Genomic DNA, 72,089 nt, shown 5'->3' with positions numbered 1-72,089 from the left:
TATATATATATATATATATATATATATATATATATATATATATATATATATATATATATATAACATAACATAATATCACAAACTTTTCTTTAATTGATTATAATTATTTTAGGATTATATTGTTTTAAAAACACGCACACAATTCCTAAAAACAAATGACCAATAGTCAACACTAAACTTTGGTAGCTTCGTTGTTGAGTTCCTCTATCTTGACAGAACTATCCTCATCCTCCTAGTCCTGACTATTCTTACTCTTGACACGACTAGCCTTTACACTCATCTCCCTGAGAAAACATGTATTTTCTGAAACGTCAACATAGTGTTGGTAAGCGAACAAGTTTTTATAGTTTCTGGCTTTTATTGGGTTGCATTATTCTGAGAATCTTTTTTCTTATAGAAAAACATTTCCTAAAGTATTTTTATCAACCTTAGCTTGCTAACTTTGTAGGATATCTAACGAACATATCTTTAGTTTCTTTTAGGATGTATTTATTAATACTGATTTACTATCTTTATAGGATATCTAATGATCCTAACATATTTTACCTACCATTCTAAGGTATCCCTAATGGTAGTTATACCCTGAGGCGACAAGTGAATAATAAGAAAGTTTTCCCGTCGGGATTTTAGCTATCAATCGCAAGTGGGGTTGTCAGATGTCACATCCCAAAACCGGAACGACATAAACGTTCGGGGGCAATTGTCTTTATCTTGTAATATCATAACAAGTGTATATAAAGGAAACGTATACATCATAATCACCATACATAAAATATATCAACATACATGGTTTACATCATTGTATCCATTCATAAATTGCATCCCAAAAATAACAAGTGTATGGTGAAAATAAAAATACAGGAAATTCCCAAAAGTCCAAAGCTGCCAACCTGCTTAATGAGTTCCTGAGAATACAAGTTAGTTTGAAAGGCGTCAACATATAATATGTTGATCAGTTCATAAGTATTTTTATATGAAAATCCTTGTAGTAGTTAAAACCCCAAAAAATCCAATATTTTCTGTAAAAATAGTTGTGATGGTTAAAACCCCAGAAAGAACCAATATTTTCTATAAAGATAGTTTGTGAAGTCTTGTTTTCAAATCAGGTATAGTTTCTAACGTGTACTTGTTTATTCTTATTTGCGAGTTCCCCAAAAAATCCTATATATTCTGATGTACAAAAGGTTGTGGTCTTAATACCATAAGACCTGTGTAGTGAATTTGTTACCAAGGTATCTAGCACATAAATAGTTACAAATTGTCACACCCCGAAAACCGAAGGCGGAATCATTTTCGGGGTGGACTCCACGTTGAGTATCAAATCCAATGCACATAGTACTTAAAGTAAACAACCATTACATTACATATAAAACTTTACATTTGTTCAAAAGTAAAGTTGTACATTTGTGACACATAGTATATATTAAAAAAAGTAAGACGAGTCTTCTACGCACTCCGTCTTCGCCAAAAGGAATCATCGGGTACCTGCCTAATGCGGACCTGAGAATACAAGCAGTTTGAAAATCAGCATAAATGTGGTGAGTTCATAAGCGGTTTTGTTTTGTGAAAATGTACGAGTTTCCTTTTGGTTTCTTAAAATGTTATGACCCAAGAAAATCTCATATTTTCTTAAAGGTAATGTTTAGTTAACTGTTAGGTTACACGGTTCCGGTTATGTTTAACTGTTATCCCAAGAAAATCCCATATTTTCCTAATGTGAAAGATGTATACTGAAAACCTGGTTATCCTTGTAAAGTGCATGTTAGTTTACCAACCCGAAATGTAATGTAAATGATGTACACTAAAAATGAATTAGTTTTGACACGTTTATAAAACTAATATACACCAAGTAAACTAGTTACTTAACCCATTATTAATAAAAAGTAAATCTATGTTATCCAAATTGTGAGTTCTATAACCATACTAAAGACTAGATATGACTCGAGATGAGGCCAATATCTTCTATGACTTTTGTCACCCTTGAACCTTTCGGTTCGACTGTAGCTAGCAGCCAGGTGCGGGATAGTCAGTCCTGTATAGATCTATACACTCAATTCACGCTCCCTATCTAAGAGATTCTGGTTACAGGGACGGTCCTCCACTCGAGTATCTTCGTGGAGTGTTCACCGAGGACGTGTCTCCAATTTATAGGAATAACAAATTTACTAGTAATAATATTGAAAGATCAAATGACCATCTTCCACTCGCGTAACTCTGTGGAGTGTTACCGAGGACAAAACCATGTTCAAATGTTATGATTTTAACTGTTATAATGTGGGAAAACATTTGTGAAAATATAAATACAACAATTTATAATGTATTTCACAAATAACATGATAATGTGTTCTGTAGGTTCAAACGGTTGTATGTTACGACTGTCAGTGTTAAAAGCATTTTTAATATGAAACACAATGTATATAAAACAAGTTTTGAGTACAAGTATTACTTGTGCTTTGCTTGTATTCCCCCCTAAAAACAGTGAAAACATTGAAAATGGGTAGGGGTATGAACTCACTAGACGAGAAAATGTGATAGTTTGGATGCTATGTGACGGTTCGGGGCTTGATAACGCTCGAGGTTCCTATGTAATATGAAATGGTATAAATATGTATCTAATTAGACTTTAAACCACTAATTAGATATGATAATACACTCCCATGAGTGAAAACACTTGAAATCAAGTGTTTGGAGTGACCCGGGTGACATCTACGGACGTGTATGGTTTAGATAATGAGTTGGGACTTCAAGAGTAAGCTCCTTAGGGATTTTATGGCACTAAGACCATGTCCATATGAGTTCACGGCCGTGAACTCATGAATATGGGATTTTATAGTGCCAAATGGTCAATTAACACATGGGAAGGGTTGTTATGAATTAATCTAAGGCATAGGAATAGGTTTTACCACCAAATGGACCATCAAAGGGAGTTTATGGACCTAAACAAGGATTTTACGGCTGTAAGCTCGTATACCCCCCTTGAATTGTTGATTTAATGGCCTTATACGTGATTCTAACAATTTATACAAGCCATAGGATGAATTTTGGGCACCATTTGACTCATCTAAATGAGTTTACGACCCTGGAACCTTTCCTTGGGGGGTTATGGCCGTAAACTCTCAAATGAAGGGTTTTTATTATGTTTAGGGTGCCCAAACTGGTTGTGGTTGATTCTAGGATTTATTCTAAGGCTAATTGTGTGTTTAAATGGCTTTTAAACACTCGGTTTTAAGTTTACTCTCCATGAATGAGGATTTTATGGCTGAAGCTTGTTCTTGGGTAGTAAACTCATGTTTACTCCTCAAAAATCATGTTTAAGGTGTTCTAAGTCCGAATTGGTAAGTCATTTAGTCATATCTAAGTCTCAAAGTTGGTTTGGAAGGGTTTAAAGGCTCAAAAACCCCTTAAATGTGTGTTTACGGCCCAAGCATGTTCTAGGGCCGTAAACACATGAAAATGGTCCTAATTGATTGTTTGAACTCGGATTTGAAGGCTAAAGGTTCTATACAATTAGTTAGGGAAGTTACCTTGATGAATTTGAGCCTTAAATTGGTGTATTTGGACCTTGAATTTCGATTGAGGAGAGAGGTTAGAGAGAGAGAGAGTAGTGAGAGAGAGAGAGAGAGAAAAAAAAGTTTCAAATGGAAGCTTACATCACTTTAAATAGTGTCTAAGTTTTGGACACTGTGGAATTCTACCCGATACCGGCGTTATATGGTGCTTTTGGTCGCACCCGATTACGTTACCGTAACCCGATATGGTCGATTCTAAAATGTTACCGATTATTAATGTGAAGTGTTAATGTGAGTTCTGAACATGTTTAGACACTCATTAAGTCATAATTAAAGTCCCACATTTATGACTTAATTTATTGACGTATCGGAAACGAAATCGAAAACGACGACTTTATTAACGAAAAGGGTTACAATTAATGGAACGAACTTCGGGTTGTCACATTATCCCCCCGTTAGAGGGAATTTCGTCCCGAAATTCAGAATTAAGATACAAATCATGGATCTGGAAAGAGATGTGGATACTTCTGTTTCATCGAGTCTTCACGCTCCCAAGTGAACTCTGGTCTGTGCTTGGCATTCCAGCGAACCTTCACTATCAGGATGCGACTTTGTTTCGTGCGTTTGATCTCCCGATCCATGATTTTGATCGGTTCCTCCATGAAGTTCAATTTTTCGTTTATCTTGATCTCGTCTAAGGGAATCACTAGGGTTTCATCGGATAAGTGCTTCTTGAGATTTGAGACATGGAAGACAAGATGGATGTTACGGAGTTCATGAGGTAATCGAAGTTTATAGGTTACCGGACCGATGCTGGCGAGGATCTCGAAGGGTCCAATGTACCTCGGATTAAGTTTCCCACGCTTTCTAAAGCATACCATGCCTTTGCAGGGCGAGACCTTTAATAGGAAACGGTCTCCAACCTGGAATTCCAGAGGTTTCCGGCGATTATCTGCGTAACTCTTTTGACGATCAAGCGAAGCTTTCAAGCGTTCTCGGATTTAGATGATCTTCTCGGTGGTTTCACGTATGATTTCAGGACTAGTGAGAGCACTGTCAGGGAATCGACTCTTGGCTAGCTTTGTGTCCCCTACCTCGGCCCAACACAGAGGGGATCTGCACTTGCGACCGTAGAGGGCTTCGAACGGAGCAACCTTGATGCTGGTATGGTAACTGTTGTTGTACGAGAACTTGATCAATGGAAAATGTGTGTCTCACGACTTGCAGAAATCGATGACACATGCCCTAAGCATGTCTTCCAGGGTTTGGATAGTTCTCTCACTCTGTCCGTCGGTCTGAGGATGATAAGTCGTGCTCATGTCTAGTTTGGTTCCAAGAGACTGCCAGAATCTGGAGGTAAACCTACTATCTCGATCAGAGATAATGGACGCAGGTACACCGTGCAGTCGAACTACCTCTTGGATGTTGATCCGCCCGTCTTTCCATCTTAACCGATTCTTTAATCGGGATAAAGTGAGCGGATTTTGTCAAACGATCGACAATTACCCAAATGGTATCGTACCCACTCGGACACTTGGGTAACTTGGTGATGAAGTCCATGGTAATCATCTCCTATTTCCATTTGGGTATCTCGGGTTGCTGGAGCAGACCTGAGGGTTTCTAGTACTCGACTTTCACTTTGGCGCAAGTCATACACTTGACCACAAACGTAGCGATCTCGGCTTTCATGTTCGGCCACCAGTATTGTTTCTTGAGATCTAGGTACATTTTGTCCGAACCTGGGTGAACAAAGTATCTGGTCTTGTGTGCTTCCTCCATGACAATCTCCCTGAATCCTCCAGACTTTGGAATCCAGATTCGGTCCATGAAACAGTAGACTCCGTCACCTTTGATCTCAAGTTTCTTATCCATTCCCCTTAAGGCTTCGCTTGATTTGTTCTCGGGTTTGAGGGCTTCTATCTGGGCATCTCATATTTGCATGGATAAATGGGAATGGATAGTCATCGTCAGGGTCTTCACTTTTCGGCTTGAACTTTCCTTTCGGCTAAGGGCATCTGCTACCACATTGGCCTTGTCGGGATGGTAGCGGATTTCACACTCATAATCGCTGAGTAGTTCTACCCATCGCCGTTGCCTCATGCTTAGGTCTTTCTGATTGAGGATGTGTTGTAGGCTCTTATGGTCAGTGAAAATTGTACACTTGGTTCCGTAGAGATCATGTCTCAAAATCTTTAGTGCAAAGACTATGGCTCATAACTCCAAGTCGTGCATGGTATAGTTGACCTCATGTGCTTTTAGATGTCTTGAGGCATAAGCAATCACTTTTCCTTTTTGCATAAGCACACAGCCTAAGCCCTGATTAGACGTATCACAATAGACAATGAAGTCTTCTGTCCCTTTGGGTAGGGACATAATAGGTGCGCTACACAAGGCTTGCTTTAACGTCTGGAACGTGGATTCTTGATTTTCACTCCAACAAAAGGGTACACCTTTCTGTGTTGGAGTGGTTAGAGGTTTGGCGATTTTGGAAAAGTTCTGGATGAATCTCCGATAATAGCCAGCGAGACCTAAGAATTGACGGAATTCTGTGGGTGTCTTCGGTGCCAACCAATTCTCTATTGCTTTAATCTTGGAAGGATCCACGTGAATGCCCTCCTCGCTTACCACATGACCAAGGAAAGTTACCTTCCGAATCCAGAATTCACACTTGGAAAATTTTGCGTACAACTTCTCGGATCTAAGAGTTTCCAACACCGACCTTAAGTGTTGTTTATGATCTTCTTCGCTTCTGGAGTAGACAAGGATGTCGTCAATGAACACAATGAAGAATTTTTCTAAGAAAGGACGACACACCCAGTTCATCAAGTCTATGAACACTGTCGGTGCATTGGTTAGACCGAAGGGCATCACTACGAACCCGTAGTGTCCATACCGAGTCCTGAAAGCTGTTTTGGAAACATCACTCTCATGAACTCGTAGCTGATGCTACCCTGACCGAAGGTTTATCTTTGAGAAGTAACTGGCTCCTTGAAGTTGATCGAAGACGTCATCTATTCCCGGAAGGGGATATCGGTTCTTGACGGTCAACTTATTCAACTCATGGTAGTCAATACACATCCGGAAGGATCCATCTGCCTTCTTTACAAATAAAACCGAAGCTCCCCAGGGTGAGGAACTCGGTCTGATGAACCCTTTACTGAGTAACTCATTGAGTTGGCTGGATAACTCCTGCATTTCTGCTGGAGCTAGGCGATATGGAGACTTGGCTATAGGGGTAGCTCCAAGAATTAGGTTAATGTGAAATTCGACCCGACGTTCAGGAGGGATTCCTGGAAGCTCTTCTGGAAAGACATCAGGAAAGTTACAGACTTCGGGGATGCTCGCGAGGTCTTTAATTTCCTTTTTCTCGTTAATGACATGGGCTAGAAATGCTTGACATTCCTTTCGTAAGAGTTTCTAAGCTTTGATGCAGGAAATGATGTGAAGGTTGGAACTGAGTTTATTGCCATAGATTATGAGAGTTTGACCCGAAGGAAGGTTGAGACGGATGGCTTTTTCGTAGCAAAGGATATCAGCATGGTTGGGGCTCAACCAATCCATGCCAATGATAACATCAAAGCTCTTAATGGAAACTGGAATAAGATCAATGGGGAATGAATGATCGTTCAGGGTAAGGGTACAACCTATGAATACATCGTTAGCACTTTCTTTCTCACCGTTAGCCATCTCGACGGTAAACGTTTCGGTTAATGGTTGGGGGTTAGGTTTTAGTTTATGTTTGAATGAATGACTAACAAACCTTCTTTCAACACCCAAATCGAAAAGAATACTAGCATAAGAGTTGTCGAGAAGGAACGTACCTGAAACAACAGTGGGATCGGCGACTGCCTCCTCCCATCCCATGGCGAGGACTCTCCCGGTGTTATCAGTTGTCGCCTTCTTGGGGAAGTTCCTCTTGAAATGCCCAACTTCTCCACAATTATAGTAAGCTTGACTAACACCTGCTCCAGAGGATTGATTTGCAGATTGGGTTGGTGCCTTGCAGAATCGGACCGTGTGCCCCTTTTTACCACAGTTAGTGCATGATAGCTCGCGGTAGGGGCCGGGGTTATGGTGGTACTTGCACTTCTCACACAGAGGAAGGTTACCAGCATATATACTGGTAAGGGTCTGAGCTGTAGATCTGACAACAGAAGCAACAACAACGGGGGTAGTAGCATCATGGACTGCTACAGTCTGCTGTTTCTTTGAGGATCCTTGGGAAGATTGACCCTTCTTCTTCTTCCAAATTTTCCTTTTCTCACCACTCCTCTTGGTCGATTCAGGGGTGGCGGTGGTTTCCTCAACATCATCACTGTGATCAATTAGGGTCTGGGCTAAACTTTTGGCGCTGTCATACGTATCCGGTTGTGTAGATAATACATTTCCCTTGGTTGGCTGGGTCAACCCCCAAATAAATCTTTCTATTTTCTTACTCTCCGGGGTAACCATTCCTGGACAGAGCAGTGCCAGGTCATCAAACCTCGAGGTGTACGCTACAAGATCGGAACCCTTCATCTTTAGGTTCCAGAGCTTGTGCTCTAACTTATGTATTTCTCCCCAAGGGCAGTACTCAGCTAGAAGGAGTTCTTTCATGGCTTCCCAACCCATAGCATTAGCCACGGGTAGGGTCAGGGAGTTGACTCGGCCGTTCCACCAAGTATGGGCTTTGTCGCTGAAGGTACAGGCTGCGAACTTTACTTTATCAGACTCCGAACAAGCACAGATTTTGAATATGGATTCGATTTTCTCAAACCATCGAGTGAGGGAAATGACACCTCCAGTGCCATCAAATGAATTGGTTTTGCGCTCATGAAGTCTATATAAGAACCCCCTTTTCGGTGTCCTTGACTATCTTCTAGGTTTTGGGGCTGGGAACCACCTCCTGAACTACTGGGGTTCCTTTGTGACATGGCGGCTGTCACTGCAGCAGTAATGGCTGTTTGAAGTGTTGCGAGGTCAATTTGAGGAGAAGGTGGTGACGGAGGGTCGTTAGTCTTTGAGTTGGGTCTCTTTATTGGAGGCATCTTGATCTAACAAGATCAAGAAAGAGAGAGGATGGTAAGTCCTTTGAATTGAATCGAGAGATATGACAAATATATATTCTGAATAAGCGATAAAGCATGAAAGACTTATCAAAACAGATAATTTATCGCTAAGGAATGATCAGGGAACATCGCGTAAATGAGGATTTCTACAAAGGATTTGCTCAAGAAATACTCCCATAGTATTTCATGGTGTGCTATGACACTGGTTCGATGTTTGTGGTATTTGGGTAAGTTTAGGCATGTCGCACACCACAACCACTCCCAAGCACATGTTGGCCGTGTCTCAAATGAATATAGTTGGCCAGACTATATTGATCCTAGACACGACTACATAACTGCCCAGGTTTAACCGCAGCATACAACACCCATTTACTTATGTTTTGTACTACTTGTAGTTACGAATCTCGACAGGTAGGTATACTTGTATACTTTTGAAAATACTTATACTTTGAAGGATACTTTTAGTTCAGAGCACTTAGGCCCCTTAGTGTTTATAGTTTTATACCATGTAAGGTTTGGTATACTTCATTCACTATAAATAAGGGCTTTGATACCAATCTGTCACACCCCGAAAACCGAAGGCGGAATCATTTCCTGGGCAGACTCCACGTTGAGTATCAAATCCAATGCACATATTAAGTATAGTAAACAACCATTACATTACATATAAAAGTTTACATTTGTTCAAAAGTAAATTTGTACATTTGTGATACATAGTATGTATGAACAAAAGTAAGAAAAGTCTTCTACGCACTCCGTCTTCGCCAAAAGGAATCATCGGGTACCTGTCTAATGCGGACTTGAGAATACAAGCAGTTTGAAAATCATCATAAAGTTGGTGAGTTCATAAGCGGTTTTGTTTTGTGAAAATGTACGAGTTTCCTTTTGGTTTCTGAAAATGTTACAACCGAAAAAAGTCTCATATTTTCTTAAAAGTAATGTTTAGTCATATGTTAGGTTACACGGTTCCGGTTATGTTTAACTGTTATCCCAGGAAAATCCCATATTTTCCTAATGTGAAAGATGTATACTGAAAACCTGGTTATCCTTGTAAAGTGCATGTTAGTTTACCAACCCGAAATATAATGTAAAAGATGTACACTGAAAATGTATTAGCTTTGACACGTTTATAAAACTAATATATACCAAGTAAACTAGTTACTTAACCCATTATTAATAAAAAGTAAATCTATGTTATCCAAATTGCAAGTTCTATAACCATACTAAAGACTAGATATGACTCGAGAGGAGGCTAATATCTTCTATGACTTTTGTCACCCTTGAACCTTTCGGTTCAGCTGTAGCTAGCAGCCACGTGCGAGATAGTCAGTCCCGTATCGATCTATACACTCAAGTCACGCTCCATATCTAAGAGATTCTAGTTATAGGGGCGGTCCTCCACTCGCGTATCTTCGTGGAGTGTTCACCGAGGACGTGTCTCCAATTTATAGGAAAAACAAATTTACTAGTAATAATATTGAAAGATCAAATGAGCATCCTCCACTCGCGTATCTCTGTGGAGTGTTACCGAGGACAAAACCATGTTCAAATGTTATGCTTTTAACTGTTATAATGTGGGAAAACATTTGTGAAAATATAAATACAACAATTTGTAATGTATTTCACGAATATCATGATAATGTGTTCTGTAGGTTCAAACGGTTGTTTGTTACGACTGTTAGTGTTAAAAGCATATGTAATATGAAACACAATGTATATAAAACAAGTTTTCAGTACAAGTATTACTTGTACTTTGCTTGTATTCCCCCCTGAAAGCAATGAAAACATTGAAAATGGGTAGGGGTATGAACTTACTAGACGAGAAAATGCGACGGTTTGGATGCTATGTGACGGTTCGGGGCTTGATAACGCGCGAGGTTCCTATGTAATATGAAATGGTATACAAATGTATATAATTAGACTTTAAAGCACTAGTTAGATATGATAATACATTCCCATGAGCGAAAACACTTCAAATCAAGTGTTTGGAGTGACCCGGGTGACATCTACGGACGTGTATGGTTTAGATAATGAGTTGGGACTTCAAGAGTAAACTCCTTAGGGATTTTACGGCCCTAAGACCATGTCCATATGAGTTCACGGCCGTGAACTCATGAATATGGGATTTTATAGTGCCAAATGGTCAATTAACACATGGGAAGGGTTGTTATGAATTAATCTAAGGCATAGGAATAGGTTTTACCACCAAATGGACCATCAAAGGGAGTTTACGGACCTAAACAAGGATTTTACGGCCGTAAGCTCCTATACCCCCCTTGAATTGTTGATTTAATGGCCTTAGACTAATCATATGTGATTCTAACAATTTATACAAGCCTTAGGATGAATTTTGGGCACCATTTGACTCATCTAAATGAGTTTACGGCCGTGGAACCTTTCCTTGGGGGGTTATGGCCATAAATTCTCAAATGAAGGGTTTTTATTATGTTTAAGGTCCCCAAACTGGTTGTGGTTGATTCTAGGATTTATTCTAAGGGTAATGGTGTGTTTAAATGGCTTTTAAACACTTGGTTGTAAGTTTACTCTCCATGAATGAGGAGTTTATGGCTGAAGCTTGTTCTTGGGTAGTAAACTCATGTTTACTCCTCAAAAATCATGTTTAAGGTGTTCCAAGTCCGAATTGGTAAGTCATTTAGTCATATCTAAGTCTCAAAGTTGGTTTGGAAGGGTTTAAAGGCTCAAAAACCCCTTAAATGTGTGTTTATAGCCCAAGCATGTTCCAGGGGCGTAAACACATGAAAATGGTCCTAATTGATTGTTTGAACTCAGATTTGAAGGCAAAAGGTGCTATACAATGAGTTAGGGAAGTTACCTTGCTGAATTTGAGCCTTAAATTGGTGTTTTTGGACCTTGAATTTGGATTGAGGAGAGAGGTTATAGAGAGAGTAGTGAGAGAGATAAAAAGCTTCAAATGGAAGCTTAGATCACTTTAAATAGTGTCTAAGTTTTGGACAAGGTGGAATTCTACCCGATACCAGCGTTATACGGTGCTTTTGGTCGCACCCGATTAAGTTATCGTAACCCGATATGGTCGATTCTAAAATGTTACCGATTATTAATGTGAAGTGTTAATGTGAGTTGTAAACATGTTTAGACACTCATTAAGTCATAATAGAAGTCCCACATTTATGACTTAATTTATTGACGTATCGGAAACGAAATCTAAAACGACGACTTTATTAACGAAAAGGGTTACAATTGATGGAACGAACTTCAGGTTGTCACACGAATTGTAGGTGTGTCCTGCGTAAATTTTTAAATAAAATTTTTTATACTCTAAATGAGTTGTTATAGCCTTGCTAATATGACGGAGTGTTTATATTGATGTTCTTTAGGCGTCGGTTTCAGAGAACATATTTGTCGCCCTACCGTACCTAGCTGTAGCGAACAGCTCAGGTGTGGGATGTCAACCATGTATACATCTATACACAAATTCACGCTTTCCCTCTAAAAGACTCTATTTATAACCTTACAGGGCTTAAGTTGTACACTAAATAGGTACGGTAAAGGTGCTTCTCATTAGAGCCCTAACAAAATTTACGATCATAGTTAATCCCGTTATGTATTATAATAAATAACGCTAATTGTGTGCGTTACCAAAATATTTCGTTTGTATCGCATGTGCCGATGATAATCCTATTTTTAATCTTATTGTTAAAAATGGCTCAACTTTTCTGAAAATGCCAATGATGGCCCAAAAATAACGAGAATGGCATAAAAGGACCATATTTATCAAAAAAGTAAATTTAAGCCCAATAACACTTACAATTCTCGAATATTGCCCATTTTTACTAAAATATTCATTTAAGGCTCATTCTTACAAAATGTTCAAAAATGGTCCATGTTTGTTAACTTGTTCATTTCCGGCCCATTTTAATTAGAAATGTAAACAATGGTCCATTTTTATCAAAATAACCATTTTAGCCCATTAATACCGAAAATGACATAAGGGCCATTTTTCACACTTTTTGGCGAAAATGGTCCCTATTTTCTACAAAGGCCTATCTTCGGCCCATTTTACTGAATTTTGTTAAAAATAGTCATTGGTTGTTTTTATGGCCAAAAATGCCCCCTGGTAAATGAAAAACTTCCATATTTTATTATTTTCCATATTTTTTTGTTAAAAACTTGTAAAAACATATTTTAGGGCTAATCTTTCGGTTTTCTACCAAACATCAATAGAACAAATCACCTTTAGGAGCTAGTTTTTATTTTTAACCACAAAATATGTTAACTTAGTCCAACTTCTTGAGATGTAACCATAAATCTCGAGTTTTTGGACTTTTTCCATGGGATTCACAACATATAACACACATAACATACAATACGCACATACAAGAAAATATACAAGATTAACACAAGACTTTGACTTGTATTCTCCTCCAAAAGAAAGAAAATCTTGAAAATAGGGGGTATGAAGCTGACATTGGGGCTTTTTCGGTTTTGAAGAGGGAGAAGGAGTAAGTTTTTAGCCTAGATAGCTTCCTTGAGGAGAGTTTTGAAGTTGAGATGGTTCTAAGAAGCATGAACATGAACATGAAATGAAATGGTATGAGGAAGAATTCTTATTGTAGCTTGGAATCAACAAGTTAATTTATTCAAAACATACCAAGTTTTTGAAAACTTAAAAGATCCATTTTGATGTACCCACACAACTTACGGTTTTTAGGAGAAAAGGGTGAGAATTTTTTTAAGGAATTTTGAAGGGAAATAAGAAGTATGATTCAATTTTGAAAAGAAATGGTGGTAGGGAGTATGTTTGGTTGAAGATAAGGAGGAGAAAGGAGAGAGGTTAGAAGGTTAATGTAACACCCTGTTTATTTATTAGATAAATAAATAAATTAATGATGGAATGGTAGCCATAAAATAAATAGTTATATATCAAAGGATGGTTTCGAGGAGTTAACAATCATGATTTTAGAGGTTAGGGGTTAAAAGTGTAAGTTTCAGATTGGTTTTGTAAATATTATTGAAGGCAGGGATTAAAGTGTAAGTTCCAGACTTAGTTTGTAAATATTTTTAAAGGCAAGGGCTCCGTGGTAATTATTGGGACTTAATTCCAAAGAAAAGAGAAGAGAGGGTTGAAAATGTCATAATTGGGAATTGAGGGTTTAAAAAGATAAATTCTGGATTAGTTTTGTAAATATTTTAGAAGATAGGGGCTGCATTGTAAATCTCGGACCTGATTTGTAATATATTTAGTTGGCAGGTGTTGGAAGGGTAAAATATGGGCTGAATTTGAAAAGGAATGAGAAGGGAGGGACTGTTTGTGACATTATGGGAAAACGTCTAAAGGTATCGGGTATATATTTATCTAACCCTAACCCTAGTCTTCATTCTCACAGCCGCATCCCTCTATCCATAGAACCTCTCACCGGCGGCCACTTCCACCCTTACAATTCCCGGCGCTTCGCCACCTTGTGGCTCCCTAATCGCCTCGTCCTTTCATTTCGTTTTTCTAATCAGAGAATGGGCGAGAGTAACCGCAGGACTGCCACCATGAGGCTGGCTAGGGTGTTTGTTACAATTAGAAGCATGTGTTTGTGTTGTGCGTGTCTTCGTTTGACTGGAAAAGCCAATGCCACCACCGTGAGGTGGTGGCTGCCGCCGTGTACCACCATGGGTGGGTATATTTTCGTGTGTATGTGTTTTTAATTAGATTAGGGTGTGCGTGTGTTGATCGGATGGGCTTTGTAACTGTAAAAAAAACAAATTTGATTAATGAAAGAAAACCAAAAACCACCACCTTAGGGTGGTGGCTACCGCCACCGGCCGCCGTGTCGGGTGGCGGTGTGCTTAGCTGTGTTGGGATTGCTAGTTTAGGGATGTTTGGTAAAGGGACTAAAACCCTAATTGTCACACCCCGCTAAAGCGGAAACGCAAGGTATGACAGCGATAATGGTTTCAATGCGAAAGATAAAGATACATCACCATAGCAGTATTTAAAAGTTTACAACCCATAGCTTCAAAAGAAACAAAATACAAGTTTTTTTTTTTCCAAAATAACATTGTTCAAAATATAGCTTCATAATAGCTTCAACACGATGCAGCATGCTCTATGATGATGAATCTTTACATCCACTTACTAATTACTTCCTGAAAAAGCATGTAAAACGAGCGTCAACTATGAAAATAGTTGGTGAGTATCACAAGTTTATAAATCGAGGGTACAATAATGCTTTTCGTAAGTACAAGTACATTGCTTTAATGATAAAACAAAGTTGATTATTATTAAGGTATACAAGTTTATTGCTAGAACGGGAAACGCGTTTGTGTGTGTATGAGCAAACAATGAGTCTCAACCAAACCTATGACTGAAGCCCTATCGAGATCTATGCTTATCGTTCCATAGATGAATATGGTATCATGCACTCCAGCGATTCGGGCGAGTGAGGAGTTGTCAATTCCTAATAGCGCTATCCATAACGACCATTGGCTCAAAGAGTTAATGGTTAGAGATAAGGGAAGGGCCTTAGTACGATAAGTTCTCATGTTCCGTGTTGCATAGACATACATAAAGAAACATAGCAATACAATAGCAATCATGTTTGATACAATTCAATTTAAATACAACATGCAAACAGTAGTTTTTCTAGACATGTTTTTCCACCCCAAAACATAAAACCGAAAATAGGGGAGTGCGTGAATACTCACGATGTTTTGTGTAGACACAAGCGGTACTTCGGGATGCACCAACGTCTTACTACCGGGATCCTACGACATCAAACGCACGCACTAGTGAGTTTCCATATCGATATCTAATGCTAACATAGTAAACTCTACATATAGGGAAATGCCAATTTATGTTTTAGTATTGGATTTTATATCAATTAGTTACACTTTTTCTGAAGTAATGAAATTCTATATATCGGGCGATTAATTACAACCTTGGAATATAAACTTTCCAAATTTTTAAGTCCTTATTACAACATAAATTCACGAAAATAGCATTCGAGGGATAAAAATTCTCAAACTTTTTATTTAACTGTTATTACACAATACTAAGCTGGGAAAATTATAAAAATGGATTTCCAAGCTGTTTAATTATATTTTATGATTTTTGAGCATTTACTTCAATAAAAATTGAAATAAATAGAAAACAGTTTCCAAAATTACCCAAACTTTTTATTTAATTGTTATTATACATAAATAGGCTGGGAAAAATATAAAAGATATTTTTCAGTGGGTATTTCTATTTTTCCTTGCTTTATTCCTTTAAATAGTTATTAATTAAAGGAATAATATTAAAAAGTTAAATTAAATCACCATAAATTTTTGTAACATCATTTACTGTATAAATATCCTAGGAAAAATATCAAAAGTGGTTTTCATAATGTATAAACTGGTTTTGGGTATTTATGTATATTTAAGTGTATTTTAGTGCAATTAACTTTATAAAATAAGAGAAAAATAGTTTACAGTAGAGAAAAATATTCAAAATTTTTATGTAACCTCCTACTCTATAATATTATATCCTGGTAAATTTTCATGAATTTTGGATAATCAGAACTATTTCTTCCATTTTTAGTCCATTATAATTACCAAAAATTGGGAAAAATAGTAAAACATGATATAAAATCTTGAAATTATTTTTTGGAGTCACCCATCTCAGGTAAGGTATGCGAAAATTGTTAGATACAATTTTCACATCATATAAAGTGGTTTTGTAATTTATCATGTCCTAAATAAAAGAAAATTAGAAATCATATGAAACAGTAACAAAAATTGCTGAAATTTGGTGAGGGGTCATTATTCCCCATAAGGATGATCCATGAATTTATTTAGGATTTATTGACCTCTGGAAGTATTTTATATTATTTATGCCCTTGGTTTTAGCAATAATTCTAATAAATCAAAAAAATAACAAAAGCTCTTGAAATTTTCCAGATTATCTCATGCATGCAAGGGCTTTAAAAAGTAAAAATGTTAAGAATGTATTCAGAAGAGAAATGAGGATAATGATTCCAAACAATTTAAGAAAAGTTGCATGCAATAATGCATGAAGTGTAGATGTGGCTGAAGTTCATGAATTTTTGTAGTCCATTCAGTGGGGTTTTAAGCCACGATATTTTAACCATAATTCACTAGATATGTTAAGTTTCTAAGGTATTTTTCCTCATATTTATGGTTGGGTTTAAGGCCATTGTTTAAGCAAGATAAAAATAGTGATCACAGAAAAAGAGCTGTATGCGCAACCTTTTTGTAAAATCTGCTAAAAATCGGACATTTACTATTTTACAGTGAGACCAGTTGGGTTGGAAAGTTAACTCGTGGAACTAACCAATACAAAAAGAATATCATGATTTGGTTAAGAAATGACTGAGTTATGACTGTTCAAAGTCGAACAAAGTAATCTGGTAGATTGCATGTTTGCTTGTGTGCATTATTAGGGTATTTCAACAAGAACATCATGCATGTCTTTGGTAAGGCCCGATTTCTAACACATGCATGGAATGAATGAGCATCCAAGATGTACTAGAAATGGTTTAAATGCTTTTGTTCATGCATGAACACAAAAGAAATGGAGAAGAACATGAAATATTAGGTTTTGATGTCACATGATCATATGTGCATCTTTTCCACTCCTTGCATGGGTTTGATCCCGGATTTTCACCATCTCTAACACGTGCATTGTGTTATGGTGAGAATCTACAAACCACAAGGGGAGAATAAAGATTTCTAGCCATGGAAAGGCATAGAATCCGAAAAGTAGAGAAGACTAAGAAGAAAAAGAGGTTTAACCATGAAACTATGGAAGAAGATGTTGTTGTTTACCTTGGTTTTGACCTTGCGAGAAGTAAGAACACTTCAAGGGCTTCACAATCTCGAAATTTTGCAGAGAAATGAGAGGATTTTCATGAGTTTAGAGAGAGGGAAGAAGAGAGTGAAGTGTGTGAAGAGAGTGAAGTGAGAGAGTGAAGAGGGAAGAGGTGGAGTAAGGGTTTAAGCTTAATGATTGTGTTTTGGGGAAGAGAGAGGGCATGGGGAGAGGTGATGGCCGGTTTTTGCATGCATTTTGGCCTCCTCTCTCCTAAATTTTAAACTTTATAAACTTCCCTCCTATATTTTATATAAAAACATTCATTTTTATAAAATGTTTATTAAGCAATTTGATTTATTTAAAAATCTTGTTTTCAACAAATAATTTATGATTAATACTTGTAATTTATATTTCTAGTTCATTGGTATAATCCATAATTTGATTAATAAAATTTGATATTAGGAAGTTTATAGCCAAATTTTATAAAGTTTTTAAGCTTTATAATTTATAACTTTGGATTTTTGGCTCTTTAGGGTTTTTGGAATATTATTTGATATTCAACAACATGTTGATGTATAATTAGAATGTTTTAATTTATTTTTAGAGTTTTATACCCTATTTCAATTATAACAAAGCTTGAAGCTTTATTCTAATTATAGTATTGGCATTTCCTATTGTAGCTAAGCAACTTACTAGAATTGTAAGTATCAAGTATATTAGTCTTAGACCTTAGTTGGATCCTAGTTTATGCAAGATTTTTGACCTAATTTATACTACTAGGTCATGGCATGTTGTGCATGAATGGTTATTATAAAGATGCATGAGTCCAAGAATGACCTAAATTGGCAGTTGTCACACTATCCCCCACTTAAAAACAATTTCGTCCCGAAATTCATTCTATGTCATCGCTTGTCATCGCAAGGGAAAAGTTGCGGATACTTTTCCTTTATGAAGTCCTCGCGCTCCCAGGTGTACTCCGGCCCGCGTTTTGAGTTCCATCGAACTTTCACAATCGGGATCTTACTCTGCTTAAGTTGTTTTACCTCCCTGTCAAGGATTTCTATCGGTTCCTCAACAAAGCTCAGCTTATCCTTTATCTTAATTTCCTCCACGGGTACTATCAATGTTTCGTCGGCTAGACATTTCTTAAGGTTGGAGACGTGGAATGTGCGTGAATGGCGCTTAACTCTTGGAGCAATTGGAGTTTATACGCTACTGGACCAATCCTTTCAAGGATTTCAAAGGGTCCAACATATCTCGGGCTTAGTTTTCCTTTCTTACCAAAACGCACAAGCCCTTTCCAAGGCGACACTTTTAAAAGTACCTTGTCTCCTACTTGGAATTCTAATGGTTTTTGACGATTATCCGCATAACTGTTCTGACGATCTCTAGCAGCTTTAAGCTTATCCTTGATGATAGCAATCTTGTCGGATGTTTCCTGGATAAGTTCGACTCTAGTCAACTGTCTATCACCGATTTCTGTCCAGCATAAGGGCGAACGACACTTGCGTCCATACAATGCTTCATATGGAGCACATTGGATACTCGTGTGGTAACTGTTATTGTAGGAAAACTCAACTAGGGGTAAATGAGTATCACAATTTCCTTGGAACTCAATGACACACGCTCGTAGCATGTCTTCCAATGTTTGTATTGTTCTCTCTGTTTGCCCATCTGTCTGAGGGTGGTAAGCTGTGCTCAAATCAATCTTGGTTCCGTACAAATAATGCCTCCATATCTTAAGGGCGAAAACTATTGCTCCTAGTTCTAGATCATAGGTGGTATAATTCTTCTCGTGCGGTCAGAGTTGTCTGGAAGCATATGCAATGACCTTATCTTTTTGCATTAGCACACATCCTAATCCTTGATGAGACGCATCACAATACACCACAAAGTTCTCTAATCCTTCTGGTAAAGCCAGAATTGGTGCATTGCACAAATTGTTTTTTAGGATTTGAAACGCCTCTTCGTGTTTCTCTTCCCAGAGAAATTTTCTATCCTTTTGGGTCAAAGATGTTAATGGTTGAGCAATCCTAGAGAAATTCTCAATGAAGCGTCTGTAGTACCCAGCTAATCCTAGGAATTGTCGTATTTCTGTCGGGGTTTTGGGGGCCTCCCATTTCTTTATTGCCTCTATCTTAGCTGAATCTACATGGATTCCTCTTTCACCGATCACATGACCAAGAAAATGTACTTCCCGAATCCAAAATTCACACTTAGTGAACTTGGCATACAATTTATGTTCCTTCAACAGCTCCAACACTAGCTTTAAATGTCTATTGTGATCTTCTTTGGTCCGCGAGTAAACAAGTATGTCATCGATAAATACAATTACAAACATGTCTAGGTATGGTCTACAGACCCTATTCATCAAATCCATGAATACAGTGGGTGCGTTCGTTAGTCCAAAAGGCATGACTAAGAACTCATAATGTCCATAACGGGTTCTAAATGTTGTTTTGTGAATGTCCTCTTCATGAATTCTTAGCTGATGATACCCTGACCGAAGGTCGATTTTTGAGAAGTAGGAAGCGCCCTGCAACTGATCGAACAAGTCATCTATTCTAGGGAGGGGATATCAATTCTTGATTGTCAACTTGTTCAATTCTCTGTAATCAATGCACATTCGGAATGAACCATCTTTCTTTTTGACGAATAACACTGGGGCTCCCCAAGGTGAAGAACTTGGTCGAATAAACCCTTTGTCTAAAAGTTCTTGAAGTTGTCCGGATAGTTCTTGCATCTCGGATGGTGCAAGGCGATATGGTGCTTTTGCTACCGGTGCCGCTCCGGGAATTAAGTCTATCCGAAATTCGACCTGTCTATAAGGGGGTAGACCAGGCAATTCCTCCGGAAATACTTCAGGATAGTTTTGAACCACTGGAATCTCCTTGAGTTGCTTAGCTTCAGGTTCTCTTTCTAGCACGTGGGCCATGAATGCAATACAATTCTTCTTCAGGTACTTGTGAACCTTCACGCTTGATACTATGTTTAAACTTCTTCCTGGCTTCTCACCGTGTATGATAAGGGTTTCTCCATTAAGGAGAGGCACTCTGATGACTTTCTCATAACAACCAATGTCCGCTCTATTTTTGGATAACCAGTCCATCCCTACTATCACATCAAAACTACCTAGCTCTATAGGAATTAGGTCAATGCTAAAGAGTTTATCAGCTAAATTCAGAGTACAACCAGGAATTATATCACTAGCCCTAATTTCATATCCATCAGCAAGTTCAATAGCATAAGCATTCCTCATCTTTACCGATTTCAAGCCAATTAACGGTCTAAATGCTAAAGAAACAAAACTCCTATCTGCTCCCGCATCGAATATTACTGATGCAAAATGGTTGTTCAGGAGGAACGTACCTGTTATCACTTCATGGTTCTGACGAGCTTCTTCTGCACCAATCACAAAGGCTACACCTCTTGGCTGTCCAACTTGATTTCCTTGAAAGTTTTGCCTGGCTTGGCCTTGTCCATTGTTACCAGGTCCATTGTTCAGTTTAGGACATGCTCTATGGAGATGATCAGTACTCCCGCACTCATAACACGTCCTTTTTCCCTCCTAATTCACCTTACAATACTTCGAGTAATGGCCTGTTTGCTTACAGTTTTGGCACACTGGACAAGCTCCCTTGTGATGGAAGTTACACTTATTGCACTTCGGAAGTGGCCCTGAGTACTGCTTTCGCTCCTGCACTTCCCGTTCTTGAGTTTTCACTGGTTCTTGCTCCTGGGATCTTACCATAAAGTTTCTTGAGATTTTCTGCTTCCTCCCTAACTTGCCTCCATACTTCTTCTCTCCCTGATCTGCTGGCTTCCTCTTGCTACTAGAGCTTTCCTTTGTCGATGCTCCCATCCTTATCACATCACAATCAGTAATAGCCCACCAAGCACATAATATGATGTCATCGCATGACCTGCCTCTCGTCTAGCAGCACTAGCACTATTAGCAGTCTCCATCGAATGCTGATACAAGATTTCCATCCCTGTCATCAGTTCGTTCAATACCTCCTGTTTCCTGGCTATTACAGCGAGGCTGTGGCACAGATCCGCTGCCATCAAATGCATCCTCTAGGACTCCTCCGGGGTCATACCTAGCTGCCTGACAGGTATCCCTATGACTCGCTGAGATGAGGGTGCTCTCGGTCCTGCATCGCTGGGTTCTGCTCCGCTTGGTCCTGCCGTGCCATGTCCTGCTGTGCTGGCGGGTATCCTTCCTGGAATGGGAACACTCTTCCTCGCTGTCCTCCGAATGCGAAGTCAATAGAGCGGTGGTTGTGGCAACACTGATGTCGGTGATGCCTCGCGTCGTTGACTCGGGGTGTTGTCATTGCTGATCTCCATCGAGTTCCTAGTATCTTCCGTATCCTCTGATGGGTCTTCTTCTACCGAGGCGGGGGGATTACTTCGAGGGATAACAGTGATGTAGCCGGATTCATCGGCTGAGGCGATAGCGCGGGAAGATGACGATGTTGACATAGTGGACTGTGACATAGTTTCAATGAGATATGAAATAAATGACAATGCATGCCTATAATATGCAATGCTTACACACACCAAAATTAACCTTTTGAAATTTTGAAATAAAGTTTTCTCAAATATTTTTGTTGAACATATTCCCATTATAATTAGCTCAAGCTTTGTATAAATCTTTTCTTAATTAAACATAGGTGATCAGGCTATGTTTAATCAAGGTCCAATAATACAACTCCCGACCTAATTATACTAGTAATATGTTTGATGTAAAAAGAATTTCTTTGTAAGTTTTAGTTATAGGTTGTGTTTTCTTAAAGAAAAACCGATGTTCTCTATAACTTTAGCTCTGATACCACTTCTGTCACACCCCGCTAAAGCGGAAACGCAAGGTATGACAGCGATAACGGTTTCAATGCGAAAGATAAAGATACATCACCATAGCAGTATTTAAAAGTTTACAACCCATAGCTTCAAAAGAAACAAAATACAAGTTTTTTTTTCCAAAATAACATTGTTCAAAATATAGCTTCATAATAGCTTCAACACGATGCAACATGCTCTATGATGATGAATCTTTACATCCACTTACTAATTACTTCCTGAAAAAGCATGTAAAACGAGCGTCAACTATGAAAATAGTTGGTGAGTATCACAAGTTTATAAATCGAGGGTACAATAATGCTTTTCGTAAGTACAAGTACATTGCTTTAATGATAAAACAAAGTTGATTGCTATTAAGGTATACAAGTTTATTGCTAGAACGGGAAACGCGTTTGTATGTGTATGACCAAACAATGAGTCTCAACCAAACCTATGACTGAAGCCCAATCGAGATCTATGCTTATCGTTCCATAGATGAATATGGTATCATGCACTCCAGCGATTCGGGCGAGTGAGGAGTTGTCAATTCCTAATAGCGCTATCCATAACGACCATTGGCTCAAAGAGTTAATGGTTAGAGATAAGGGAAGGGCCTTAGTACGATAAGTTCTCATGTTCCGTGTTGCATAGACATACATAAAGAAACATAGCAATACAATAGCAATCATGTTTGATACAATTCAATTTAAATACAACATGCAAACAGTAGTTTTTCTGGACATGCTTTTCCACCCCAAAACATAAAACCGAAAATAGGGGAGTGCGTGAATACTCACGATGTTTTGTGTAGACACAAGCGGTACTTCGGGATGCACCAACGTCTTACTACTGAGATCCTATGACATCAAACACACGCACTAGTGAGTTTCCATATCGATATCTAATGCTAACATACTAAACTCTACATATAGGGAAATGCCAATTTATGTTTTAGTATTGGATTTTATATCAATTAGTTACACTTTTTCTGAAGTAATGAAATTCTATATATCGGGCGATTAATTACAACCTTGGAATATAAACTTTCTAAATTTTTAAGTCCTTATTACAACATAAATTCACGAAAATAGCATTCGAGGGATAAAAATTCTCAAACTTTTTATTTAACTGTTATTACACAATACTAAGCTGGGAAAATTATAAAAATGGATTTCCAAGCTGTTTAATTATATTTTATGATTTTTGAGCATTTATTTCAATAAAAATTGAAATAAATAGAAAACAGTTTCCAAAATTACCCACACTTTTTATTTAATTGTTATTATACATAAATAGGCTGGGAAAAATATAAAAGATATTTTTCAGTGGGTATTTCTATTTTTCCTTGCTTTATTTCTTTAAATAGTCATTAAATAAAGAAATAATATTAAACAGTTAAATTAAATCACCATAAATTTTTGTAACATCATTTACAGTATAAATATCCTGGGAAAAATATCAAAAGTGGTTTTCATAATGTATAAACTGGTTTTGGGTATTTATGTATATTTAAGTGTATTTTAGTGCAATTAACTTTAGAAAATAAGAGAAAAATAGTTTACAGTAGAGAAAAATATTCAAAATTTTTATGTAACCTCCTACTCTATAATATTATATCCTTGTAAATTTTCATGAATTTTGGATAATCAGAACTATTTCTCCCATTTTTAGTCCATTATAATTACCAAAAATTGGGAAAAATAGTAAAACATGATATAAAATCTTGAAATTATTTTCTGGAGTCACCCATCTCAGGTAAGGTATGCGAAAATTGTTAGATGCAATTTTCACATCATATAAAGTGGTTTTGTAATTTATCATGTCCTAAATAAAAGAAAATTAGAAATCATATGAAACAGTAACAAAAATTGCTGAAATTTGGTGAGGGGTCATTATTCCCCATAAGGATGATCCATGAATTTATTTAGGATTTATTGACCTCTGGAAGTATTTTATATTATTTATGCCCTTGGTTTTAGCAATAATTCTAATAAATCAAAAAAATAACAAAAGCTCTTGAAATTTTCCAGATTATCTCATGCATGCAAGGGCTTTAAAAAGTAAAAATGTTAAGAATGTATTCAGAAGAGAAATGAGGATAATGATTCCAAACAATTTAAGAAAAGTTGCATGCAATAATGCATGAAGTGTAGATGTGGCTGAAGTTCATGAATTTTTGTAGTCCATTCAGTGGGGTTTTAAGCCACGATATTTTAACCATAATTCACTAGATATGTTAAGTTTCTAAGGTATTTTTCCTCATATTTATGGTTGGGTTTAAGGCCATTGTTTAAGCAAGATAAAAATAGTGATCACAGAAAAAGAGCTGTATGCGCAACCTTTTTGTAAAATCTGCTAAACATCGGACATTTACTATTTTACAGTGAGACCAGTTGGGTTGGAAAGTTAACTCGTGGAACTAACCAATACAAAAAGAATATCATGATTTGGTTAAGAAATGACTGAGTTATGACTGTTCAAAGTCGAACAAAGTAATCTGGTAGATTGCATGTTTGCTTGTGTGCATTATTAGGGTATTTCAACAAGAACATCATGCATGTCTTTGGTAAGGCCCGATTTCTAACACATGCATGGAATGAATGAGCATCCAAGATGTACTAGAAATGGTTTAAATGCTTTTGTTCATGCATGAACACAAAAGAAATGGAGAAGAACATGAAATATTAGGTTTTGATGTCACATGATCATATGTGCATCTTTTCCACTCCTTGCATGGGTTTGATCCCGGATTTTCACCATCTCTAACACGTGCATTGTGTTATGGTGAGAATCTACAAACCACAAGGGGAGAATAAAGATGTCTAGCCATGGAAAGGCATAGAATCCGAAAAGTAGAGAAGACTAAGAAGAAAAAGAGGTTTAACCATGAAACTATGGAAGAAGATGTTGTTGTTTACCTTGGTTTTGACCTTGCGAGAAGTAAGAACACTTCAAGGGCTTCACAATCTCGAAATTTTGCAGAGAAATGAGAGGATTTTCGTGAGTTTAGAGAGAGGGAAGAAGAGAGTGAAGTGTGTGAAGAGAGTGAAGTGAGAGAGTGAAGAGGGAAGAGGTGGAGTAAGGGTTTAAGCTTAATGATTGTGTTTTGGGGAAGAGAGAGGGCATGGGGAGAGGTGATGGCCGGTTTTTGCATGCATTTTGGCCTCCTCTCTCCTAAATTTTAAACTTTATAAACTTCCCTCCTATATTTTATATAAAAACATTCATTTTTGTAAAATGTTTATTAAGCAATTTGATTTATTTAAAAATCTTGTTTTCAACAAATAATTTATGATTAATACTTGTAATTTATATTTCTAGTTCATTGGTATAATCCATAATTTGATTAATAAAATTTGATATTAGGAAGTTTATAGCCAAATTTTATAAAGTTTTTAAGCTTTATAATTTATAACTTTGGATTTTTGGCTCTTTAGGGTTTTTGGAATATTGTTTGATATTCAATAACATGTTGATGTATAATTAGAATGTTTTAATTTATTTTTAGAGTTTTATACCCTATTTCAATTATAACAAAGCTTGAAGCTTTATTCTAATTATAGTATTGGCATTTCCTATTGTAGCTAAGCAACTTATTAGAATTGTAAGTATCAAGTATATTAGTCCTAGACCTTAGTTGGATCCTAGTTTATGCAAGATTTTTGACCTAATTTATACTACTAGGTCATGGCATGTTGTGCATGAATGGTTATTATAAAGATGCATGAGTCCAAGAATGACCTGAATTGGCACTTGTCACACTATCCCCCACTTAAAAAGAATTTCGTCCCGAAATTCATTCTATGTCATCGCTTGTCATCGCAAGGGAAAAGTTGCGGATACTTTTCCATTATGAAGTCCTCGCGCTCCCATGTGTACTCCGGCCCGCGTTTTGAGTTCCATCGAACTTTCACAATCGGGATCTTACTCCGCTTAAGTTGTTTTACCTCCCTATCAAGGATTTCTATCGGTTCCTCAACGAAGCTCAGCTTATCCTTGATCTTAATTTCCTCCAGAGGTACTATCAATGTTTCGTCGGCTAGACATTTCTTAAGGTTGGAGACGTGGAATGTGTCGTGAATGGCGCTTAACTCTTGGGGCAATTGGAGTTTATACGCTACTGGATCAAATCCTTTCAAGGATTTCAAAGGGTCCAACATATCTCGGGCTTAGTTTTCCTTTCTTACCAAAACGCACAAGCCCTTTCCAAGGCGACACTTTTAAAAGTACCTTGTCTCCTACTTGGAATTCTAATGGTTTTCGACGATTATCCGCATAACTTTTCTGACGATCTCTAGCAGCTTTAAGCTTATCCTTGATGATAGCAATCTTGTCGGATGTTTCCTGGATAAGTTCGACTCTAGTCAACTGTCTGTCTTCGATTTTTGTCCAGCATAAGGGCGAACGACACTTGCGTCCATACAATGCTTCATATGGAGCACATTGGATACTCGTGTGGTAACTGTTATTGTAGGAAAACTCAACTAGGGGTAAATGAGTATCCTAATTTCCTTTGAACTCAATGACACACGCTCGTAGCATGTCTTCCAATGTTTGTATTGTTCTCTCTGTTTGCCCATCTGTCTGAGGGTGGTAAGCTGTGCTCAAATCTATCTTGGTTCCGTACAAATAATGTCTCCATATCTTAAGGGCGAAAACTATTGCTCCTAGTTCTAGATCATGGGTGGTATAATTCTTCTCGTGCGGTTTGAGTTGTCTGGAAGCATATGCAATAACCTTATCTTTTTGCATTAGCACACATCCTAATCCTTGATGAGAGGCATCACAATACACCACAAAGTTCTCTAATCCTTCTAGTAAAGCCAGAATTGGTGCATTGCACAACTTGTTTTTCAGGATTTGAAATGCCGCTTCGTGTTTCTCTTCCCAGAGAAATTTTCTATCCTTTTGGGTCAAAGATGTTAATGGTTGAGCAATCCTAGAGTAATTCTCAATGAAGCGTCTGTAGTACCCAGCTAATCCTAGGAATTGTCGTATTTCTGTCGGGGTTTTGGGGGCCTCCCATTTCTTTATTGCCTCTATCTTAGCTGGATCTACATGGATTCCTCTTTCACCGATCACATGACCAAGAAAATGTACTTCCCGAATCCAAAATTCACACTTAGTGAACTTGGCATACAATTTCTGTTCCTTCAACAGCTCCAACACTAGCTTTAGATGTCTATTGTGATCTTCTTTGGTCCGCGAGTAAACAAGTATGTCATCGATAAATACAATTACAAACCTGTCTAGGTATGGTCTACAGACCCTATTCATCAAATCCATGAATACAGTGGGTGCGTTCGTTAGTCCAAAAGGCATGACTAAGAACTCATAATGTCCATAACGGGTTCTAAATGATGTTTTGTGAATGTCCTCTTCGTGAATTCTTAGCTGATGATACCCTGACCGAAGGTCGATTTTTGAGAAGTAGCAAGCGCCCTGCAACTGATCGAACAAGTCATCTATTCTAGCGAGGGGATATCGATTCTTGATTGTCAACTTGTTCAATTCTCTGTAATCAATGCACATTCGTAATGAACCATCTTTCTTTTTGACGAATAACACTGGGGCTCCCCAAGGTGAAGAACTTGGTCGAATAAACCCTTTGTCTAGAAGTTCTTGAAGTTGTCCAGATAGTTCTTGCATCTCGGATGGTGCAAGGCGATATGGTGCTTTTGCTACCGGTGCCGCTCCGGGAATTAAGTCTATCCGAAATTCGACCTGTCTATAAGGGGGTAGACCAGGCAATTCCTCCGGAAATACTTCGGGATAGTTTTGAACCACTGGAATCTCCTTGAGTTGCTTAGCTTCAAGTTCTCTTTCTAGCACGTGGGCCATGAATGCAATACAATTCTTCTTCAGGTACTTGTGAACCTTCACGCTTGATACTATGTTTAAACTTCTTCCTGGCTTCTCACCGTGTATGATAAGGGTTTCTCCATTAAGGAGAGGCACTCTGATGACTTTCTCATAACAACCAATGTCCGCTCTATTTTTGGATAACCAGTCCATCCCTACTATCACATCAAAACTACCTAGCTCTATAGGAATTAGGTCAATGCTAAAGAGTTTATCAGCTAAATTCAGAGTACAACCAGGAATTATATCACTAGCCCTAATTTCATATCCATCAGCAAGTTCAATAGCATAAGCATTCCTCATCTTTACCGATTTCAAGCCAATTAACGGTCTAAATGCTAAAGAAACAAAACTCCTATCTGCTCCCGCATCGAATATTACTGATGCAAAATGGTTGTTCAGGAGGAACGTACCTGTTATCACTTCATGGTTCTGACGAGCTTCTTCTGCACCAATCACAAAGGCTACACCTCTTGGCTGTCCAACTTGATTTCCTTGAAAGTTTTGCCTGGCTTGGCCTTGTCCATTGTTACCAGGTCCATTGTTCAGTTTAGGACATGCTCTATGGAGATGATCAGTACTCCCGCACTCATAACACGTCCTTTTTCCCTCCTAATTCACCTTACAATACTTCGAGTAATGGCCTATTTGCTTACAGTTTTGGCACACTGGGCAAGCTCCCTTGTGATGGAAGTTACACTTATTGCACTTCGGAAGTGGCCCTGAGTACTGCTTTCGCTCCTGCACTTCCCGTTCTTGAGTTTTCACTGGTTCTTGCTCCTGGGATCTTACCATAAAGTTTCTTGAGACTTTCTGCTTCCTCCCTAACTTGCCTCCATACTTCTTCTCTCCCTGATCTGCTGGCTTCCTCTTGCTACTAGAGCTTTCCTTTGTCGATGCTCCCATCCTTATCACATCACAATCAGTAATAGCCCACCAAGCACATAATATGATGTCGTCGCATGACTTGCCTCTCGTCTAGCAGCACTAGCACTATTAGCAGTCTCCATCGAATGCTGATACAAGATTTCCATCCCTGTCATCAGTTCGTTCAATACCTCCTGTTTCCTGGCTATTACAGCGAGGCTGTGGCACAGATCTGCTGCCATCAAATGCATCCTCTGGGACTCCTCCGGGGTCATACCTGGCTGCCTGACAGGTATCCCTATGACTTGCTGAGGTGAGGGTGCTCTCGGTCCTGCATCGCTGGGTTCTGCTCCGCTTGGTCCTGCCGTGCCATGTCCTGCTGTGCTGGCGGGTATCCTTCCTGGAATGGGAACACTCTTCCTCGCTGTCCTCCGAATGCGAAGTCCATAGAGCGGTGGCTGTGGCAACACCGATGTCGGTGATGCCTCGCGTCGTTGACTCGGGGCGTTGTCATTGCTGATCTCCACCGAGTTCCTAGTATCTTCCGTATCCTCTGATGGGTCTTCTTCTACCGACGCGGGGGGATTACGTCGAGGGATAACAGTAACGTAGCCGGATTCATCGGCTGAGGCGGTAGCGCGGGAAGATGACGATGTTGACATAGTGGACTGTGACATAGTTTCAATGAGATATGAAATAAATGACAATGCATGCCTATAATATGCAATGCTTACACACACCAAAATTAACCTTTTGAAATTTTGAAATAAAGTTTTCTCAAATATTTTTGTTGAACATATTCCCATTATAATTAGCTCAAGCTTTGTATAAATCTTTTCTTAATTAAACATAGGTGATCAGGCTATGTTTAATCAAGGTCTAATAATACAACTCCCGACCTAATTATACTAGTAATATGTTTGATGTAAAAAGAATTTCTTTGTAAGTTTTAGTTATAGGTTGTGTTTTCTTAAAGAAAAATCGATGTTCTCTATAACTTTAGCTCTGATACCACTTCTGTCACACCCCGCTAAAGCGGAAACGCAAGGTATGACAGCGATAACGGTTTCAATGCGAAAGATAAAGATACATCACCATAGCAGTATTTAAAAGTTTACAACCCATAGCTTCAAAAGAAACAAAATACAAGTTTTTTTTTTTTCCAAAATAACATTGTTCAAAATATAGCTTCATAATAGCTTCAACACGATGCAGCATGCTCTATGATGATGAATCTTTACATCCACTTACTAATTACTTCCTGAAAAAGCATGTAAAACGAGCGTCAACTATGAAAATAGTTGGTGAGTATCACAAGTTTATAAATCGAGGGTACAATAATGCTTTTCGTAAGTACAAGTACATTGCTTTAATGATAAAACAAAGTTGATTGCTATAAAGGTATACAAGTTTATTGCTAGAACGGGAAACACGTTTGTATGTGTATGAGCAAACAATGAGTCTCAACCAAACCTATGACTGAAGCCCTATCGAGATCTATGCTTATCGTTCCATAGATGAATATGGTATCATGCACTCCAGCGATTCGGGCGAGTGAGGAGTTGTCAATTCCTAATAGCTCTATCCATAACGACCATTGGCTCAAAGAGTTAATGGTTTGAGATAAGGGAAGGGCCTTAGTACGATAAGTTCTCATGTTCCTTGTTGCATAGACATACATAAAGAAACATAGCAATACAATAGCAATCATGTTTGATACAATTCAATTTAAATACAACATGCAAACAGTAGTTTTTCTGGACATGCTTTTCCACCCCAAAACATAAAACCGAAAATAGAGGAGTGCGTGAATACTCACGATGTTTTGTGTAAACACAAGCGGTACTTCGGGATGCACCAACGTCTTACTACCGGGATCCTACGACATCAAACACACGCACTAGTGAGTTTCCATATCGATATCTAATGCTAACATACTAAACTCTACATATAGGGAAATGCCAATTTATGTTTTAGTATTGGATTTTATATCAATTAGTTACACTTTTTCTGAAGTAATGAAATTCTATATATCAGGCGATTAATTACAACCTTGGAATATAAACATTCCAAATTTTTAAGTCCTTATTACAACATAAATTCACGAAAATAGCATTCGAGGGATAAAAATTCTCAAACTTTTTATTTAACTGTTATTACACAATACTAAGCTGGGAAAATTATAAAAATGGATTTCCAAGCTGTTTAATTATATTTTATGATTTTTGAGCATTTACTTCAATAAAAATTGAAATAAATAGAAAACAGTTTCCAAAATTACCCAAACTTTTTATTTAATTGTTATTATACATAAATAGGCTGGGAAAAATATAAAAGATATTTTTCAGTGGGTATTTCTATTTTTCCTTGCTTTATTCCTTTAAATAGTTATTAATTAAAGGAATAATATTAAAAAGTTAAAATAAATCACCATAAATTTTTGTAATATCATTTACAGTATAAATATCCTGGGAAAAATATCAAAAGTTGTTTTCATAATGTATAAACTGGTTTTGGGTATTTATGTATATTTAAGTGTATTTTAGTGCAATTAACTTTATAAAATAAGAGAAAAATAGTTTACAGTAGAGAAAAATATTCAAAATTTTTATGTAACCTCCTACTCTATAATATTATATCCTGGTAAATTTTCATGAATTTTGGATAATCAGAACTATTTCTCCCATTTTTAGTCCATTATAATTACCAAAAATTGGGAAAAATAGTAAAACATGATATAAAATCTTAAAATTATTTTCTGGAGTCACCCATCTCAGGTAAGGTATGCGAAAATTGTTAGATACAATTTTCACATCATATAAAGTGGTTTTGTAATTTATCATATCCTAAATAAAAGAAAATTAGAAATCATATGAAACAGTAATAAAAATTGCTGAAATTTGGTGAGGGGTCATTATTCCCCATAAGGATGATCCATGAATTTATTTAGGATTTATTGACCTCTGGAAGTATTTTATATTATTTATGCCCTTGGTTTTAGCAATAATTCTAATAAATCAAAAAAATAACAAAAGCTCTTGAAATTTTACAGATTATCTCATGCATGCAAGGGCTTTAAAAAGTAAAAATGTTAAGAATGTATTCAGAAGAGAAATGAGGATAATGATTCCAAACAATTTAAGAAAAGTTGCATGCAATAATGCATGAAGTGTAGATGTGGCTGAAGTTCATGAATTTTTGTAGTCCATTCAGTGGGGTTTTAAGCCACGATATTTTAACCATAATTCACTAGATATGTTAAGTTTCTAAGGTATTTTTCCTCATATTTATGGTTGGGTTTAAGGCCATTGTTTAAGCAAGATAAAAATAGTGATCACAGAAAAAGAGCTGTATGCGCAACCTTTTTGTAAAATCTGCTAAAAATCGGACATTTACTATTTTACAGTGAGACCAGTTGGGTTGGAAAGTTAACTCGTGGAACTAACCAATACAAAACGAATATCATGATTTGGTTAAGAAATGACTGAGTTATGACTGTTCAAAGTCGAACAAAGTAATCTGGTAGATTGCATGTTTGCTTGTGTGCATTATTAGGGTATTTCAACAAGAACATCATGCATGTCTTTGGTAAGGCCCGATTTCTAACACATGCATGGAATGAATGAGCATCCAAGATGTACTAGAAATGGTTTAAATGCTTTTGTTCATGCATGAACACAAAATAAATGGAGAAGAACATGAAATATTAGGTTTTGATGTCACATGATCATATGTGCATCTTTTCCACTCCTTGCATGGGTTTGATCCCGGATTTTCACCATCTCTAACACGTGCATTGTGTTATGGTGAGAATCTACAAACCACAAGGGGAGAATAAAGATGTCTAGCCATGGAAAGGCATAGAATCCGAAAAGTAGAGAAGACTAAGAAGAAAAAGAGGTTTAACCATGAAACTATGGAAGAAGATGTTGTTGTTTACCTTGGTTTTGACCTTGCGAGAAGTAAGAACACTTCAAGGGCTTCACAATCTCGAAATTTTGCAGAGAAATGAGAGTATTTTCTTGAGTTTAGAGAGAGGGAAGAAGAGAGTGAAGTGTGTGAAGAGAGTGAAGTGAGAGAGTGAAGAGGGAAGAGGTGGAGTAAGGGTTTAAGCTTAATGATTGTGTTTTGGGGAAGAGAGAGGGCATGGGGAGAGGTGATGGCCGGTTTTTGCATGCATTTTGGCCTCCTCTCTCTTAAATTTTAAACTTTATAAACTTCCCTCCTATATTTTATATAAAAACATTCATTTTTATAAAATGTTTATTAAGCAGTTTGATTTATTTAAAAATCTTGTTTTCAACAAATAATTTATGATTAATACTTGTAATTTATATTTCTAGTTCATTGGTATAATCCATAATTTGATTAATAAAATTTGATATTAGGAAGTTTATAGCCAAATTTTATAAAGTTTTTAAGCTTTATAATTTATAACTTTGGATTTTTGGCTCTTTAGGGTTTTTGGAATATTGTTTGATATTCAACAACATGTTGAAGTATAATTAGAATGTTTTAATTTATTTTTAGAGTTTTATACCCTATTTCAATTATAACAAAGCTTGAAGCTTTATTCTAATTATAGTATTGGCATTTCCTATTGTAGCTAAGCAACTTACTAGAATTGTAAGTATCAAGTATATTAGTCCTAGACCTTAGTTGGATCCTAGTTTATGCAAGATTTTTGACCTAATTTATACTACTAGGTCATGGCATGTTGTGTATGAATGGTTATTATAAAGATGCATGAGTCCAAGAATGACCTGAATTGGCAGTTGTCACACTAATGGGCCTTGAAACCCTAATGGGCCTAAACGAGGCTTAATGGGTATAAAAGCCCAAACATGTATCTAATGGGCTTAATGGAACCTAATGGATCCAAGGACTTAACTAATGGGCCTATTGGGTTAAGACGGGTTGGAAACCCTAATTAGGGTTTAGAAAACCTTAATATTGAATTTATGGGCTTGGACTTATTGAGACCCAGTTGTGGGCCATTGGAATAATGGAATTGTGTGATTAAGCCCAATTAAACCATATGACTTATTTAGAAGAATGATGGACTTAATAGATTAAGTCCTTGATGGGTTAAGTGAGAAACACTTAACCCTAATCGTCATTTTATGTGAAACCCTAATTTCTCTTGGGTTTATTGTTGGGCCTTTCTATTGGGCCTTGATGATTGGATTATTATCGGGCCATCCAAAGTGAAGCAATTGGATTAGAATAATTAATGGACTTTGAGGTAAGGCCCATATGAGGAGTGAGCCCAATTTGGAAAATTGGGCCATGTGTTGGGCTTTGATTCCTAATTGACTTTGGGCCTAAGAATTAGGGGTAAAGTAGTAATTACCCAAAGAATGTACTTATGGTTATGTAGTGGGATCCCATTTATTAATTGGGTGATGATTGATAACTAACAGAACGGGAATCTATCATCCAACGGTTGGAGTTAAGTCTGCAGGACTTCAGCAGTGTGGGATTGAGTCTGCTGGACTTCAACAGTGTCAGGTGAGTCTTCTCATTATACCTTACCTGGAATGGTAACTAGGTGTGATCGGAAGGTCTTATGTGTATGAATGAGCTATGTAACTTATGTGATATGTGACCGGAAGGTCTTATATATTTGTATGAGCTATGTGACTTATGTGATATGTGACCGGAAGGTGTTATATAATTGGATGAGCTATGTGACTTATGTGATATGTGACTGGAAGGTCTTATATATATTTGTATGAGCCATGTGACTTATGTGATATGTATATGTTGTATGATTTAGGACCGGAAGGTCGACAGAGATATAGCCGGAGGGCAATCAGATTTATGGCCGGAAGGCAAATAGAGTTGAGGCCGGAAGGCAAGCCATGGTAGGGCCGGAAGGTCTACCAGAGTTGTGGGACCAGAGGGTCCCGCTGAGACACATTGACCGGAAGGTCTTATAGAGCTATAGCCTCGAGTGACTAATATGTTTATGTGGTATTTTGGGAAACTCATTAAGCATGCGTGCTTACCGTGTTATGCATTATGTGTTTCAGGTACATTGTTTCAAAGGAAAGGAGTCGGCTTGGTCGCAGCGCATCACACTATGTTTTCCGTATGCGGGATCCTTGGGATTACACTCTGATATGGTTTTATGATACTCTGTTTGATTAATGACACTTTAGTTTTTGATATGAGATATTATTACGAAAGTTTTGATATCAATCGCTTTTATGCAATAACTTAAATAAAAATTAAATTTTTGGCCTTCAATTTTGGGATGTTACGGTTAATACTCTTTGGTTAATCTTATGTTGCATAGATGTATGTTATGTAAAGTCTTGGTTGTATGTGATACAAAAATGAGGTGTCACATTTACATAAATCCATTTCCTTTTTTTTTTTATAAAATTTCGACTAGCCCAATAGGAGTGGGGAAGGGATTGGGCTTCGTTTTTCATGAATGGTCGAAAACATCTGAAGCCCACTAAGAGTTTTCAGCTTATGCGTGTTTTTGGCTTGGGTTGGGCCCAAAATCGTTTTTGGCCGAATATTGGGTCTAAAAGAAATGGATTTGACATAGAGAGATCAAGTGGCAGAGTTTTCGGTCCAATAGGGCCCATTAGGTGATTTTCGGCCTAATGGTTGACCCATTCGAGAATTTGGCCCAATAAGAGTTTCAATAATAATTTATGACACATAATGATTTCGGTAACATGTTCACAGCCCCCTTAAGGCCCATTACAGGTCTTATGGCCCAAAATACTATTGCATAATTAATTTCGAACCAACTAGGACCCAAATGTGGGTTCTCAGCCCAAAAGAACAAAGTTCAGGCGTTATACGCCCATGAGGACCCAATAAGGATGTTTTGGTCCATTAAGAGGTTTGAACAGAGAATTCAAGGGCAAAACCCAATGTTGAGTGAATATAGCTTATTGGATTAGGTTTAGAGCTTTCAGGAGGAAGTTTTGACTTGAGATCATTTATGGCTGTATAAATTGATATTACATTGAAGTTGGTTCACATTTAAACATAGTGTTACATAGTTACACAAAGAACGACCTTTTACATGGATAGGAAAACCTGGCACTAAAATACTAGTAGTGACATCATCCCTCCGTTAGAAGGAATTTAATCCTCAAATTCTTTCATAAGTTATCCTTAAGGGCTAGAAAAGAAGAGAGGGTATTTCGCGTTGCCATGTGAACTCAGGTCCGCGTTTTTCACTCCATCGAACCTTCACAATAGGAATATGGCTCTGCTTTGTACGCTTCACTTCCCGATCCATGATTTTAATGGGTTCTTCAACGAATACGAGATTCTCGTTCACTTCAATCTCATCGAGTGGAAAAATGAGGGTTTTATCCAATTTTCGCTTCTTGACTTTTAACATGTGAAAGATAGGGTGTACGTTGCTGAGCTTTGAGGGTAGTTGCAACTTGTAGATCATCAGATCGATCCTGGCAATGATCTTGAATGGTTCGATGTATCGTGGAATTAGCTTTTCCCACTTTCCAAACCGTATCATCCCTTTCCATGGAGAGACTTTTAACGGCACATGATCCCTTACTTGGAACTCCAGCGGCTTTCGTCTTTTATCCGTGTAGCTCTTCTGTCTATCCGAGATGCTTGGAGCCGTGCCTTGATTTGGATGATTCTCTCAATTATTTCCTGGATAATCTCAAGTCCTCTGAGTGTGCTGTTTGGAAACTATCCCCTTGCCAACTGGTTGTCTCCTACCTCAGCCCAACAGAGAGGTGATCTACATTTCCGACCATACAAAGCCTCGAAGGGAGTGACATTAATGATTTTGTGGTAGCTGTTTTTGTAGGAGAATTTGATTAGTGGCAAGTGGGTATCCCATGCCTTGCCAAAATCTATCATGTAAGCTGAAAGCATATATTCCAGCATCTGAATGGTTCGCTCACTCTAGCCATCGATCTAGGGTTGTAGGTAGTACTAATATCAAGCTGGGTCCCCATTGTTTTCTGGAGTGACTGCCAAAATTGTGAGGTGAATCTACTATCTCAGTCAGAGATGATAGTTATCGGCACCCAATAAAGTATCACCACCTCCTTTATGTAGATTTCTATTAATCTCTCTGTTTTGTATGTTTCTTTTATTGGTAGGAAATGGGCAGATTTAGTCCACCGATCGACAATCACCCATATGACATCCAGTTCGCCAGCCAATTTAGGCAATTTGGTTTTGAAATCCATTGTTATTCTTTCCCATTTCCACTAGGGTATCATAGGTTGTTGTAATAATCCTAAGGGCTTCTTCTATTCTATCTTAACTTTGGCACAAGTCAGGCACCTGCTCACGTAGGTAGCAATCTCCGCTTACATGTTTGGCCACCAATATTGTTGTTTGATATCCAAGTACATCTTACCCAAATTGGGATGGATGAAGTATCATGTTTTGTGTGTTTCATTCATGACTACGTCTATGAATCCTCAAAATTTTGGGGATCCATATTCAGTTAAGGAGATAGTGTGCTCCGTCCTCTTTGATTACTAGATTCTTGTCCATCCCACATACGGCTTCGTCTGCAGCGTTCTCCGGTTTCAAGTCTTCTATTTGAGCCTTTTGTTTTGCATCCCAGGTGAAGGGTACACCTTCGAGCGCGGTAAGTTGCTTGGTGATCTTGGAGAAATTCTGAATGAACCTTCTGTATTAACCAACAAGGACCAAGAATTGACTGATCTCCGTTAGCCTCTTTGGGGTTGCCCAACCCTCCATAGTTTTGATCTTAGATGGGCCTATATGTATCCCCTCTTCACTGACTAAGCGTCCCAAGAATCCACCCTACGAATCCAGAATTTTCATTTGGAGAATTTTGAGTACAACTTCTCTAACCTTATAGTTTCCAAGACATGCCTTAGATGTTGACTATGTTCTTCCTTACTTCGTGAATAACGAGTATGTCATCGATGAAAAACGTTTATGAAATTATCGAGGAATGGTCGGCAGACTCGGTTCATGAGGTCCATAAATGTTGTAACTATATTTGTTAGACCGAAGGGCATTACCACGAACTTAAAATGTCCATAGCAGGTTTGGAAGGCGGCTTTGGGGATATCTTCTTCTCGAACCAGTAATTGTTGATATCCGGACCTTAGATCTATCTTGAAAAAATAATTGGCTCCTTGAAGCTGGTCGAATAGATAAGCAATCCAAGGGAGTGGGTATCGGTTCTTGATAGTGAGCTTGTTAAACTCCCGATAGTAGATGCACATTATGAAAGATCCATCTTTCTTCTTAACAAACCAGACCGGAGAACCCCAGGGCGAGAAACTCGGCCTGATGAATCCTTTCTCTAGGAGTTCGCTCAATTGGCTAGATAGCTCTTATATTCCTTCAGGTGCTAACCTATAGGGTGAATTGGCAATTGATGTGGCTCCGGGTATTAGGTCAATTCGTAATTCAACCTGTCTTTCGAGCGGTATTCCCAGGAGATCTTTGGGAAATACATATGGGAAGTCACTTAACATGTGGATATCCTTTATGTTCTTCTCCTCCTTCTGCTTTTCCACTATGTGGGCGAGAAAGGCATGGTTTTTTTTTTGTGCAAGAACTTTTGTGCCTTGATGCATGATATGAGGCGAAAATTTACGCCAGGTTTATCTCCATAAACAATTAGGGTTTCGTGGTTTGGGAGATGAAGGCGAACTGCCTTCTCGTGGTACATAATATCAGCATGGTGGGGGCTTAACCAATCCATGTCGATAATCACATCAAAACTCCTAGTATTAACGACATCAGGTAGATTTGAAAAGAGTGGTTGTGTAGTGTTAACGTGCACCTACATAAATGTTTTTGGTTATTTCAGTCTTCCCACTAGCCATTCTCACCATGAAGGATTCGCTTAGCCTTTGGGGTTTTTGATTTAGTAGGTTTTTGAATTCATGACTCACAAAACTCCGCTCAACCCCACTACCGAATAAAATACATGCATAAGTGTTGTTGGGGGAAACATACTAGTCACTACTGCGGGGTCCTGCACTGCCTCCCCTTTCCCCAAGATCATACAACTTTTGAGCTAGGCACTTGGCACTATCGAAAGTTTCAGGTTTGGCCGCAATCACATTTTCCTTAAATTGGAGGAGTTAACGCCCAAATAAAATGTTCAATTTTCTTGCTTTCTGAAGTTATCATCCCTTGGCACAAAATTGCCAGCTAGTTGAACCTAGCGATATAGGCTTCAGTGTTTGAGTTTTACACCGTTAAGATTCCATAACTCTTGTTCCAACTTTTGTATTTCGCCAAAGGGAGAGTATTTGGCCAACATCATTTCCTTGAGTTCCTCCAACGGCATAGCATTTGCAACTGGAAGTGTTAAGGCTTCAACATGCCCATTCCACCATGATAATGCTTGATCAACAAACGTACAGGCTGTGAACATTACTTTTCTTTCTTCTGGGCATTCACGTATCTAGAAGACGAACTTGGTCTTCTCAATCCAGTGTTTAAAGTTATCACCCCACCGGTTACGTTGTATGTTCTGGGTTTCACATTAGAGAAATATTTATAGGTGCATGTTTTTGTTGGTCCTTATTTGGCTCCATGGTTAGAACTTCCCGTTCCCTGTCTATTGCCACCCCCATTGTTACCGTTGTCGACGTGAGCCAATGAAGCAGTAACTATAGTTCAAACTACTGCCTGGAATGCATCAGAGTTTATCCCTGGTGGGGACGGCGGTGGTGGTGGGGGAGTCGTGTTGTTGTTCCTACGAGCGTACCTCCAAGGCGTCTTCCTTCATGAAACAGAAGGATGATGGGTATATAATGATTTTGTACATAATTTACACAATTCCTTCAAATTCTAGTGGTTGCAGTGGTTCGATTGTGCTTTTAAGTGAAGTCATGTAATATCAAGAAATAATGAAAGCAGAAAACATAACAGATAACAACATCATTAATAAAACATACTCGTTTAATTACTAGTAGAAGTTTAGTACATGTTAAGTGAAAATTTCCCTTCACGAGGCATATAGTACATCATGGATATCATCAACCAACATAACATCCCAATCAAATAGCGTGATCACTTAATCGATGGGTTAGCCTTACCTACACAGAGCAAAATGGAAAAGGATATAACATCAAATAGCATCATAACTCTAACAAGTAGTGTGGTGATACTCAGATGCCGAAATGACACACAAGAAGTTTGGGCAATTCACTCATTTCACGAGTGATTTCATATTCCTTTTGCTCTGCTTGAGTTGTCCTAGCTTCGGTCGTAAAGAGTTGTTACTTAATTTGGCCACTTCTTCCTCTAGAGCGCGTAAACAGTCGGTATTGCTCTCCTATACCAGGTACTAGTTCGGTATTGTTCCCGAAGGATGGGGTTCGCTAGGGATTCCTCCAATGCCTTCTCCCTAATCTGACTCCTCATCAGATTTTTCACTCTCATAGTCCATTTCTTTATATTCTTCAAGTATCTCCTCTTTGTTTCCCCTTTGAACCTCTTCTATTTCATCATTAATCCATCTATTGGCCACCAAGACCTGGTAGTAGTGGTATCCATTCTAATACTCATCCATGGCGCCTGCACGAGAATGGAGGTGTGAGGAGTGTGTAGAAAGTGTACATGCAAAGGTTACATAATAGCCTAAAATAATCCTATAGTATTTTAATTTTTTGTGTTTGGTTCCTTAAAAAATTTTGTATTTAGAGTTGGTGAGTTTTAGATTCATTGTCAGCCACAATCACTCTGAAGCACATGTTGGTCGTATTTTGAATAAATATAGTTGATCATGCTATATTTACCCCGAATCCAGTTACATAACTGCTCGGGTTTAACCGTGATGCTTAACTCATCTAAAGACCTTTATTGTTTTCTTGTAGTGACAATCCTCTAATATGCACACATAGGTAAGTATTTTATTTTTGTTCATAGTATTTTATTCCCAATGTATTTACAGTTGCATATCTTGTATGATTAGATATACTAGTTCACTAAAAACATTGCTCTAATACAAATCTTTCACACCCCCGAACAGGAACATCGGAAATGTCTGGGGGCGATTGACCTCATCTTGTAATATCATAACAAGTGTATATAAATGAAACATAGACATCATCATCACCATGCATAAAATATAACAATATTCATTGTTTGCATCATTATATCCATTCGTAAATTACATCCCAAAAATAAGAAGTGTATGGCGAAAACAAAAATATAGCAAATTCCCAAAAGTCCAAAGCTGCCAACCTGCATAATTAGTTCCTAAGTGTACAAGTTATTTTGAAAAGTGTCAACATATAATATGTTGGTGAGTTCATAAGCATTTTTATAAGAAAATCCTTGTAGTAGTTAAAACCCTAGAAAATCCAATATTTTCTGTAAAAATAGTTGTGATTGTTAAAACCCCAAAAAGAACCAATAGTTTCTTTTAAGATAGTTTGTGAAGTCTTGTTTTCAAATCAGGTATAGTTCCGAGTGTGTTCTTGTTTATTCTTGTTTGCGAGTTCCCCAGAAAATCCTATATATTCTGGTGTACAAAAGGTTGTGGTCTTGATACCCTAAGACCTGTGCAATTAATTTGTTACCAAGGTATTCAGCACATAAATAGTTACGAATTATAGGTGTGTCCTGCATAAATTTATAAATAAAATTTGTTTTACTCTAAATGAGTCGTTATAACCATGCTATTATGACGGAGTGTCTGTCTTGATGTTCTTCAGGCGTCGGTTTCGAAGAAGATATTTGTCACCCTAGACTTGCCTGTCTAATTGTAGCGAATAGCTCAGGTGTGGGATGTCAACTCCATATAGATATATACACAAATTTCCGCTCTCCCTCAAGGAAACTCTGGTTATAACCTTACAGGGCTTAAGGTGTACACGAAATAGGTACGATGAAGGTGCGTCTCATTAGAGTCCAAACAGAAATTTATGTTGTCAGTTAATCCCGTTATTTATTATAATAAATAACGTTAATTGAGTGTGTTACCAAAATATTTCGTTTGTATCGCGTTTACTGAGGATAATCCCATTTTTAATCTAATTGTAAAAAAATGGGTTAACTTTTCTGAAAATCGCAATAATACCCGAGAAATGACGAGAATGGCATTAAAGGCCCATATTTATTGAAAATGTAAATTTTAGCCCAATAACACTTAAAATTTTCGAATATGACCCATTTTTACTAAAATACTCATTTTAGGCTCATTCATACAAAATGTTCAAAAATGGTCCATGTTTGCTAACTTGTTCATTTCCGGCCTATTTTAATTAGAAATGTAAACAACGGTCCATTTTTATCAAAATAACCATTATTTCCCATTAATACCGAAAATGACATAAAAGGCCCATTTTTCACACTTTTTGGCGAAAATGGTCCCTATTTGCTACAAACGCCTATCTTCGGCCCATTTTACTAAATTTGGTCAAAAATAGTCATTGGTTCTTTTATGGATGAAAATGCCCCCTTGTAAATGAAAAACTTCCATATTTATCATTTTCCATATTTTCTTGTCAAAAACTTGTTAAAACATATTCTAGGTCTAATCATTTTGTTATCTACCAAACATCAATAGAACAAATCACCTTTAGGAGCTAGTATTTATTTTTAACCACAAAATATGTTAACTAAGTCCAACTTCTTGAGATCTAAGCATAAATCTCAAGTTTTTGGACTTTTTACATAGGATTCACAACATATAACAAACATAACATATAATATGCACGTACAAGAAAATATAAAATATTAACACAAGCCTTTGACTCGTATTCTCCCGCAAAATAAAGAAAAGCTTGAAAATAGGGGTATGAAGCTCACATTGGAGCTTTTTTGGTTTTGAAGAGGGAGGAGTAAGTTTTCGGTCTAGATAGCTTCCTTAAGGAGAGGTTCAAAGTTGAGATGGTTGTAAGAAGCATGAACACAAAATGATATGGTATGAGGAAGAATTCTTTGGAATGAACAAGTTAATCCATTCAAAAATTACCAAGTTTGTGAAAACTTGAAAGATCCCTTTTGATGACACACAGAACTCATGGTTTTTAGGAGAAAAGGGTGACAAAATTTTTCAGAGAGTTTTGAAGGGAAATAAGAATATGATTGAAATTTGAAGACAAATGGTGGTGGGGAGTGTGTTTGGTCGAAGATAAAGAGGAGAGGGGAGAGAGGTTAGAAGGTAAATACTTGTTGGTTAATCTTATGTTGCATAGATGTATGTAATGTAAAGTCTTAGTTTTATGTGGTACAAAAATGAGGTGTCACATTTACATAATTCCATTTCTTTTTTTTATATATAATTTCGACCGGCCAAATAGGAGTGGGGAAGGGATTGGGTTTCGTTTTTCATGAATGGCTGAAAACATCTCAAGCCCATGAAGAGTTTTCAACTTATGCGTCTTTTTGGCTTGGGTTGGGCCCAAAATGGTTTTTGTCCCAATATTGGGTCCAAAAGAAATGAATTTGACATAGAGATATCAAGTGCGAGAGTTTTTGGCCCGATAGGCACTATTAGGAGGTTCTCGGCCTAATGGTTGACCCATTCGAGAATTTGGACCAATAAGAGTTCCAATAATAATTTGCGACACATAATGAATTCAATAACATGTTCACGGCCCCCTTAAGACCCATTACAAGTCTTATGGCCCAAAGTACTATTGCATAATTACTTTCAGCCCAACTAGGACCCAACTATGGGTTCTCGGCCCAAAAGAACCAAGTTGAGGGGTTATTGGCCCATGAGGGCCCAATAAGGAAGTTTTGGTCTATTGAGAGGTTTGAACCGAGAGTTCAAGGGCAAAACCCAAAGTTGAGTGAATATAGCTTATTGGATTAGGTTTAAAGCTTCAACAAGGAAGTTTCAACTGGAGACCATTTCTGAATGTATAAATTGATATTGCATTGAAGTTTCATATTTAAACATAGCATTACATAGTTACACAAAGAAAGATCTTGTACATGGATAAGAAAACCTAGCCCTAAAATACTAGTTGTGACATCAAACCCCGTATATATCTATAAATATCTTTCTAGCTCTCGCAAGATTAACAATTATTGGTATCTGGGGAGTGTCGAATTTAATCAAGCCCTTGGATGAATTAACAGCTCACTAAAACATTGACCTTAGGGATTTCCTATAAATATCTCAATATATATCTTTATCTTATATTTTCTAATTATAATCTTTGATCTCATATTTATTTTGTATCTATAAGTATTCATATATATATATATATATATATATATATATATATATATATATATATATATATATATATATATATATATATATGAGTAGGATCAAATGAGAACACCAAAAAGGTTGAGAACGCGAGAACAAAGTATATTCATTTGTGATTCCATGTATTCATTTGTGGAGAATGATAAATTTTTACGCCTTTAATTTCAATTGAAAAGAAAAGGAATATTCATGTCGATTGTGCGTAAAAATTTAGCATTTCTCCACAAATGAATACATGTGATCACAAATGAGAATACTTGTTCTCACCTTCTCAACCTTTTAGGTGTTCTCATTTAATCCTTTCCCTATATATATATATATATACACACACTCTAATTATGGTTATTTGAAAACATGGTATTTGGGTAGAGTAACAACTAAGTACGCTGCATATCCCTAATTTTGACAAGCATAACTTCGAGGTACTATTTTATACTAGGTAATTGGCCATTATAACATCTAGGTATTATATCTGCCTAGATTATCAGACATCATATCTCTTAGGTATAATATCATAGCTTAACAATAGCCATAGTATCAACAACAACATTATCCTAAGTCCTTTAAGTTTTATAAAACAATTTGATATTTATAACGATAAATATATTTTCATAAAATCATTTGATAAGCATGAATTCCCCCATTAGACATTTGAAATAGTGAAAATAGGGGTCGTGTACTTAATCTAGTCGTACAAAACCTTTTATATACTGTTGAATTGGGCCTTGTTCTATGGGGATCGGTCTAGATGGTAGCTACTTCGAGACTTAGGGACAGAGAGAGAGAGAGAGAGAGAGAGAGAGAGAGAGAGAAGTTATGAGGTGTAAGTAACTGGAATGACATAGCCCTCTATTTAGAGTCATGTTTTTGAGACTTGTGTCAGGAAAATATATGTGCGCTCCGCGGGTAAACATACTGGCTCTATCCGAAAGCTGCCACATGTCACTCCCCTACTTGGTTGCGTCTCTCACAATCTACTTGAATCATATTTCGGGTGTGCAGTGTGTGGAGATGCGCCACCTATCATGCACGAATGATTTTTGAAAAAATCATAACTTCTTCGTGCTTGCTCCAATCTAAGCTCTCTCTATATTTATGTGATGATCTTAACGGATACTACAACTCTCCTTTAGGTTGTTTTCGATAGTTTTGACTTTCACTTTTGTGCCTAATGGGGTTAGAAAAAAATGATTTTATAAAGATCATATCTCTCTTGTATGGACTCATTTTTGGAAAACTTTTTCCTAAAGTTTATATCTCAAGGATTACTATGAAACTCCTTTTCGCACTTTTAGTCAAAACTCAACCAATCTCTATGTACGGTTTTGACGTAATTAATTTTATTTACACAGTTAATTTCTATTTTAATAGAATCCATAACTCTCTCCTTTGGATTCGGATTTTTACAAACTTATATCCTTGAGAGCACGTTAATGAGTAATAACCAAGTATGTTAACTAGCTTAGAAAGGGTTACAACTTTTAGGACACTAATTTTTTAGCCTAATGGAAATTTTAACCAATAAATGTAAAGGCACACTTGATTATTATTATCTCAAAAATCAAATATTAAAATACTAAGCTATTACATCTATTTTCTTATTTTTCCCTGATGTCGATTAGTGACGGAAACCTCTCGATTGTCACAATCTCCCCTGTTTAGGAAATTTCATCCTGAAATTTTATCTTGTCGTTGAGCTTCCTTCGAACAAGTGAGGGTACTTTTCCTTCATTTGGTTCTCTCGTTCCCATGTCTACTATGGTCCTCACTTATAGTTCAATCTCACCTCTACATTGGGTATCCCACTTTTCTTGAGTTGTTATACCTCTACGACCATTATTTCGATTGGCTTTTTGATGAACTTCAGTTCAGGATTAAACAGTATTTCGTCAAGTGGGATGATGAACGTATCATCGAAATGACACTTCTTAAGATTTGACAGATAGAATACATCGTTCACATTATTAAGATCTTGGGTAATCTAAGTCGATACACAACTTGACCTATCCTTTCAAGGATTTCAAATGGTCCTATATATCTTGGATTTGGTTTACCTAATCTTTCAAATCTTATAAATCTTTTCCAAGGAGATAATTTGAGCACCGCCATCTCTCCAATTTGGAACTCTATGTATTTACGTCTTATGTCGGCGTATCTCTTTTGATTGTTACGTGTTGCCTACATGTGTTCTTTTATCTACACTATCTTTTTAGTCATCTTGTGGATAATCTCTAGGCTTGTTCGTAGGGTATCCCCTGTGAACTTCTTGTCCAGTTAGGTATCACCAACTTTTGTTCAACAAATAGGATATCGACATTTTTAAACGTATAGTGCATCAAATGATGTTGCTTTGATGCTCGTGTATTAGCTATTTATGTATGAGAACTCGACCAGAGGAAGGTGAGGATCCCATGCACTTCTGAAGTCTATCATACATGTTCTAAGCATGTCTTCCATCATTTGGATGGTTCTTTAACTTTGGCCATCGCTCTGTGGATGATAAGTTGTACTCATATCCAGGCACGTACCAAGGCTTTTTTCAAACTCTGCCGGAAATGAGAGATATACCTACTATCTCTGTCAGAGATAATGGATAAGGGTACCCCATGCAATGTGACAATCTCTCTAAGGTATGTTCAAGTCAACTTCTTCATCTTATTTCATCTCTTTTATTAGTAGGAAGTGGGCAGACTGGTTTAATCTGTCGACAACTACCCATATACTGTCATAAGTAGCAACAGTATTTAGTAAATTTGTAACAAAGTCCATTGAAATCGGCTCCCACTTCCGCTCAGGAATCTCCGTCTATTGCAACAATCCTAAGGGTCGTTGATATTCTGCCTTGATCTTGGAACATGTTAGTCATTTGCTTACATACTTCGCAATCTATATCTTCATGTTTGGCCACCAATAAAAGGCCTTTAGGTCCAAGTACATCTTTTCTACTCTAGGATGAATGGAATATCTAGTTATATGAGCTTCATTTAGAAGAAGTTCCCTGACTTAATTTCGAGTTGTCTTTCTATCCCTATGAGGCCTTCTTCTTTAAGGCTTCCTTCAGTTAAATGCTTAAGTTAAGTACTCCTAATCTGTGAGATTAGATTTTACTGTATATTCATTGTAAGTGCTTTGACTCTACGGGTCTAACTCGCTCTTTGTGGCTCAAATTATCAGCTACAACGTTAACCTTTCTTGGGTAGTCACGAATCTCACAATCATAGTCATTTAGAGCATATAACCATCTTGTTTGTCTCATGTTTAGCTCTTTTTTATTGCAGATGTACTAAAGACTCATGTGATCCGTGTATAGTACACATTTTGTCCCATAAAGGTAATGACGCTAAATCTTTATGGAAAAACCTACCGCTCCTAACTCAAGGTCGTGGGTGGTGTAGTTGTTCTCATACACTTTAAGTTGTCTTGAGTCATACACTATGAATTTTTCCCTTTGCATCAACACGCATCGCAACCCCTGATGTGAAGCCTCAGAATATACTACAAAGTCATCAATGCCTTCTAGAAGGAATAGTACTAGTGCACTACACAACATTTCTTCCGGCTTTTGGAAAGTTGTTCCATGCAGATCTCCCCAAACGAATTTTACTTCTTTTGGGTTAATGTTTTAGGGTTTTAGCTATACGAGAGAAGTTTCCTATACATCTTTGGTAATACCCAACCAGTCCTTAGGTTGAAGCACCTCTGTTAGCATTTTGAGTGCGTCCCAATTCTTTATTGCTTCTACCTTAGACGTGTCGACATGAATTCCTCTTTTGCTTAATATATGCCCAAGAAAGTGTACTTCTCTTATCCAAAACTCTCACTTAGAGAATTTTGCATACAACTTTTCTTTCCTTACAAGCTTTAGGATTACTCGAAGGTGTTGCCCATGCTTTTCCTTAGTTTATGAGTATATCAGAATATCGTTGATGAATACAATCATGAATTTATCCAAGTAGGGCTTCCACACACAATTCATAAGATCCATAAATACAGTTCGGGAATTAGTCAATCCAAAGGTCATGACCAATAACTCATGATGACCATAGCACGTCCTGAAAGCAGTCTTTGGAATATCCTATTTCTTGACTCGAAGTTGATGATATCCCGATCTCCAGTTGATCTTAGAGAAGTAACTAGACCCTTGCATTTGATCGAAGACATTGCCTATTCTGGGTAGTGGATATGTATTCTTAATGGTCAACTTATTTATCTCTCTATAGTCTATACACATTCGAAAAGATTCGTCCTTATTTTGAAAAACAAAACAGGTGCTCCCCAAGGCGAAAATCTTGGCCTAATGAAACTTTTGTCAAGAATTTCTTATAGTTGGCTAAAGATCTCTTGCATCTGCGAGGGTGCTAATCTATATGGAGACTTTGCTACAGGGCAACTCCTAGAACTAGTTAAATTTAAACTCTACTTGTCGAACTGGCAGTAGACCTGGTAGATCTTCAGGGAATACATCAGGGAAATCGCACACATGAGGTACTTCCTCGATCTTTTTCTTCTTATTGTCTTTCCTATCGACAATATAACCTATGATGGGGAAATACTTTTTCTTCATTCTAGCCTTCATGCATGAGATGATCCTAAGGTTTCTATTGGGTTTGTCTTCGTAGACAAGTAATGGTTATCCATTTGGTAGGGGTACACGTAAACTTTATCGAAGGATAGCACCTCGATGGGGTTAGGGGATAACTAGTCCATACCAATGATGATGTCGATACGTCTAATAATTATTGGCATTAGGCCGACGAGAAAAGTATGATTATCCAACGTGAAGGCATAGTTCCTGAGTATTTCTTTAACACTACCGATTTGGCTGTTACCCATTTCTACTTTATAGGCTTTCATAAGTTTATTAGAGGGGTGATCTAACATTTTCCTAAATTCGAAAGTAGTATAGCTTTTATCAACGCCAATATCAAAAAGCGTATTTGCATATAATTTATTGATTAGGAACGTACCCGTCACCACCATCAAAGCTAGGACAACATATCTTGCTCCTATGATAAATGCTCTGCCTCTAGCATTATCTCCCTGACTTCTCAACTTTGAAAAATCCCTTTGCAATATGTCCAATCTCCATACACTCATAGGACGCTAGGGTATCTATAGTTGCGGTTCCACAATTAGGTGGGGTTTTACATTTGATGGCAAGATGACCTTTCTTGCCATAGTTTTTACAAACCCAACATGCTCTATTGTGATGAAACCCACACTCATTACATTTAGGGATACTTCCAGAGGTAATCCCTCTCGAGGGTGTTGAAACCGCAAACGCTTGTATAACTTATTACTTCTATTTTTCCGGTTTCCTATCCTTCTTTTTGGAATCTTTACCAAGCTTCCTCTTTATACCCTCCACGTTCGGAAGGTTAACCTTTTGAACCATCATTCCACGATGAACCTCTTGATGGGTCAAACTAAAGGCTACTCTATTGGCTTTGTCGCAGGTAGTTGGTTATGAGGCAATGACTAAGCCTTTGATAAGCTAAGGAAAACCCCAAATATATGTTTCTATCTTCTTCTCTTTTGGAAATAACCATCCCGGGACACAAGGTGGCAAGGTCATTAAAATGGCTTGCGTAGGCGACAACATTAGCTTCTTGCATCATGAGATTCCACAACTCATGCTCCAACTTTTACATCTCTTTTTGTGGATAATATTATCCAATCATAAGTTGCTTCAACTCATTCTAACACATGGCATTTTCTACGTTCATGCTCATGGTCTTCGTTTTACTGTTCCACCAGCTTAATGTTGCGTTTGCTAGGGTGCAGGTAATGAACTTGACTTTACAGTCCTCCGGGCAGAAGCTTATCAAGACAATAGACTCCATATTTTCCATCCATCTAGTCGGTCCAACTACGCCTTCATTTCCATAGAAGGGTTTCAAATTACAGTTCATAAAATATTTGTATGAACAAACTCTAGTTCGACCTTGATTATCTCTGTGCGATATCTCGCCTCCGTTATCTCCTGATCCTATATTCCTAGGGGTTTCTAGACTTTCTATGGCATCAACTACAAGTTGGGCCACTAGTGCCTCGATCGTGGCTGAGCTCATAGGCTCAAGGTGGGTTTCGGGTTGACTTAGGTTCCCACTAGCGCATGGCATGATTCTAAATTTTAAGGCATATATTAGCTTGTTATTTCAAGTTTTACTTTGATATTTTAGTTAGTAGAGTTACTTGTATCAAGAAATCAAAGCAAGCATGAAACACAATAAAAAGAAATATCACATAGTTTTCATTAACTTTTTACAAACTTTTTACATCGGATTTTTAAGAACAAAAGAGTGTACAACAGTATGGTTTTGAAAAATGTTGTAGCAGTTTCCTATTATCGACTACATTATCATTCCCTCCCAAAAAATTATAAAATCATAGTATCTAGCTTCCCTAGGCAAGAAATATCTACCATAACTAGAAACAAACTACTATCCATACCACTATCTCAGCTAACAAATGCTAGAGGCAATTGGTCATCACCTCCAGAGTGCCCCCCTATCTCAAACACCAACAACCTTAACAACATATCTTTCACCCGTTGCTCAAGACTTTCAATCACTAGTTTATGATACCGTATGACAGAATGAGTCTCCTACATATAATCATCATCATGAAGGGTCCCTATCTTGTCAAAATCTCGCTATTGCTCTAATCCCCTAACTCTATCTACTAACATCCTGACCTCCTTGCTCAATGAGTCATGATCCTCCTCCACTTGATGTATGCGATCCTCATGTCATCCAACACGTGGGACTAACATGGAGATCGCTTAATCGATGGAATCCTCAAGGATGGAATCGTGTCTCGGACCGTAGGACGACTCTCCAACCTCAAAAAAACCAATACTATCCTCCTAAGTCCAATCGTCTACATGGGGTGTACATATTTGGTCAGGGAAGAGTTTCTTTGATGGATTCAGGGATAATGGTGGGGAGGGTTGTTGGATTAGGTGTCTAAGCCTATAAATATAATTGGTATGTACTTGAATTAATAGTAACAATGTCCTTTTTGATTGCCTTCAAACCTGACAACGGAATAGGATAATTGTTGGAGAGAGAATAATGATTTATTAACTTATTAAATGATTAATAAATTAATTTGAAATCAAGATAAATGATTTATTAATATATTATGGATATAATATATTGATTAGAAATCATATTGTTTAATTAATATTTAATTAGAAATTAATTTGGAATTAATTTTTGGATTAAAGGAATTAATTGAAACTGCAAGAACTAAAGGTGACAATGTTCAAAAGTTAAGCATTGAAGCATTCTAGAACCTCCCTTAAGGCGGCGAACGAAATCTAGAGTGTCCTAGGGTTTCGTTGGGCTCTAAGGGTGCCTTTGAAGCCTTAGAGAGGAAGTTAAGGGATTAGAGTTATCTAAGATACATCTGCCTTATCCTAAACTTTCCTTATCACCTATATAAACCTCTATAAGGTTGGATTCCATCTAAGGCACTCCAAGAGAGTCTTAGAGCCGAATTTTCCACTTCCCTTCTCTCTCCATAGTTCTCCTTGGTATCTAGGTTTGTTTGTGAGCCATTAGAGGCACGACACCTGTGGCGCTTGCTACCAAAGTTCAAGATCTCCAAGGATTTGATGGTTATTACAATATAACAATCAAGGTATGTATCATAACCCTAATTATATGTTAATTTTGAAAATTACATGTGCCTCCTAGGGTTTTCTAGTTTTTTGTGTTCAATTCTTGTATGTCTAATAGTGAAAAACATAGATCCTCAAATTAGGGTTGCATGCGCACATAGGATTGTTTGTTATGTATAAAACCCATCACTGGTATCAGAGCTTTAGGTTTTTGTTTTCAATTAGATTTGATACATATGTATGAATATGACAATTAGGGTTTATGGCTAATAAACCCTGGAGGCTTGATTTTCAAAATTAGGGTTTCTAAAGCCTAGATTTTGAAATTTTTGTAGGGTTTCCTAAAACCTTTCCTTTGGCCCTAAGATTTCGATTTTAGGGTTGTCTAACCCTACAATTTCGGAATTTGCCTTGTCCCCTAGATAGGATTCCCAAATTTTAGGGATTTGGATAATGGCGTATCTTGTAATTATCTTTGATTCCTTAAATATATAATTAAAGATCTTATGAATTATCCCATTCCATAAAATTTTCAAATCTTAGGGGATATGGGATTAGATTAAATTAATTGTTTAATTTAATAGACAATCCTAAAAGATTTAACAATTTTAAATTAATTGTTTAATTTTGGATAATTATTAAGTCAATATTTTAATATTTAAGAGTTTAAAATTAAAAAGTTTTAATTTTTGAAAAAGTTAAATATGATTAAAACCTTAGTATTTTAAAGGTATAAAATACACCTTTATACTATATGTAACATTAAAAGTCTAATATTATATATATGTATGAGTAAAGAGTCAGCCTTACCATTAGTAGGCCTCATTCACGAAGCAGGTCCATAAGGGGTGTTTAAGGAAATTGCTTATAAAATGGTGATTGAATGGGTATCCACTCTTACCCACCGCACTCTTAACTAGTGGAGGGTCATTAGCCGAATGGGCAGGATAGGACACAACCTTCCATTATAAGTATAATGAAGAACAAAGTAACTAAATGCTTTTATGAATTCCCAAATCATAGTTACTTTAGGCAAATGTGAAATTGTATGCTAATCCATGGAATTACACTTTGTAGCCTTGTCAAACGTTAGTAGAGCGTGCGTGGTTAATCGGAACACTAATTTGGGATTGACTTTGGTAGCGAAGGGTGGCTCGATGTTTATCATAGATCAATGGAGCGTGTATGGCTAACCGACACATTCATTAGGTGATAGTAGCATTGAGTAAACCATGTTGATTCACATGGTTATTCACCCCTTATTTGTGATCCTCGGCGTCCTAGTTGCAAAATTGAAGGGCATAATCTAGATTAAACATGCCATTGAAAATTTCAATGAATCACAATGGATCTAGGAGTTTTCAATACATTTAAAACTTCAATTGCTTTTTCGTTTTTCATGGTGGAAATTGGTAAATCGTCATTTTCTGCAACTAGATTACGAAATCCCTCTTCTAGGTTGTAGAGTATTGTGTTGGATCCTAGCCTTGATGTTTCATTTGGGTGTTACATCAAGGATTCTTATCAACTAACTTGAATTTTCTCCCTTTTTTTAGATGTCTAAATCTAAGAATGGTCTTCCTAAATCCCATGGAACAAGTTTTCCAAATGAAGATGACGTTCCACGATACGATCAAGGAAATAGGAGTCATTATTCACTTCCTCCTATTGTTCTCCCTAACCCACATGAAAGAAGGCTTTAAAAGTTCAAGCTCATTGAGGCCCTAATGGCAATGAAACATGAAGATGGACAACTTGTGTGTACACACATCTTAAAGATGAAGTCACACATTGACAGGTTGAGGATGTTGGGTGTCGATTTCTCAAAGATGTTGGCTGTAGACTGGGTTCTTCAGTCACTTCCTGACTCATATAGTGAGTTCGTAAGAGAGTACTATATGATGGAACACGATGTGACCCTCATGGATTTGACCTATTTGCTAATTCCGACCGAATCAACGATGATTTGGCGCACTGGTAGAGCAAACTTGATTGGGCAATCAAACTCCTAAACTTCATTGGACATTGGCAACATTGGAAGTACAGAAAAGGCTGAGATTATCCCATATGCTTTGCAATTGGAGATGAAGCTGCCATGACTACCTGAGAGATCTAAGATATAGGAGAGTCAAAACGTATGGCTCTACTTTAGGATCGAAGAAAAGAAAGGAAGCTTAAGGAAGAAGCATGTTGAATCTGATCATGAAGAAATGGATTTTGATTGCATGGATTCGAAGATCAAATTTGTGAGCTGCTACTTTAGAGTTAGGGTAGATTGCTAAGAGATATGTAATAGTATAGTTTCTCATTTGAATTGGATTGTAAGGACCAAGTTTTTCAGCAATAAAATAAAATTTTTGTTTATCTTATTTATTTATCCTTGCAATGGCATGTATGAAAAATTGATGTTAGTATATTTCTAACTTTAGCAATAATGGATTTGATTCTTAATTATGTTATTTCTGGAAATGTCAAGAATTCGCCAAATTAGGAAAGATTCTCATTGCCTAAGTTTGAATTGGACTTAAACTTGGAATCGTACAAGTTGGTTTGTGTGATCATTGAGAAACTTTATATTTGGAAATTTAAGACTAACTCATTGACAAAGAGTCAAGTGAAGGACTAAGAGATCAAGTTCACAATGTTGTGCAATAGTCTAGTCCACCACAAAGAAAAATAATAGATTTGTCTATTTGCCAAAAAGCTTGGTGAATATGGTTACGCTTAAAAGTTTAAGTATAATTCTACATCGTTGGAAAGGTCTCAATGAAAGGCAGGACGAATAAGAAGGATCAATAAGGCAGAAAGATAAAAGTTTTTCCATTCTAAGAAGAGGCGAGAGTACCTTTTATCATGTTTTATGATTGAATTAATGATTAAGAACCATAGCTCAATTGATCCTCTAAGTGAGTCTTAGTGCATTTGTATGAGTAAGAAGAGGAACTGCAATTGTTGAAATGGTTAAAATCGAAAAAAAGTTGATCATACTTCATTCCAATATCGAGTCTTAGAGTTAAGATGGCGACATTCAGTGACACACTTTGTAGGTTTATAACACTTATCAAATATGGAATAAGGAAAATTTCGTATTCTTGCACATTTGAAATTGGTAAGTTGTCATGTCTTGCAGAAGATAAAGACCAACCAGAACCAATTGAGTGAAGTGATAATTTTGATAGGATTTCACACTAACTCTTGAATACTTGTTTTGTCAAGGAAAGTTCATTGACAAGAGAATCATATATGTTAGAAGGTCAGTGGGAGTCGCAATTGTCTTGAAAAGTTCGAGTGCTAAATCAAGAATAAACTGATAGTTAATCACTAGCACACGACTTGAGGTTTGCGACCTATCATGTTGACATAATCTTGTTTCTGTGTCATTCAAGTTTGAGTCAACTATGCATATGAGATCTATGAGTTCTCAATTGATTGCATAGAGGCAAGGCACCCTGATCAATGGAATGTCAATTGAAAGGAAAGGGTGAGCTGCTTAACAACCTGGAAGCAATGGTGGGCATTCGTGATGCCATAAGGCGAGAAATCAAGATTGAACAAGTTCGATCCATAAGAGTTAGATTTGTCACAAACATTATCCTATGATTATGTTATGAAAAAATCGTATGTATAGGAACACATATACCAGATAAATCTAAGTGTCATAAGGTTTCTCTCCATTCATGAAAATGATTGTGAGGAAACGCTTTCAGTACGAGAGATTTAAAAGGATAACGATTGTGAAAATTGTATTCTCATATTCGATTATGATTACGGCATCCCTTTTCATAGTTCGAATTGTGAGATTTGGCAATCAGTCTGGAAATTTGGGACTTATTGATATAATTTACGAATTAGTTTAAACACACATGTGAGCTATTTAAAGAAAGTTGTAGTAGATTAAGAAGATTAGATAAAGGCTTATCAAAGCACCAGATATTAGAAATATGAACTTAATAAATTCAGTAAGCATTGTTTTATGGAAGTTCAGTTGTTTTCTAAATACATGTCAAAGATAGTGGGAGCATAAGTGTTATGCTAGTGATGAGTTAATCATCATGTTAGTGGGAGCATGATTATTATTTTAAGTATTGCAAGTTAGCAATATTAATTATAGAAAACGAAGATTCAGTTTGCAAAGTTGTAGGGGTTGAAAAATTGTTTTGCTATATTTAAGGGAGAGAATATTATACTTAGTTTCAAAAATCTAAAATCTTAGATCGAGAAATTTTCATAAAATTTAGTCAAGGATACATAGTTCATTCTCAAAATTTGATTATGATTACGACATCCCTCTTCATAGTTCGAATTGTGAGAACATGCCACATGTTATAATATTTAACCGTTCTAAAATTTTCTGAGAGACATTATGCATCCTGTCCATAGTTCGAATTTGATTATGATTACGACATCCCTCTCCATAGTTCGAATTGTGATAAAGTATCATATCTTTATGAGAGACATTATGCATCCTGTCCCATACACTTCTGGTATAGGATCGATTGCATATGCTATAATATTTAACCATTCTAAAATTTTCCAAATGCCTAGGGCATTAAGAGGGAAAAGGGACTAGAACCGGTTTTGACTAAAATAATTAAACAACTATCAAAGGACGATCCAAAATTCGCTGACGATTGGTTGCTTACCATTAGTTAGAAGTATAGTATTGGATGAACAATATCGACATTATAGATAAGATTCTATTTAGAATGAGTTGTCATATGGAAAATATGGAAATGTTTCCATAATTACGAGTTAGAAATTAAGAATTCATGCCTAGATTACAAATTTTATGCGAAAAGGATGTTCAAAGGAATGTACTTTGAGTGAGAGACATCACATCTAAAGAATTGTTTTGTAACAATTTCTTATAGAATACTTTGTAATTTCATTAGCCAAGTCTTGGTGACTTTGTGTTGCGACATTACAAAAGGATCATTGCATAAAATGTTAGAATCTGATGTATTCTAAAAGTGGCAAGAATTTGGTATTCTTACACTAATGATGAGGATTGGGGATTGTGAAATGAGTTTCATTGGAACAGTTTTTTGATTGATCTATTTCACAAAGTATGGACCATAGGAAACCAAAGTGTGCATGATCGGAGCATGGGACAATTGTGGTTATAATTCAAGTATAAAGTTGATTATCTAAAACATTAAACAGTGAATAATGAGTAATCAATATGGTGATTAAATAGAGGTGTTTTATTTATACTCACAAGTTTGGGGTCATATAGGATTAAGTATTATCATTGTGTTTCTCTTTGCATGTTTTGACTTCCAGAATAACCGGGTTATTCAAACCTCCACAGTCGGTCATACATTGGAAGTAGGTATGAAAGAAGACTGTCATGAATCTGTCTATAGATTATCTAAAGTGTTTAGGCATAGCACAAGTTTGCTACAGAGTTCATGAGTTCTTCGATAAGATTAGAGTATTGGATTAAACCCACACTTACTTGAATCACTACATGGAATTTAACACAAGTGATTAGTGAGATGATAACATTGTATATTCTTGAAACCGAGACCTGTGAGTTGTTATTTGCTGGTTAGTTGCACATTGATAATAAGTAAACGCACTAGTAACTTGGTGTTATAAAACTTATTGTTGTGTGTGATTCGATCAGTAGGTGAAAGCGAGCATATGAGTCGAAGTTTATCCATTCCTTTTACCCAATGTGGGAAAAATGCGATATATGTGGGCCCCTCGATGATTTAGTGATGACACCCTAAAGTCCTTGGCCAAAAGCAGGACTAATTTGATTTGTTCAATCAGTCATGACTTTCATAAATCGGGAATCAGGAAACAAAACATAGACTGAGAGAATGATCAAAATCCATGTCTCGTGTCTATACGATATATAAAATGGAGGAATATATGATCCCTTATCTAAAGGACACGTCACTGATAAGATCAGAGTTCGACAGCGGCTTTTGGTAGCTAAAATTTGCTAGTCAATTTTTGAAGTTATACTTGCAACTATAGTTATTAGACTTATCCAAGGGGCATACTGTTGGATTACGTGTCTAAGCCCATAACTATAATTGGTATGTACTTGAATAGATAGTAACAATGTCTTTTTGGGTTTCCTTCAAACCTGGCAATCGAATAGGATAATTGTTGCAGAGAGAAGAATGATTTATTAACTTATTACTTGGTTAATAAATTAATTTGAAATCAAGATAAATGATTTATTAATGTATTATGGATATATAGTATATTGATTAGAAATCGTATTGTTTAATTAATATTTAATCATAAATTAATTTGGAATTAATTTTAGGATTAGAGGAATTAATTGAAACTACAGGGACTAAAGGTGACAATGTTCACAAGTTGAGCATTGAAGCATTCTACAACCTCCCTTAGAGGTGGGGAATGAAATCTAGAGTGTCCTAGGGTTTCCTTGGGCTCTAAGGGTGCCTTAGAAGCCTTAGGGAGGAAGTTAAGGGATTAGGGTTATCTAAGATACACCTGCCTTATCCTAAAACACCCTTATCACCTATATAAACCTCTATAGGGTTGGATCTCATCTAAGGCAGTCCAAGAGAGGCTTAGAGTCGAATTTTCCACTTCCCTTCTTTCTCTATAGTAATCTTTGGTTGCTAGGTTTGTTTGTGAGCCATTAGAGGCGCGACACTTGTGGCGCTTGCTACCAAAGTTCAAGATCTTCAAGGATTTGGTTGTTATTACAATATAACAATCAAGGTATGTATCCTAAACTTAATTATATGTTAATTTCAAAAATTACATGTGCCTCCTAGGGTTTTCTAGTTTTTTTTTTTGTGTTCAATGCTTGTATGTCTAATAGTGAAAAACATAGATCCTCAAATTAGGGTTGCATGCACACATAGGATTGTTTGCTATGTATAAAACACATCAAGGGTGCCCTCTTGTAGGATGGGACATGAATGGGTTTTTTGGGGTTAGTAATAATTTTGAGTAATTGTTATGAATACTTTGAGGGGATGGGGAAGGTGGCGCTACAATATCTAGGGATAACTCTGAGTCAATAGGGTCCTCCTCCTGAATCTCCTGGTGGGAAGACGAATTTGGATAGGGTGAAATATATGCACGTAATCTATCAATCTCATCACCTGGCCACGTCTCCTAACTAGGTTATTCCTCATCTTCGAATGGCTCCTCATCAGTTGACACTAGAGTAAGTAGTAGGGGGATCGCTGGATCATAATCACTCTTATTCTATAGTGTTCATGGAACCACCTGATCTTCCTCTAGATATGGATGCAACAACCAGCCCCGTATGTCCTCCATATTGTCTCCAATTCCTAAGTAAGACATCAAACAGGTAGGTGTTTATGAGAAATAATATATAATACATATAATTTCTTTTATAGTGTGTGTGTGTGTGTATATATATATACATATATATAGTAGATAGTATCGTATCTTAGGTAACTTTCTATATGGGAGATATGTCGTATGCACAGCTCTATTCCGGATATTCTCGTGGTGTATGATCCTCTTGCACTAAGTCTTGATCTAAGGCTCAAGTTCCTCTTGCACTAGGTCTTGATGTAAGGCTCAAGTCTTCAGGTCATCGATCGATGCTACTGATCAAAAGATCCTCTAATCGTAGGCCTTGTCCTAATCTTCTAACTAGGCATACTACGCTACTGATCCATAAATTATTAAGAGTTTAGATTGTCAACTACGGCCTCCAGGTTCAGGCGTGCGTCAGTCGAACCATAATAAAACTTAGTTGGGCATTCTGAGTCTATTTATTGTACAGCCATAGTACTAGACTAACCCTAGGATTAGTTTTTGACCTACAATCTTGAGTTGTGATTTGAATGGATAGTTTTTATGGTACCCGAGTGCATTTATAAGAAGTAATATAACTCTTTACTTGACTAGTGTTTGATTTTTGTATTTTATTAATCCTATGTTTGTATACTCGATGATTACAAGGGTCAGACATGTAGGAAGAGTTGGAGGGTAGGTCCATTTTGGCATATAAGCATTCTGAAATCATGCAATCCGAATGACAATTATTTCCATTCTAGATACTTTTCCCGTAAGTAGTCTATCTGTATGGTAATTAATAATAATACCTTTATTAGGTTTTACTAATTCATACTTTTTATGACCTAGGTTATAGTCGTGGTTGCAAGGGAATTATTAGTTCTCTATAACACACTACAAGAAACATACCCTTTAATGATGCACAAACAATGACACTCTTTGATTTACGATATGCATTTTCATGTGACCTTAAAAATAATGTCAGCCCTCCAAAATTTGAAGGATAGAGGACACACATTTTTGTGTGCCTTAAAATTAATGGCCAACAAAAAAAATTCAAACACGGAGGAAACTTGTTTTAAAGGAGTGTCCTCTAAAAATGTCGCTTTATATTTTTTTTATCAAAAGTGCGTTTTTAAAGGCGGAAAATGAAATCCTCTAAAATTTTAAATTTTGAAGCACCGGCTTCTTCACTTTTTCCTCTAGATCTCCCTTCTCTCTACAAACCCTACGGCATCGCCACCTCCTATCTCTCTTGAACATGCTAGGGTTTTATTTTATTTTAATCTTCCTCTTCTCTCGATTTCTCTCAACCTAGTATGTGTGAGGGTTTTTGGTGGTGATCGATAGGTGGTGAAATGATTCAACCCTTGATCCCTCACCTTTTCTTCGCTTCTCCTCATAATCAAATGGTTTTGTGCTTATAGGGCGAAAATGACCATATTGCCCTGTATAATGTGTAGAAGGTTGGAAAAATGAAGCGAAGGTTAACATCGATATCTCAAACAATCGCTTCTCATCAGATTTCCCTACCAAAAATTCAACGCCAAAAACGGAAGCGACTCTCTATTCTCTTCTCGATTGATATTTCTAATGATTAACATCGGTATCTCAAATGACTTTAACTTTTTTCTCAGATTTCTATCCTTCTAATGTTATAATTTCTGATTTCTTCTATCTAATTTTGATTTTAGGTTGAGATTTCTTAATTCTGGTCACCATCAACCCATCACGGAAACCAAACTGGCTCAACTGCTGAAAGCCTGGAATTTGCTAAAAATCGATTACTCAAATGTGTGATTGACTGAAAGTCTAAAACTCATTGAAACTCGAATGTCTGATCTCACTTACAACAAGAAACCCCTAACTCTTTCCTTTAACTTATCTTTGCAAAATCAAGCACATACAACCATTGTCTATGAGATTATGTTTTTCTTCTTCCTCTTACAATCGCTAAGCCCTAACACCGAAGATTGAAAGTCAATTGACCCTTCATTCGAAGAAAAAGGTAAGCATTTTCCTTTATCTATTTCATTCTGTTAGTTCGGCCTCATATTCTTCTGGTCTTCGTCTTTTTTCTTCCAGATTATCAACTCTATCCCTATATTGTGTTCTCTTTAAATGGAGAACCATTCAATTTAGGGCTTAATTAAAGAGTTGGAACTCTTAAACTGGTAATATATTCCTCCCTTCCATACCATTCAACTGACTAATTTGGAATAAGCATAAAAAGGAAAAGCAGCCTTATATGTTGAAAGTTAACATGGTAGGAGTATTGGTATGTGCATATTTTTTTTTCTTTTGTTTGATGTAAATGCTTTGAGTGGGTATAGTATATAACATGTATGGAATATGGTTTCTTCTTTTCTATTTGATGTTGTTATCCCATGTTTTGAATTTGACTGATCTTTCTCCACTCTATTATATGATGCATAAATATATTGAGATTGGCATAAATCATAAAAGCCAATGGATCAATGGATCCTCTCAAAAGACAAAAGGGTCTCAATATATCTGTTGCAGATCTTCTTTCATAAATGGGATTAATATTCTTTTAATCATCAAAAAATGTAAGCTTTTACCATTATCCCTCTCAAATTATAGCATCAAACCCAATATATACTTTTCGTTTTATGAAAGTGAAAGCCAAGTAAAATATTTATTAAGATTTTTTTTTTGTTGTTGATTGGCCAAGCGATTCCTTGGTTGACTATTACTAGCATATAGATGAATTTGATGCATGTCCCTTTGTTTGCTTGTGTGGATTTTGGTACCTTTACAGTTGATAATGTCATTTAAGATGCAAAATCCTTACTTCTGGAATCTCAAATGAACCCTAATTATGAAAACAATCCTAATACATACATGGGATATACAATGGAATGGAATCGAGTGAGTCATTCCATTCCATTTCTTCCTTCTTTATTTTTCTTTTCCTTTTTTTCTAATGATCAAAGTTCTTCTTGTTAATATCAGTTGCCCTGTTCTTTTTTATACTTGATGCACCTTTTATTTGTAGACTTGGCCTGTGCGTACTCCAAGGACTGTTGCTTCCAAGCTAGCTTCTGATACCCCTGGTTGCATGTTTTTGTAATTTATATTTTTATTTATTTTATGTCAGCGTGTCCTTGATGCCCTTTTCCCTTCAGTTCTTGGTGGCACATGTACCATTCCTGGTGCCTTTGGCTGTGGGAAAACTATTATCAGTCAAGCTCTATCCAAGGTATATTATTTTTTTCAATTACTCATTCTAAATATTATATGTTGAAACTATTATTATTATTATACAGGTAAAATGAATTCTTAGAGTAACAGATTTGGTGTTTATGATTCTAGTTAATTTGTTCTAATCTTATTTATGTCCTTATTAATGATACCCTATTCATCCACTTTGACGTATCAAGTTGCCTGTGTTTTCCTTGGCATATCTGATTTTTGTAAGAGTATGAAACGAGGAATGGGCATGGTTATGTTCTTTATGCACAGTGCTTCTTACGTCAAAAACAATGCTATTACCATGAGCAAAGATTTTCCATGTCATGTGCTTTGACAAGTATCTGATAATCATAATCTTAAGCAGGTTGCAACATGACAAGTATCAGGACCAGTTGTCATTGCAGATGGAATGGATGGTGTTGCTACGTATGAACTTGTCCGTGTTGGATGTGCCAGTTTTATTAGATAGATTATTCGTTTGGAAGGAGATTCTGCTACAATCCAAGGTATTTTGGTCTTCTCTCTCTCTACCTCCCTCCCTCTCTCTCTCTCTCTTTCTCTCTCTCTCTCACACTCACACATACACACAAACACACATGCATACATAGCATAAAGGATCTTTAAGTTTCTAAATATTGAGAATAAAGTGCCCATTATATTTCAGTGTATGAAGAGACAGCTGGATTGATTGTGAATGATCTTGTTTTACAGACATGCAAGGTATTTATTGCATATTGTAACTTACTTTAAGATGTTGATAATCTAGAAATCAATTAAACTTACCTACAGCCTCTATCAGTGGGGTTGGTTCCTAGAATCTTGGGGAACATCTTTGATGGTATTCATGTTTGTAATATTTGATTTCTCTTGTTGATGATTTGAAAGTTGTTACACTTATTACACAACAAATCTTTAATCTTTCTAACAGCTTCTAACTCCACTCATATATACCTTTTATCAACTCACTTCTTTAGAGGCCTATGAAGACTATTGCAGAAGAAAATTGTAGAGAAGAACCAGAAATCAAAAGGATCTCAATTTGAAGCACGTGCCGTTGCTCTCAAAATTACATGCCCTATATGTAAAGTAAGTTCCTCTTTGTGTGATTTATATGATTGTTTAGGTTTGATAAAGCTGATTGTTTATTTGAATTCTTATCTAGATTTCACTTATATGACTAGAAGAAATTATTTATTATATATGAACAATGGTTATTTTGATGTTTTAGCTGAGAGAGGAAGGAATTCAGAAGATTGTTTGCTTGTTTTAGTTCTATTGGGCTTTAAATTAAACAATTGGTTGAACTTTAATTTTTGTTTTGTTTGTATGATTAGAAAATACAATATTCTCTTCATGAGCAAGCCGTATTTTCAGTGTTGTAGAAGAAATAAGTAATTGGAAGATACACTCTTACGCATGTTGATATAGTGTGTACGTGTTGCTTTTTTTAAAAAAAAATTATATACTTATTGAATTTTTTTTTAAATTCTGATATGAGTTTTCTTTGGAAGAATTAGAAGAAATAGTAAGTCAATATAGACTTATAATGTGTAGGTTTGCTTGTTTAAATTTAATGTACTTATTGAATTTGGTTTTGATTTAGAACTACTAGATTGAGTGCTTGTTTTAGGTGTATTTGGCTTCATTTCTGTTTGAATTTGATCTAAGTTTCATTTGGGTGATTAGACAAGATGATATATTCTATGAATTTATTGCATTTAGATAATTGGAAGTGATATTATAACTATATGAACAGCAGTAATTTTATGGCAGAAGCTTGAGACAAATTAGATGATACACATAGATGTATTGCTTATTTAAGTTCCATTTAGTTCTGAATGATAGTTAAAACCATTTTACCATTTTTTCCGGAATTAGTATCTAATGAAAAAAATGACTTTCTTGTTTGACGACTACTTGTAATATAAGTTATAAACATCAATAACTTGTAAATGTATAAGATAGTTAATGGAAAATGCATTGGAGTTTTGACTTTTCAGGTGCAGTTAGCAAATGAGAAGCAGCTTGTTGATCATTACAGCTCTAAGCATCGAAAGGAGAAGCCTCCAAGCAACTATGAATGATCTGATATGTATGCATTTGAATTGATGCACATGTTTGTGTTGCCTGTTTTTCTTTTTCATTTGCATGTTGATGATATGTCGAGTGTTTCTTTTGCTTTGACATTTTCATTTCTGCCAAAATCGAGTATAAAAAAGCTTAATTGATAAAGAGATTGTTTTGTTTTGTGAGTGTCATTCCAAATAAAGGGATAAGTCTAAGAAAAATCTAGTAAGTTATTATAGCAATTTTGTTGTTATAATTGGGTTGATCATTGAAAGTATGATGTGGTAAGAAGAAAAAGATTGGAAGTATAACGTTGGAATTGGGTAGATTTTTTTATCATATGATGCATCAATAATACTGAAAAAAATAAAAGTATAATGTTGTAATAGAAAGAAATGGAAATTTGTAAGTGTTCAAAATATTCTGATCATGTAGGTGTTCAAATCAATAGAAAATTTTTAAACGTATTTCTTTATTGTATTGCATGTTAAGTTACCGATTTGCCATGTGCAGGTTCTGATAGCTCTAGCAACCTCCATCCATGCCCTGAAGCCTCTCAATGTTCTTGCATCAGCTTATTCTTTTAGAAAGGAAATTGTCAAAGGAGAATTTAGTCATAGGTTTCTTTTAATGTTGTACATGTTTTCTTTTCTATAATAAATATTATGCAATATTAGCAATGTGTTACATTTACTTACTATTGGAATGATTATTTGTATTTGACATATTAGTGCAAGGAATTATATTTATTGTTTATGGTATTTTATTTTGTATTATAAGACTTTTAATGTGTTATTTAAATTGAAAATTAGTAAATCTACCAAAAATATATAATTTTAAAAACATTTAAAATTATGACACACAAAAATGCATGTTTTCATCCTTTATGACATGGGCTTCGTTGATACGCATTGCGTGTCATAAACACGCATGTCGTAAGGTTACGACACACAAATGTGTGTCGCCATCCTTTATGACAAGGCCTTCCTTGATATGCATTGCACGTCGTAAATGAGCGTCGTAAATGTGTGTCATAAATGCACATCATGAATGTACGTCGTAAATGCACGTCGTCTCTCGTTATGACAGGGCCTTCATTGACATGAATTTGCGCATCGTCTGAGCATTTTACGACATGCATTGCACGTCGTATGTAACGACCCAAAAATCAAAGGTAAAAAAATCATTTTTAATATAGCTAAAACATTGATACTATTTCCTCTAACAATTCAAATTGTCATTAAGTAAAACATTTATCAGACTTCATCCCAAAATCAATCATTGCGAAAATCATAGGTGTGTGCACTGCGACCAATCCGAGCCCTTCATTTCCAAAACGATGATACCTGAAACCATATAAGCACGATGCTTAGTGAGTCCCCCAGAGCATACCCCACACACAATCTACATAACACATCATATCAGCAATAAAAGCCATCTCTAATGCATACCACATATCAATTAGCTATAACAGCTACCTTTAACACATAATACAGAACAATTAGCTACAAAGGCTACCTCTACCACATATCACATATCAATTAGCTATCGAGCTATCTATACCGTTAGCTACAAAGGCTATCTCTACCCCTATCCCCAAAGACTAGCTCTACCGTTAGCTTCAAAGGCTATCTCTACCGTTAGCCACAAAGGCTATCTCTACCATCAGCCTCAAAGGCTATCTCTAGCATCAGCCATAAGGCTATCTCTACCATTAGCCACAAAGGCTATCTTTACCGCATATAATGCATACATACATATCACACACCTCTACATAGCAAGTATACCAACTATCATAAAATGGGCTAAACTTGGTGCCTTAGACCCATTGGTATGGTGAGAAAACTTACCTTGCATTGTCGAAGCTTCCCATACGAATTCATTTGTTGCTGCCTCGCCAACTTCTCGAGATGCCTTTACCAAAAAATATACCCAATTAGCAATTTGGTCCCAAACCATAATCCTTAATCCATGCATGAGGTAAAATGACCAATCTAACCCTGTTCTAGTATGATCCAAGCCCACTAGTGGCCCATTAATGGCCTAACTTGCTTACTTCGGCCCAATACCTTTAATGGGTCTTACCCTAAGCCGAAATATATTCCTGGCCCAAAATATCTGACTCCTGATGGCCCACAGAAGCCCAGAGAACCAAAGTGCATTGCTTGGCCCAACCCAAGGCCCAAAACACTACAAGCCCAAAATTGATGAGTAGGCAGGGGGTACTCTTACGTACGCTAAGCGTACTGACTGGAAGTGGTGTACGCGGAGTGTACTTGCATGTACGTTGTACCACCGTGAAATTTCACCAAAAAATTTCACTTTTAAAATCACATAAGTATCATCAACACATCTCAAAAAATCTCAATATATCAATTATCAAAAACACGTGTTCATAATTATTTGAATAAAATACAGGATCCTTGAACACAAGTCCATCTCGTGTGTACAATCTAGTCGGGGGCCTTCTCGTGATCCTAAGAAGTACCTGAAACACATAACACACAACACAGTAAGCACAAAGCTTAGTGACTTCCCCAAAATACCACATACAACCCATTAGCCACTCGGGGCTATAACTCTGTAAGACCCTCCAGTCAATGTGTCTCTGTGGGATGCTCTATTCCCAAGGCTCGTTGGACCTGTTAGGTTTTGAGCATTCTAACATTCCTATGGTGTACATGCAACCCTATAAACCTTGGATCTATGTGTTCTCTATTATACATGCAAATAAGAACTTTCCAAGGCTTTAATCCTAACTAGCATATTATGAAGTTCTTGTACTACAAAGTACTAGTTAGATGACATACCTTTTGATGTAGCTTGATGTCTTCAAGCTTTAAGAGCTTAGCCCCAATAGTGTGGAAGCCTCAAGTGGAATCACAAATCACCAAAACACCTTGGAAGACTTTATAGAATATGGATACTTGGTTCTCTCTAGTGAAATCGGCTAGCCCTTCTTAGTGTACCACACTAGTCCCAATTTCACCAACCAATGACATCTTTATATAGCATGGAGACTAGGATTAAACCCATGACCTTTAACTTCATATGATCCATGGGTTAAACACTCCATGGACTATCCATGAAAGCTTAGCCCAACCTAAATGAACTTGGCCCATTCCATATATATAAGATTCCATATTTAATTAGTTCATTTTGATCACTTAATTAATTCTAAATTAATTCTTGATCAATACTAATTAAATAATATGATTCCATATTAATATATTAGAACTTATAATATATTAATATTAATCATAAATATACTATTCTCAAAATACTATCCATATAAATTGTGTTGGTGAAGTGCAACCCAAATGGACCATGCCGGGTCGGGTCAAGTACATACCAAATATAATTATGGACTTAGACATTAATCCAACAGGACCCCCTCGTTCGATCTTAGTGAGAACCCTCCGGTCTCACAACTCATTAGACCCTTCGGTCCGGTCTCAGTATCACATAATATAGCATATATATCACAAGACTAATGCATAACTCAAAAAAAAAACATAACAACAATATATACACAGATTACCATAACAACATAAGTCACAAAGACATTATTCACAACAACACGTAATACATTGTAAACAAATAAGACCCTCCGGTCGATAATGTACTAAGAACCTCCGATCAATAGTGTAGATAATACCCTCCGGTCAATAACACGAATAAGACTCTTTGGTCACACAAAAATCACCACATAGGTAAGCATAGTGAGAAGACTCACCTCGGATGGCGGACAGATCCTACAAATGTTGTTGCTGTACTCTGGACTTCGGTCTCTAACACTAAGCCAAACCCACAATTAACATCATTAGGATCTAAGACCATACCTTCACATATTAGGTCTACATATGGTCCACCAACCCAGCCCATAAATAACCCAAGCCAATTGGGCCTACCAAGGCCCCAATATCACACAAATCCACAAAATTAGACTAATGGCCCAACTATGGCCCAATTTTCCAAATTGGGCCTAATCCCTCCGTTACACCTTGCCTTAGAGCCCATCCACATATTCTAGTACACAAAATTGGTCTTGAATAACCCATCCATAGCCCAGTCATCAAAGCCCAATAGAAAGGCCCAACTTAGGCCCATGCAAAATTAGGGTTTTCACATGAAATGATGATTAGGGTTAAGTATTCTCACTTAACCCATTAAGGACTTATCCCATTAAGTCCATTACTCCACTAAGCCATCATACAACTGAATTGGCATGAATTATAACATCAGTCCACTAGTCCAAACACAGGTCCCAATAGGCCCAAACCAACAAACCCAAAATTAGGGTTTTCTAAACCCTAGTTAGGGTTTCTAACCCAATAACCATCCAACAAGCCCAGATCAATCAATTAGGCAGATTAGGGTTCACTATGCCAAGCACCACCCACTACCACCTTAGGTAGTGGTGGTCAGCGGCGGCCACCACCTCACAGTGGTGGTGGTGGGTTTTCTGGCCACAAAAAGACGCATACAATCTCCAAAATGCTGGAAACATTGAAAACACTAAAGCATACACCCATAACCATGCCCAAAGGCACCACCCATGGTGGCTGGTGGTGGCGGAGGGTGGCAGAAAACAATAGTGGATGGCAGCCACCACCTCGCGGTGGTGGTAGTGGATGTGGTGGTGGCGGATTCTTTTGATTTCCAGTCGTGCAAACCCACGAGTACACTCACAGATATGATCCAAACACACAAACATAACCAATGAAAAGGTGGTGGTGGTGGTACTGGCATATTCTTTATTCCAAGTCCGTTTCTGACGAACTTTATATCCATGAAAAGGTGGTGGGAAGCCCTACTCTCCCGTTAACACCTCCAAGCCTAAAACCTTTCAGATAAATCTTGGGACCCATAAAAGACTTAATCACCCCTACCCTTTGGTTTCCGAGGCCCCAACCGAGTAATTTCAAACAGGGTGTTACAACTCTCCCCCACTTAAACTAGACTTCGTCCTCGAAGACATGCATCACCATCCTTGACATACCAGACTACCTGAGCACCATGACCACAAACCCGGGGATACTCCAATCTTCCCAAAGCAATCAAAACCAACCCTTGTAGGTTCTAGAATCTGAAGATGAACGATTTACTTGCAACCTAATCATGTCTATTCCATTTGAAACCTAGAGCCTCGAGATGGTCTATCTCCCTGACGTACTGCCCCCAACGAATCATCCTTAAACTAATTTCTCGAGAGACCGGCCTAGATAGAATACTTCCCACTCATGATACCATGAGTTTTCTTAACGAACAAAAGTCACCAAACAACTACAACCACCGAATAACCCACAATTCCACACACAAACCCCAAATCACTGTATTCGCTCCTAATCCTCTTGCTGCTACATGGTTGTTTTCCTAGAGAACACCCAGGGACCTCCCTAGTCCAGACCTGCTTGTCAACTGACCGGAACACCGCACACATACCCGATTGTTGAGCCACAAACACACTCAGTAGTCCCCTACGACCTCTGATGGATACCTCATCTAACCATAACTGTCCTATCTCCTTCAACCCATTGATCCATTCGATCTAGATAGGCTGACAACCAGTTGCTACTGGATCCAACACAAAAGATGAATACTACAAGAATAGATGTAGACTTACATCATACCCGGCCTCCTTTGTCCTACTGTTTCCTGATTCCAACATGTCGTGGCTCCATTACGGATAGATCCACCCGAGACACATCACAATGCCTTAAACTACCATCAAACCAACCCGTTCACCACCCTGGAATTCTGCCCTTAGCATATATATTTCCTCACATCCCATTCACTGAAACAAAATTTGAATTGCTACTCTGCTCCTGCCTAGAGATCCTCAAATCGACATTTGCATAATGCACCTCAACTTCCCATCCTCCCTTACTCGACTGATTAATCAACACCCTTAGTCGATTCCCTGAGACTATCAGTCTCGCACCCGGTCCAACCACCGGGTTCTTATGAGGTCCTATATCAGGGCTACCCAGCCGTAAAACCCTACTTAAACATGCATTACCCATCCACATGATCCTTTATCTCAAGACCCGACCCTCGGCTCCACAGTCTCTATCAGTTCCAACCTAGATTCACATAACCACCCGGGCTCGCCCCCGAATAACTGATCGGTCAATCACCTCTAGTCTTGATCCTCACTACACTGTGGCTCCCCCACAACCCTATGAACTATCCTGCCCTAGTAGAAATCACTCGAAAGAATCCGTGAATGGTATGGGAGCCCCCGTAGTCTCACAACTCTCTCTACTGCTAGTGAATGTTATGGCTCCACCGCAGACTTACAACATTATACCCTAATTGACCATTAGTGAATGCTACGGCTCCCCTGTAGTCTTACATCAGTTTCACCCTTGCTTCTGAACTGGATACCTGGACGGTTCTCCCCTACTTAGATTCAACTAAGTCCGCTCGGAATACAAGAATTGTAGGATTCGTAATCCTCATTACGTTACAATGTTCACATTGTTGACGATCGGTGCGTACCAAAGTTAGACACCATGAATAACCCTGCTCAAACAGCACACTTCCTGAAATCCAGCTAACACTTTTTGTATCCCAACTACATCAATGACTTCAAACGCTTAAAAGCGACATCACCCTCAGATCTCGGAGTCCAACGAACGGATAGTCCAACCAAAACCTTAGTGAAAACTCTCTCTTCCTCTGGCAATCCTGGTGGCCCTCCCAAACATAAATACCAAGGCTTTTGAAAACTAGACATAACTCCCTCGTTCAAGCCCTTGGACCAACCCCGAAAGTGACTAAAGTATGTCCACTCACTGCTCCTCCCTAACCGTCAGACAGTCGACCTCCTTGTCATCCACCTGAACACAACTAAAATGAAATGGACTTGCTCCCTATAGCCAATCCCTGATAAAGTGGCCAGACCTTCTACACCCGTAGCAAACCAGATCAATGAAAATATTCCGACAATGTCTCGGAGCAATCACGGTACACGTGGAATCCGCTCCGCAAGATACATCCTCCCGATCTCCCTCAAGGATTCCTTGACATGATGAAAGGCATCTGTAACCCTTGCTATCCCAGACAATAGCAGAAATCCGACCCGAGATCCAACTCATCACAATTCCCCAAGCAATACAAATACCCGGTATCCACCAGAAATGGCCGAAGATAGCATATCTACGAGCATATGAAGGATTCCTGACCACCTCCTCCTGTGGTACCCCAACCACCCAGAGAACATAATGTAGCACCTCATTCTGATCCTAATGACAATCCAAACCCTTGGAACGAAACTTCATCGCGCAGTTTTTGCAAGCGTCACACTGGATCTGAAACTGCTAGCCTCTTAAAAGCTGATCCAAACTCTTGGGTCTCTGCTCGAGACCCTCCAATAAATTCTCCTGACCTAGACCTCTCTCATGAGGTACTCCTAATCAATCTTCCATCCTCGACTCTGAGATCCATGTCATTCAAGGTCTCGCACCCTGATCCACTTACTAGCTCAATCGCCACGACTTTACTGCAATAGCTAGAGCAATCTCTGCTCTAAATCGGGCTACAACCTATTCCTAATACTTAGTCTCCAAACTCGAATGTGGAATAGATCGCACAATCAACCCTTTCCGTTTGATACAAGAGATCGGAGGCGAACTCGAAATCCTGGCAGTCCTTCCACTAATTGGCTCAACATCGGAGTTGGGACAAAACCTTGTCCGATCCCTGCATGCTCATCCTCATTCTGCAAAGTAGCTATTCCCACGATCAAGGCATAACCAAGAATTTTCCTTCCTATAAGCTTCTCACATTCTCCAAGACTCTCACC

This window comes from Lactuca saligna, chromosome 3 (assembly GCF_052625555.1).
Source record: "Lactuca saligna cultivar CGN05327 chromosome 3, ASM5262555v1, whole genome shotgun sequence".
Taxonomy (NCBI): Eukaryota; Viridiplantae; Streptophyta; class Magnoliopsida; order Asterales; family Asteraceae; genus Lactuca; species Lactuca saligna.
The sequence above is the reverse complement of the archived record's forward strand: the minus strand, read 5'-3'. Positions refer to the sequence as shown.